This window comes from Chenopodium quinoa, unplaced genomic scaffold (assembly GCF_001683475.1).
Source record: "Chenopodium quinoa cultivar QQ74 unplaced genomic scaffold, ASM168347v1, whole genome shotgun sequence".
Taxonomy (NCBI): Eukaryota; Viridiplantae; Streptophyta; class Magnoliopsida; order Caryophyllales; family Amaranthaceae; genus Chenopodium; species Chenopodium quinoa.
Window position 1 is genome coordinate 1,911,426 of NW_018744062.1, and position 51,427 is coordinate 1,962,852.

General features: G+C 38.9%; 3 protein-coding genes and 1 long non-coding RNA gene across 9 annotated transcripts; 2 read left to right on the forward strand and 2 right to left on the reverse strand.

Annotated features, from left to right (window-relative positions):
* The first annotated feature begins 637 nt into the window (after positions 1-637).
* Positions 638-6,785, forward strand: LOC110690758. Of its 6 annotated transcripts, XR_002505156.1 has the most exons (6): positions 666-1,181; positions 1,411-1,619; positions 2,315-2,415; positions 3,380-3,578; positions 4,537-4,719; positions 5,777-6,785. It is a non-coding gene; the product is annotated as an uncharacterized LOC110690758 (long non-coding RNA). The 6 variants fall into 6 exon arrangements; XR_002505154.1 differs by having other exon boundaries at positions 638-1,181; positions 2,256-2,415; positions 3,380-4,719; XR_002505155.1 differs by having other exon boundaries at positions 640-1,181; positions 2,320-2,415; positions 3,380-4,719.
* Positions 6,786-7,281: 496 nt separating this feature from the next.
* LOC110690755 (cell division control protein 2 homolog C-like) lies at positions 7,282-10,092 on the forward strand. The gene is made up of 5 exons (XM_021867649.1): positions 7,282-7,916; positions 7,995-8,088; positions 8,179-8,248; positions 8,421-8,559; positions 9,751-10,092. Exons 1-5 carry the CDS (start codon positions 7,383-7,385, stop codon positions 9,841-9,843), a joined length of 930 nt encoding a protein of 309 aa, XP_021723341.1. The 5' UTR covers positions 7,282-7,382; the 3' UTR covers positions 9,844-10,092.
* A 193-nt stretch (positions 10,093-10,285) lies between these two features.
* LOC110690757 (probable calcium-binding protein CML43) lies at positions 10,286-11,483 on the reverse strand. The gene has a single exon (XM_021867650.1). The coding sequence runs from the start codon at positions 11,233-11,235 to the stop codon at positions 10,555-10,557; it is 681 nt and encodes a 226-aa protein (XP_021723342.1). The 5' UTR covers positions 11,236-11,483; the 3' UTR covers positions 10,286-10,554.
* A 2,011-nt stretch (positions 11,484-13,494) lies between these two features.
* Positions 13,495-19,582, reverse strand: LOC110690759 (2,3-bisphosphoglycerate-independent phosphoglycerate mutase-like). The gene is made up of 10 exons (XM_021867652.1): positions 19,349-19,582; positions 19,095-19,271; positions 18,800-18,927; positions 18,542-18,692; positions 18,210-18,413; positions 16,882-17,306; positions 16,079-16,271; positions 15,864-15,959; positions 14,203-14,358; positions 13,495-13,852 (listed from the first exon to the last, which is right to left on the reverse strand). Exons 2-10 carry the CDS (start codon positions 19,254-19,256, stop codon positions 13,688-13,690), a joined length of 1,680 nt encoding a protein of 559 aa, XP_021723344.1. The 5' UTR covers positions 19,257-19,271; positions 19,349-19,582; the 3' UTR covers positions 13,495-13,687.
* Between the last annotated feature and the right edge of the window lie 31,845 nt (positions 19,583-51,427).

Genomic DNA, 51,427 nt, shown 5'->3' on the forward strand with positions numbered 1-51,427 from the left:
TTGTATTCCCTGTTATTTTGTGTAATGATGTACATAACACTTATGAAATTAATATAATAAATCTTTTTTGAATGACTCCGTGTGTGCTTTGAAGTTAATTTGGTGGTTGGACTGTTGTTGGGCTGTTTCGAGTTTTCTGCAGTGCTTAAAGTTGACGGAACTCCCAGAATATGGTGGTGGTACGTGGTGGGGAGTGGCGGAGTTGGTGGTCGACGGTGGTGGGGTAGGGCTGTGGAGCTGGCTGTTGTGGTGGCTGTTGGAGGACTGCAGCATGCAAGCTGTTTGCTGAAGCTTGTTTTCTGCATGGATGCTGGTTGCTGTTTCCAGCAGAAAAGCGCTGTCTGAGACAGCGCTTTATGTTCAAGCATAAAGCGCTGTCTGAGACAGCGTTTTATGTTCAAGCATAAAGCGCTGTCTGAGACAGCGCTTTATGTTGAACATATAAAATAGTTGTAGTTGATTTTTTTTTTAAAAAAAAACCAGGGGTAAAACGCTGTCCGAGACAGCGATTTACCCTGGAAGCTTAGTTTGGTAAATAGTTTTGCCACGCAACCATTTTTGTCATTAGTTTACGTTTAGAGCTCAAATTGGAAAAACGTTCCTATCATTACCTGGTTTGACACGTGATGTGACACATATACAATTTTATGGACGCCTTATCTACAAACCTTAAAATGTTTCACTTGTTCCCTTATGAATAGTGATCACATGTGTGGGGTGCATGTGTGAGAAAGCTATGTGGCTTTGTTTATTTTTTTTTTTGCCGTGAGTTGATTGTGACCCTTCTATGCCTCCTGCGTCCCTCCCTCATTTCTCAGCTTCCTGCTTTCCTCTTTGGCTCTCTCCTCTCTCATCTTTCTCTATCTTGTAAGAGCTAATGCATGCGTTGCCAGCAAGAGCTTTGTCATCCTCTCAACTCAAAGTTTTTTTCTTTCAATTATAATGTTCTAGAATTCAAAAAACCCTAATTTCAGGGATAAATCCCAAAATTTGAAGAAATTAAGAGAAGATGAGGCGTCAGAGATAGAAGATCCATACTATTATGGCGTGGTTAAGAAAGAAGCCGCCAAATGTGAAGGTGTTTCTTGCGGTGGTCGCTTGAATGGCGGCTCTGGTTTGCTGAACCTGGAGATCTTTTGGTTGTGGCATGCTTGCTTTTCAAGTTCCTCACTATTCTACTGGTTTGTATTCATTTTTATTTATTTTTTAAATTTTAATTTCTGGGTTTGTTAAATTCTTTTGAAGTTCTTCCATAATAGTTTAATTATAAGCTTTGTTGTTGAAATTTATGTATGAGATATATCTCATGGTAGGTATTTTTTAAATTTTAATTTTTGTTTTTTCCAAAGTTTTTTAAATTCAATTTATGAATTAATTTACTTTAATTTGTGGGAAATTTGTAAGATGCAGGTGCCACCACTGCAATCTAGAAACTCGGCGTTTTGCTACCACCAACCACCGAGTCAACTCGCCTTCTGCCGATTACAGTTGCGGGCATCTTGTTTCTCAAATCCAACCCCATCATTCAATTCATCTTTGGACCCATCTCATTCAAATGGGTCTTCTTCGGAGCCCCGTATTTTCTCTCATCCGTCACATTCAAATTCAAAATTGTAAAGGTATGATTATTGTTGTTGCAATTTATGTGGATTTTTTTTCTTATTTTAATTGAAATTATAAATTATGGATTATTGAATAGATTTTCTCCAAATGCAATTATGATTGGCAATCATGGTTTAGATCCTGAAAATTAAGGTGGTATATATTGGCAATAATAGCGACCTTTATAATGGTGTTTTAAAGGTAGTGTTTTGTTCCGGTGTACAATGTACATACAATATGGTTTGATTTGCTCCGGTGAACATAGAATATGGTTTTTGATGCGGATTCAAAAAAAAATATGTGTGTGAAGAGATTTTATTTTTTAATGGTAATGGGAAGAGGCAAGTAAAAAAATGCAGTAGTTCTATTCCACATTTCCTTAGGATTGGATTTCAGAAGTGTGACAGAGTGTCATTGAATCCATTTAATTGATGATATCTTCTTTGATAGGGGGTTGTTTGCATCTTTTATCCTATGATTAAATGCTTTCTTGGCATTTTTTATCTTAAAAAATTGCTTGGCTTGCAATATCTCGCCTTTTTCACTTCTACCGTAGTGCACTATTCTTCATTCTTGTGATTTTCAATTGTTCCGTTCTATTTTACATGATTGAATAATTTCTGGGTTATTGTTTAATTTTCTTCATAATATAGGAGAGTATTAAGGTGATGATGATTTATTGGTGAACTCTTTATCATCTTTGATGCCGCAGGACAGCTTTTACTGGCTAAAGGTGATGTAGAGAAAGCATTTAATACATTCAAGATTGTACTTGATGGTGATCCCGATAATGTTCCCGCTCTTCTTGGACAAGTATATTTTCTCTCTATTTTGGTTAATGAAGAGACATTTATTACTTATGATAAAGGAAGCTGGATATTAGTTTTCTGGTGGCTTATTATGTAATTCTCCCTTTGTTATGTGCAAGTTCTTTTGAGTTTCTAACAGCTCATTCCGGCAGTTTATTTGTATCATGATTTTAACTTTTAAGTTTGTTGATGTTCTAACCATTGTGGTCAATTATTATAGTGGCACATACTTTATTATGGTGTTGCGTTACAACTTACAAGTTGTGGTTGATGCGGCGTAATTGTTATATGGGTCATTCAGCCGTGTCGTCCTTTGTCTGCTTTGTATTTGATTATTGGCCATTTAACCATACTTACTGTATTCGATTATTGGCCATTTAACCATACTCACTTGACCAATACATCTTGTATTCGATTATTGGCCATTTAACCATACTCACTATGTCCTATATTTAGCTTTCCATTTTGAGTGGCATAAGCCTAGAGATTAAATAATAATGTCCAAAGTTAAAGGGAAAATTGATTTTGGATAAAGATGGAAAAGTAGGAAGAAGCACTTAAGCATTGATGTTGAGAAAGAAAATAAAAGGATTATTTATGTGAATCATGAGATAGAAAGAGAGTGAATTTTCAACTTTAAAAACGAAATAAGGAATTTTATTGCTTACATCCTGAAAAGAAAAGTGGGAAGTCAAATTGGGGATAGAGTGATGGATTTTACAGTGATGGTTTTCTATTCAAGTGATGGTTTTCTATTCAAGTGATCGAACGAGTCTAAATGCTTATGGCTGCTGGTATGATATTTATGTTTTTGCTTGAATTAGTTTGGTTTGTGAAATTATATTGTGAGTTGGATTAAGTGTAATAGTTTTCAATGTTGTAAAAAATTTCTTGGTATTCTGAAAACTTTCACTGTTTTAAAGGAACAAAGGAGATGCATAATAATCAGTCACCTTGATTTTGCTTAGGTGCAGTGTTAAGGGATGAAAGGGGCGTAATTGTGGCTGCTAAGGTGCAACGGGTCAAGGGGTATCTCTCTGTCATGGTTCTGGAAGTATTGGCTGCGAGGATGGGAGTGGAAAGCAGCTTGAGCTTATGGGTATGAACGTGTGGAGCTGGAGTCAGGCACTCTTATTGTGACTAAGCTGATCAGCTCATTAAAGGCAGGTTAAGCATCATTGGACCTGATTATAATATTATTGATGATATAGTGACAAGTTTATGAATAGGGAGTTTGATACGAGTATTTTCTCTTGTTTTCATGTAAAAAAGGTTGAGTAATTGTGCTGCTCAACTGATGGCTAAGCAATACCCATCTAATGACTTTGAGCATATGTGCGTAGATAATTTCCCGTAGGTTGTTGTCTCACTTGCTGAACTTGATGTTGGTTGATGTTTTTTTACTATCGAATATAGTATGCTCTTTGAGCCTTTAAAAAAACATAGGGGGATTTACACATTATTGGTTGTGTAAGTGGTCTGTGGGAGTAGTATATTTGTGGTTGCCCTTTTTACTCAGTTGATTGGAGGATTAATTGCAGGTATAAGATGTCTTCATTTCTTTCCATTAATTATTTAGAGATATTGTACACATGTGTACATGACAGTATTGCCTTGTACTCATGGTAACATACCAAATACCTATATATTGTTAGAACATCAATTGTATAATTGACAAATGCCTGTGTAAAATCCAAATTTTGTTAAGCTCATGCTATAACCTATCTTGGTCTATTAGGGAATCATCCGAGAATTCGTAACTCTTTTGTATCTCTCTCAATTTATTGATATTGTTCTTAGTAGGTCATTTAATTTGTTGCAATTTGAATTAATTTTGTTTTTGAAAAGTATGGATTTGTGTTTAGGGATCTTACAAAATGTGGGTCAAATTTGAATCTAGGAATCGATTGTATTGATTTTGATGTGAGTAGAATTTGAATTTCAATGTTGAAATTTGCTATTGTTTTGGTTGGTTGAGCATTTGAGCTTGTGTTGTTCAATGTCATTTGGGAAGGGAATCTTGGGGTTTGTAGGAAATGGCTGTAAGATTCATGGATGGTTTCGTGATTTATAGAGAGAATGTACATGCTGTTGGAGTTAATTTGGATTAGTTTTTGTTTGGCAGGTGGAATAGAAAATCTAGAAATTTAAGCCAATAATGAAATCCAACGAACAAATAATGAAATAATAATGGAATTAAATTTAAAGAAAGGAAGGTTAGCTCATCTTGTTGAGCCTGGTGCCCCTTGTTTACTTAGCTGCTGTTCTTGAGTACCTTGTTCTCTCCTCCATTGAAGTAGTATTTGAGGTAAATTTTTCTTTTTATTCTTTAAATTATCAAATATCAATTTTGTAGATTTAATTAGTCTTAACTCTTAAACCTTTACTCTTTCCTACGACTTCATAATTCTATTTCATTTCATAATAAAGCACTAAAATCATTTATTTATGTCTAACTCTTAATTATTTGCCATCTAAACAAGGATTTATAACCAAATGCTATTATACATTACTAAATTAAGCATTTTGTGAACAGAGTACCATATTTTCTTCTAATAAATAAATGAATTATGTATTATTGTGATATGGTATTTTGGTTTGGTAGTTAGGGAGTTTGTTTTTCTTTTCTCATCACTTACAGAGTTACAATCTTGGAGTTGGGCCTGATTGCATTTATTAAGTAATGAAGTGCCAGCCAAAGAAATAAGAACACACTACTAAGGAATTGTTCTTGTGTATTCTTGGGAAACAATATAAGAGACTAACCGTCATCATATTCCCGTTCTAGATCTTAACATGCCATTTTTAATTTAGATGTATATTTGTGCATTTCTTGAAGTCATTATTATCTATTTTTATTGTATGTGGGAATTAATGTACACCAAATTTAGATTAAGCTTGCCTTTGATAAAATCCTCATCTGTGTTTAAACTCATGGGTCACTTTTGAGTTGCTAGAACTTCCATGTAAATATGTAAGTATTTCCTGGTGTTCAGGTGTTGCTCAACTTGGAGATCTTGTTGTTGCTCTTCAAGTTCCTCACTCTTCTACTGGTTTAATTTGTATGCATTTTTAATTATTTGGGAGAAAACATTCTTTGTACTATCCAAGGATTACCCCTGATAACGGATAAAAGCAAACATGAACAATCCCAAGTATGATTCATGGTCTTAAGTATCTTAACACATCATTTTGATTGTTTCAGGCTGTTAAATTGATTTGCTTATTAATTAGAAACTCATATGTTCAGTTTGGGGATTAGCATGTTGGGTTATCAAATTATTGTATTTGTTTAAATATGTTTGCTCCTTTCTACATTATTTTTTTTAAAACTCCTTTTTAGTGATCTTTATTGTTTATTTTAGAGGTTGTGGATATGAGGAGAAGAAAAGCAAGGGATAATAAATGCTCTTTATCAAGTAGCTTTTAATTTAAGGGACGTATGGCTGTTAGGGAAGAGCTCTTTTGGCGTCACATTGCTACTGATCATTTGTGTCCTTGCTGCAGCCTGGTGGGGGAGTCCGTGAATCATGTCCTTTTCGAATGCACAAAGGCTAAAGTGGTATGTGCGAGTAGTATCTTTCAAGCTCTGATTGATGAAGCTCCTGTAGGTTCTTTTATGGATAATTTGTTGTGGTTTGACAGCAAATTAGAGAAACAGGAATTGCGTATATTGCTTGCTCTAGCCTGGTCTAATTGGTATTGCAGGAACAAATTTTTTTCATGAGCAACAGTCCCTAAATGTTGTCTACACAGCAGCGAGTTTTGCTAAACTTATGTCTAATTATTGCTCCTACGCTAAGCGAGTCTTTGTGAAGCATGGTGCCCCTGCTGCCCCTATGGTCAGATCTTGGACGAAGCCTCCTGCTTGGATTACCAAGATCAATATTGATGCCCATATTACTGGGTCGTTTGCTTCGGTTGGGGCTGTGGCTCAAAATGAAAATGGTGGTTTGGTGTGGGCTACTGTCAGACGGCTGGAAGGAGAATGGATGTGGAAAGTGCTGAAGCTGCTGCTGTTAGATTCGGTTTACAACAAGCTAGTAGATGGGTAGCAGGAACAACAACTTGGGTTTCTCTCCTCTATGGCTAATTTATGATGATATTAAAGCTATGTCTAAATGGTTTGATTTTTTGTTACTTTTCACATGTCAAGAGAGTAGGCAATGTGGTGGCTCATCTCGTTGCGAGGTGTGACACCCGTGGTAGTACGGAGTTAGTTTGTATGAACTCCTTTCTCCAAAGCTTAATTACTTGGCGGAGAGCGATATTTAATAAATAGCCTGCTAATCTTGCTTCAAAAAAAGAAGCTTTAATATTTTAAAATATGTGCGATATTGACTAGGAACATTCCTAGCCTTATTTTGAGCTTAATTTTTTTTGTTGGGTAATCACTTACATGTTAATTCTCTATTGTTTGTAGTTCTATTAACTTGTATTATTGTGTATAAAAATTGTTACAAACAAACTAATATGAGATTTAAACAATAAAACACCCCATAACATAGTCTAAATAAAATCTCAAACCCAATTCCTTAAATAATTAAACAATTTTGTTCTATCGGCACAATTCTATTTATCGACATTTATGTTTACTAATTAACTTACGTTTATTTTAATGTCTATTAAGAAAGCAAACATACTAGCCAAAAAAAAAGTCACACTTTCGGCCTCGCTCACTAGCATCACTACATTGCGTGTACAACCCTAGTATATAGTATAGATTTGAATTTTGAAATTGTTGTATTGAACAAAAAAAAAAAAAGAAAAAAGGGTATAGAAAGTGCAAAGTGCAACGGTAACCTAAAAGAAAAGGGGAAGAGGGGAGTAGAAATAAAAAGGGATGACGGAGTGGACTAGTTATGTGAAAGAAGGGGGAAATTCAAAATTAAAAAGGGGCGCTCCTGGAAAATTAGGGTTTGTGAGATCGAGGAAGATCAATCGAAGAATCAATCAATCAGATTCCTGGAAATGGACAAGTACGAGAAGTTAGAGAAGGTAGGAGAAGGAACCTACGGAAAGGTATACAAGGCAAAGGAGAAAACGACGGGACAACTGGTGGCTCTGAAGAAGACGAGGCTTGAAATGGACGAAGAGGGAGTACCACCGACTGCTCTGAGAGAAGTTTCACTGCTGCAGATGCTGTCTCAATCTCTGTATGTTGTTAGATTGCTGTGTGTTGAACATGTTGACAAGAAGAACAGCACCACTGGAATTGCGAAACCCTTACTGTACTTGGTGTTTGAGTATCTTGACACCGATCTTAAGAAATTCATCGATTCTCATCGCAAGGGTCCCAATCCTCGTCCTCTCCCTCCTACTCAGGTTCAGAGCTTTCTCTTTCAACTTCTTAAGGGTGTTGCTCACTGCCACAGTCATGGTGTTCTTCACAGAGATCTCAAGCCCCAGAATCTTCTTGTTGACAAAGATAAGGGTATTCTTAAGATTGCTGATCTTGGTCTTGGAAGGTCTTTCACTGTCCCTATGAAGAGTTATACCCACGAGGTTATATCTCTTTCCCTTTCTCTGTTATTCATTTCCTTTTCTTTCTTTGTAACAATGTCATCTTATTAACCTCTCCAGATCGTCACCCTGTGGTATCGAGCACCCGAGGTTTTGCTTGGTTCTACCCATTACTCCACTGGCGTTGATATTTGGTCTGTTGGTTGCATCTTTGGTAAACTCTTTTTTCTCTTCTCAGTCTTCTGTTTGATCACCTGCCTTATTAAACTGCATGATTTTCCAATTAATGCTCATCCTTGTGCAGCTGAAATGGTGAGAAGGCAAGCTTTGTTTCCTGGTGATTCAGAATTTCAACAACTTTTACACATTTTCAGGTACCAATTAACTTTGTTTTCTGCTTTTGCTTCATTCATGTCAACTTCATCTCATTACCCTTGCATTTGCTGTTTCATTGTTGAAGTTTTTGCTGCACTAAAAATACATTGTAAAGAGAAACCTTAGCAAATTTAAAAGAGGTTCATGTTTTTTTTCTGTTGATCATGTCAGGTTGTTGGGAACTCCAACTGAGGAGCAGTGGCCTGGAGTAACTGCTCTGCGGGACTGGCATGTGTATCCTGTGTGGGAATCTCAGAATCTTGCTCGAGCAGTTCCATCTTTGGGGGCCGATGGTGTTGATCTCTTATCTGTGAGTACTTCACATCCATTCCTATTTTTGATGGGTTTTTCCGCAGCTACATCAATTGTGGTACTTATTCCTCTATTTAGGGGGTGTTTGATTAGAACAATGGAAACAAAGTGCAAAGGAAACAAATAAGAGGGGGAAAAGGAATCATGTAACTATTACCTTTTCATTTGTTTGGTTTAAATATGGATAGGAATCAATATGTGTGAGGAGGGTAAGGATTTATGTTAGCTTAGATATTAGAGTGGTAACAATTGGGTGGAATCCCTTGTCCTTAGGTAAAGGTAATTGTTACCAAATCTCTTTATCGAACATTGGATAATGGTAATGGTTTAACCAAATCTGTTTCCAACCTAAAAAATACACTAACCAAACATGCTCTTAGTAGAAATTGCACATGAATGAAATTCTTGATAACAGGATCCAATGCAAGTCACATATATAACAACACCAAGAAATGATGCACTTTAGGAGGGGGAGAAGGTTAGATCAGTAGGTAGTGGTGGTGGTGGAGTCAGGGGTTTGGGTCTCAAAATTTGACAATAATTATTTTTCATGGCTTTGTTTTGTTGTCTATCCTTTCTTCTGCCCCTCCATTTCTATCTTTCCTTTTTAATTTGTGCAACCCAACTGCATTTTTTCCCTCTCATCTCGCTTTGCCAGCACAATTCTCAAGTCTAATCTACAATAAGTATGCTTTCAAACAAATGTTCCCCATCTGCTAGATGGTAAGCTTGACATGTGCACCAATTAAAATCTACAGAAAAAGTTAATACTTGAAGCTACACTCTTATGACTTACAAGACCCCACAACTCAATGTAATTTAAAATCTTTTTGGTGTAAAAAATACTCTTTAAGTTGCATTTGCCAGATGCTTTCTAGTGTCACTGTTATTTAGATTTTAGATTAAGTGATTACTTTTAAGTATGTCAACAATACAAGTCATTTAAGGGAAGAGAAGCTGAACAAAAGTAGGTCATGGAAAGGGGAGTGATTTAAATTTGTTTAAAGACTAATGAATATCCTCCTAACTTCATTTTGAACATCCTTTTGAATTTGCCTTGATATCCTAATGATAGAGAAATGATGAAGGCAGATCTATATTGCTATTTCATCCCATATATTAATTCAATTTAGTATTTTTTTATACCTTTGAAAAAAGACAACTGAGATTCTTTGTTTTGGGTTTGTAGAAAATGCTCAAATATGATCCAGCTGAAAGGATCTCGGCCAAGGCAGCACTGGATCATCCATACTTTGATAATCTTGACAAGTCTCAATTCTAGAAATGGTGTAGGATTTCACTGAATATAGGGACTATTGTTGGTGTAATATTTTCAATGTATGATTACTGTTGAACGTGTCATCTGCTTGGTGATATAATTTCATGAACTTGTTGAAATGCTTGTGAGAACTCTGGTTTGTATAAAGATATATTTGTCGGGGATGATGAAGATAAGAAATTGTTGTTGCCTTCTTAAGAGTATAAACAAACAAGAAAATTTCACAATTGATTTAATGTGCTTTTCTGCTAATATTGGGTGATGAAATTTTCTTCTACTGTCTTCCCTGCAATAGTTAGCCTTCCTGAGTTCCTGAAAGCAGATATTTTCCATCTTTCTTTTCATAGAAGATGCTGACAAAGTATGTCCTTTACTACATATTACGAGTGTCATTAAGAAAAATGTGTATAAATTAGGTCTAAAATAAACACAAGACTGAATGAGCTTTAGTGTAGAATGAGTTGAATCATTGTGATGATGATGCAATCTAATGATAAATAAGGTTGTAAAGAATTCGATTACAGGAAGATGTAGTTAGCCTGTGAGGAATTTGAATACAGGAAAGTTGTAGAGTATAAACGTAGATGATAGATAAAATTATTAGAATAGATATATGTGATCCAGTAAATGAACAAGGCAGAACAAATGCAAAAGTAAAATAATTGTGGACGACATATTGGTAAAATAGAAAAGAAAAGAAGCCTAATTTATTAATTAAGCAGAAGGAAGAAGAAGGGTACGGGACATCATATGCTTGAATTCGAAGAAATCAACACGGCCATCGTGGTTGTCATCAAAGGAGGAGATCATGTGCTGGATGTGGTGGAGCTCTTGTTGTGCCTCTGGGAAACCCAATTTGGAAAGCACTTGCTGAAGCTCAGTGGCGGAGATGTATCCGTCGCCATCGGAGTCGAACACCTTAAAAGCTTCGTTGAGATCAGATTCCACCTGATCTTGTTGGTGATGGGTTACATCTTGAAAGTGATCATTATGATCATGGCAGTCAAAGAAGAAGGTGGTGTGCAGGGAGTTGTGAAGGGACTCGAAATCGTCGAAAGCGAGGCCGTGGTAGCCAGGCTTGATGAAGGAGGTGACAATGGAGTGGAGCTCTATGTCATCATTATTATGATCATCTTCCTTGTCTTCGTCAAGGCCAAGCAGTACAAGTGCCTGTTTGATTTCATCGACAGTGATGAGGCCGTCTTTGTTCTTGTCAAACAGATCAAACACACGCCTTAGCCTCAATGAATTCAAGCTCTCGCTTCTTAGCTTGAATGAACGTGAAGCTGATACCGATGACTTTTTCCTGCTCAATCTCCTTCTACTCGCTTCTTTTTCCATCTTCTCCGAATTTGATGCTTGATCCATTTGATCCGTTGTTACTTCTTCTCCCATCTAATTTTACTTAATAATTAATTACTTAATGCCGATGATTGATGGATCCAGATCCAATGGCAATCAGTCAGACAGACAGGAGTTAAGTTTATAGGGTGGGTTTGGTTTGTGTTTTTATAATTCCATTCAACATTTCAACCTACGATTTCGTATTAATCAAATTATTCTATAATAAATTATTTGGACAATAATGGTCGACAATGAAACGAATCAACCGTGTCTTTCTCGTCTACATTTCTTATCAAGTGTAAAACCCCTGGCCACGCGGCTTTGACGCCCACCCTAATTCCTTAATTTACCAATCCCCCTCTCACATTCATTAATTTTTAGATTTTTAACGGATTATTCAGTATATTATGTTTCGATCATGACCTTACCTTGCTAGACTTTGTTAATCTCGTGTAAATAATCTTCTTTCGTTGTATTAAAAATAAAAGACTTTGTTCATCTATTTTGTCATACACAACTTTTTATTTCCTCTGTTTTTATTTAATTGATTGTTCCACTTTTAAAGCAACGAACATTGTCCATTCAGGTTGACAATTCAGTTCTAATTCTTGTTAAAATCTTTTGGATGCAAATTGGTTTGGGTCGATTATGAAATAATAGTGGGTCAGTCTAATTTAGATGTTTTTTAATTGAGTTGTAATGGCGTTGGATCATGTTTATGTTAGATGATTTAGTGCTTGATTTAGGTGTACAAAAATCTGGGACAAATGATGTAGACGAGATTTGATCACAAGTTTTGGATACCACCCTTTTGTTGGTGCAAAAATGCAAACAAGTCAATGATGCTCCTATGTAGGGAAAGAGTATCGTAGGGGTGTGCCCTTAAGAATCACTAGCCTTTAAGTTAAAGTGTACAACATACATATGACTAATGCGGCAAGAGATTAAAGATAAATTAATTGATCATCAAACGAGAATACAATACAAGTATGAGGGTTTAGAGAGAGAAATAGACTAACGATTAAATTAGATCCAAGAAGGGAGAGTTACTTCATTATTAATCACAATTGCAAATTTGCTAATCTCTCCACGAGTTCACAACACTCTACCGTTATCAGTTTATCATTGCCACTAATTCACAATACTATTTTAGGCTATCAAGCCTAGGATGCCAAGAAATTAAGAAAGCTTAAAGAAACATAAATTGTAGTTTGATTATAGATTTGATGATTTGAGGGTCTGTTCTCATACGTTAAAATTCAGTTCAGTTCAGTTTTGCTCAATTCAGCTCAGTTCAGTTCAGCTCCTAATTTCCTTCTCTTATAAAATATTCATATCAGTTCAACTCAATTCAGTTCAGTTCAGCTGAGTTAAGTCAATGAGAACAGACCCTTATCCTTGTTCGTGTTTCTCGTGACCTTCCCCGATTTGGGCTGTATGACACAATATTGGGTCCAAAGACTTAGAGTCCAATCGTGGATTAGGTCTTGTGTAGTGACCAAGTCAACAAAAATAAAGAAAAATAGGACTAATTCTCTCAAAATTTAACCAATTAAGCTCCTTGAACAACCACATTTTAATGTTTGTTTTGTTTACATTTTCAAGTAATGTTTCATGGAAACTTACTCCACATTTCCAATTCTTAGGAATATTCTAATCTTGTTTCGTTTAAATCAAATTTCCATAATTTTGATTGAGGTTGTTTACCACCTCATTTGCAAGGAGTGTAAAAATCCCATAATTAATGGGTTTGACAATTATAATACATGGAAAAAATTCATATGCTGTAGACAGTGTATTGGTAAGATTGATGGTGAAAGTTAGTGAGCAACTTTGACAAAAGAAAAGTGAAAGTGCTTAAATTGGCATTAATTTCAGGAATTGGCTTGCAAATTGCAAATGTGAAGATTTGAATTCTATGCTCCAAATTATACACGGCCAGTTAGATTTGTCAGAATAAGCTTCCTGACGACTTATGAATACTTGGGGAGTTGGGAATTGCTATGGTCAACATCTTTCTAGATCTGCAGATATCACAAAAGTAAGCTCCTCTTCCAAGTGAGTAAGTCAGCTGCTGAATGCTATCATAATTCTTACGTTAAGCCAGCTTAATTGATAAAAAAATAATGACAAAAGCGACTGATGATTAACGATTTTTGGGTTTAAAAAGAAAAGTGTTTTAGACTTAATAGATTACAAAAATGACAAGTTGATAAAAGCCATTAGCTTGCATAGCCATTATTAAGGTCCATAAGGACAATAACAAACAATAAAGCAATAAGCTTAAAAGATCAAAGGGCTAGAAGGATATAACAATAAAAAACAGGGAAAAATATAACCAGTAGACTCAATGAACTGAAGTAATGAACCACCATGCTGATTTGAATCTTGTAAAACAAATAAAGATAATCAAAATTCAAAACTGTTTTGCCAGGATCTTTCCTCCAGATAATTTTTTTTATTACACGATATGAAGGGTTTTTACTGATCTTTAGTCCCTAGCCTAGTTGTCTGCAACCTCAATAAGGGTTGGCTCATAGTCACTAGGAGCCTCATATCCATGTAGGTTGATCACCGTGGCTGCAACATTGGCAAGACCACCATCAGGTACATCATTGCGGAATCTAACACCAGGAGCAAGGCCAGGACCACCAATTGCAATTGGCACCTAAATGAGATAATACCAAATAATTAAGAGAAAATTCTTCTTGCATAATAATACTTCCTATGGCCAAGGAAGTAATACCCAGGTTTTTTTAGGGGGGGGGGGGGGGGAGGTGGGGAAAGACCATAGCAGAGTCGGAAATATGATTTTAAAATCAGTGAAGACCAAAAGTTAAAAAGGGCACCTAAACCGAATATAAGACCATCTGATACATGTATTCATTGTATCGTATTGTCAACTGTAGGCCTCTTGATAATCAAGAGTGGTAGAAACTCCCAGCTCCCCGACCCACCCCACCCCCCAAATGTCAGAATATAAAAGGACATTATGTAATCACCAACCAGACCACATACCGGTTGTAACGTGTGAGATGTAAGAATCTGAACTTTTCCGTCCTTGTCAAGTTGAGGCTGCCCTTTCTTGTCCCTCTTTACCATGTCTTCAGCGTTTCCATGATCAGCAGTAACAACATATATTCCACCAACTTGCTCGATGGCATCAAATATCATCTGCAAAGCATCCAACCAATCAAAATGACTACCTCTAAATCTCAAATAGATACACTAACAGACAAGGGTTGACCACATGTTAAAATATAGCATGAGTCAATGGGACCATTGAGATTTGAGAGCACGAGAAAAACTCTATTGAGTAAAATTCCTTTAAGATTTGTAATGAAGCAATCTCTTCAAATTCATAGTTAAGTAGTTGATCAAAAGTAATTGCGAGTAAGGCACGGCAGAGATATCTCAATAGTGTGTGATTTACGAACAAAAACCATCTTACATTGATATCTTAATCCAAGTGGAGTTTCCACAATTAACATATTTTGAAAGACTTGCATAAAATTATATCCAATTATATCCTTTTAAATCAACAATTACAAGTCTCCTCGATTAAACCACTCTTGTAGGTATTTGCGCACACACCAAGAGGGTCACACTCGCAGCACGACACCTATTCATGCTCACTTTATTCCCCTTTTACAACAAACTATTTCTTCACCATGTGAAACATACTCTCTGGGCATGCACATTGAGTGAGAGTAAATAGCAGGAAGAGAGTATTTTTCTTTGGTTAATAGAGTAAAAAGCAGGATTGTATCCTCAGATCCAGATCCATGGTCTGAAAATTTGGATACAAATCCTATTTTTGAGACAAGAATGAAGTCAATGTAGAACCTGTGGATCCATTTTGTAATAGGTACAATTTTATAGAAGTATTTTCTAGACACCAAACTAATTTATGAAACTTTATTTTTTTTAATATATTAAACTTCCTAACCAAAATTAATGTAGTTGTAAAGATTGTAAGAAAGTAAAACATGATGAACTAGACACTGGATCAGGTGGATCTTAATCTGGATCCTTGACAAAATCAGTTCTTGATTGACAATCAGTCCAGATCTCATTTACGGAAACAAGACTTTAATTTGTGGAGTAAGAAAAATAATCTAGGCACTTCTCAATTTGACATCTCAAACTAATTTTTAAAGAACTCAATCATGCATCAGGAGTTCTTTACATTACTTCGAAGACTAAAAAGAAAAATGGAAAATAGTTTTTTTTTTTTTTTTTCTTTTTTGGTGGGGGGGGGGGTATAGAGGGAGTGGAGAATAAAAGAAAGGTATAAGCTATGAACACCTTGAAGCACCAAGAAATATATAGACAGATGAACTGGCAGTCATGGTAAAGCTAATTTAAGTGTTCAAAGAGGGAAATGATGTGAGGACCTCTACTGTTTTAACGAGTCCAAATTATTACATTCACCTAAAATTTAGTATAGAGGCAGATGACCAATAACTCACTCACATCTGTCATCCTCAAAATAGGAAGAGAAAAAAAAAAAAAAAAAAACAAAAAAAAAAAAAAAAAAAGTCCACATTTCAATCACCTCAACCCCAGCATACAAGGTCAAACCAAGTACAACATCAGAGACTGCCACTGGACAGAGGGCATGAGTAAACCTGGAAGTAGAAATGAGATTAAAACAAATACAACAGCAAGAAGTGTACCTTGACAGCTTTATCAGCAGCCTTGCAAGCAACAACTGTGGCTTCTACATCACCAGTATGGCCAACCATATCACCATTGGGTATGTTGACACGGATCTGAACAGATTTTTTTTAAAAAAAATTATTAGTTCTTTTTTATTCCTTTTTTTTTTTTTTTTTCCTTATAAGGGTAAAGAGCTCCTTCAAGGATGCTACGAAAAGGAATTTCTAGTTACCTGATGGAATTTGCGGCTCAGAATGGCATCCCTTGCCCTTTCACCAATCTCCAAAGCCTTCATTAGAGGCTGTTCATTAAAACTAATGCCACTATCACTAGGAATTTCAACATACTCCTCCAATTCAGAGTTAAAGTAACCTGAGCGATTCCCGTTCCAGAAAAAGGTAACATGTCCAAACTTGACTGTTTCACTGTAACATGGAAAAGAGATCATTTGAAAAAGTTACGACAAGTAATTGCCTTGAATAGTTAAACCACAGCTAAAAACACATGCAGAAAGCCAAATGCAACACATCTCCAATTAAAACAGCAGGGCTTTTACTGGTTCATATATCATGCCGAAGCAGGCCACAAGAAGACTTTAAAAAAGAGAATTCACTACTACATTGCAGCTGAACTGGAAAGAGCATTACAGCAAGCTAATCTTAAGCTAAACCTCAAGTAAAAAATAATCATCAAATTCTATCAGGAGTCCTAGTCTATAATGGAGAAATTGAAGGTAGGTGCTTTTGACAGGGCATACTATTATCTAAGCAAAGATCAATGGCAAATAAAGCAGAAAGGCAGTGAAAAAAAGGATTATCTTCCATCATATTAATCAAAGTGCAACACTACTTCAGCACATTCTCAAGAGCATGTAGAATCATTTCTGCATAAATCCAATCAGATAGCATGACATGACAATATGACATTAATCCTTCTCACTAGTATAGCAACATAAGCAATTAGATTATTATAGCAATATTGATTAGGTATAAACAAATCAGCAGGTATGCAACATCAGAAACCATTAACACTCACCTGCAAGCAAATGTTCGCACACCATTGTGAACTAAATACTCCCCAGAAGTTCTCTCAATTTCCGGAGGAGAAACAAGGTAATGACTGGGAAGCTTCAACTCTCCATCATATTGAAGCATACCAGCATAACGGATTTTAGGATGGCGAACTCTGTCAAAGTGATCAAATTTTTCATATTCAAGCGCCTTCGCAAGCATAGTCATGCGATCAGCCCGGAAATTAAATGTGACAACAGCATCTCCATCTACTATCGGACCAACAGCCTTTCCATTCTCATCCACAATAACAAAAGGTGGTAAATACTGGTCGTTAGCCTTAGTCTCCTCCCTCAATTTCTTGACAGCCTCAACTGCATTCCTGAACTTGTATGGAGCTTCACCAAGCACTTGAGCATCCCATCCTCGCTTCACAACCTCCCAATCATTCTACAAAACAAAGGGCAAGATGCACAGACAATTAATTGGAGTATGGACAAACTTGAACAAGATAAAATGCACTCAGCAAAGAATTATTTATGCAGTAAGTGAAAAATCAGTATCAACTACACCCAAATCAAGTATGTAAAGGACAAAAACTGCATAGGGATACTAAAAAAAGAAGGTTTGGGTTGGAATAAAGGATAAATCCACAAATGTTCACTGCATACAGCCATAAATAAAAATCATTTATGGCCTCAACTTAAGTATACTTCTAGCATCTAGAAATTAAACGAAGACCCATAGACCATAAAGTACGTATCAATATTATTGCCAAATGTCATTAAGAATCAAGCTTTTAGGAGCATATCCAATCTATATGCAGCCAGCAACATCAGTTTCACAAACCTCTTTTAGAGGATAAAGAAAACTTACAAATTTGGTCCCTCCTATCCAAGTAGGCTAACAAAAAAGCGCAGTTAAAGGAATTTTAATGGATACAATAGATGGTCTTATAGCCCAAGTCTTTTCCCATTGGGCTAAATTACCACTATAAGGCAAGAAAGTTGTGAGTTTCACGTGTGTAGAATACAATGGGGAGGAGCATGTATGGTATTTATGGAAGTAAAATGTGCAAAATGGCTAGTCTACTAGAGGTCTTTATGTTGAGCTAGATAAACAAAACCAGTAAAGGAATCGATCAAGAGAAGCAGCACACTAAAAATGTCAATATTTCACTGATAATGTGATGTCTAACAGTCAAATATGGAATATTCATCTGCAAACATTGTCCCTTAATGTGTAATTTCTAAAAACAATACAAAAGGAAGACAGTGGGCACAGGAATCAAAGTACAAATACATAATGCACTACATTGTCCAACAAGCTGTAAAACTTATAATGACTACTAACCTCATAGCGATCCATAGTAACATACATGCGACCACCACCAGATGCAACCTGGGCATCGATACCTTTCTCGCGTAACTGTGAAAGATCATTCTCAAGAGTTTCTACAAAGCCTATACTTGAACCATCTAAAACATCACGGCCATCAGTAAGAATATGAACACGGATTCTCTTGGCACCACGTTCAACGGTCCCTTTCAATAACAACTGAAAAGAAGCAATTGTAAAGTAAGAAAAACAAAAGTTAGCACAAATTGGAGAAATATCAAAATGATAACACAATACAAAAATGAAAACCTACGTAGACTTGACTCATGATTCAAGAAAATCAATACCTGTAGCTGATCAAGACGAGAATGAACACCTCCATCACTTAGCAAACCAATGAAGTGAACTGTATTAGTTTGAAAACACTCCTTGATGTAGTTAAAACCTTCATCCTCAAAAATTTTCCCAGAGGCAAGAGCTTTGTCAACAAGCTTGGCCCTAAAAAAAAAAGATTTATGTGTTGTTGAGCAAGAGCTTACTAAAAGTAAAATTAAAATCGCAAAGGTAAAGAAGAAATAACCAGAGATAAAAGAAGAAGAACAGACCCTTGAGCATAAATACGGCCGGCACCCAAAGCGTTGTGTCCAACTTCACTGTTGCCCATATCATCTTCTGATGGAAGTCCAACAGCGGTACCATGAGCCCTAATCAACCTCCACTTCTCAGGGGCACCCTGGAGATAATTGATCAAATCGAATCAAATGATAAAACCCTAATCAAAACTGAAACAATCTCTCTTAATCTGAAATAATTCATAAATAAATCAATTATAAAATCAAATGAAAACCTGAAACCATCAAAACTCTAATCAAAACTGAAACAATCTCTCTAAGTCTTAACCTGCTTGAGGGAATCCATGGTGGGAGTCTCAGCAACATGGATACAGTTGTACTTATCAGGATTAGCTTCGCCCCAACCATCGAGCACAATCAAAGCCAATATCTTATCCTTTGGCAGCTTAGGGTGATCTGCCAATTTGAATGATAACTCTGAACTTCCCATTCTCTCAATTAATTCCTGACAATTCAATACTAAACCCTATCAATAAATCAACAATCAACAATCAACAATCAAATCTTAGATCAGAAACATACCGATTTTTATTGATGTCGATTAACTCAGATGAGGCAGACAAATCTTCTAAATTAGACTACTCACTTCGATACTTTATAGAAGAGGTGGCTCACTCTAATTGCAGCGCACTCGCCACCTTTAAATTACTAGGGTATTCTTTTCTTTTTTCTTTTGTTTAATTAATATAAAAAAAAACAAGGGGCTTTCAGAAAGCAGAGGTCATCACACACTTCTCTGATTAGCCGATCCGGAATATTCGTTGAATAAATATACATCTCAATATTTTTTATTCTTTTCTTTGGGAAGGGGTTCAAACTTCAAAGGTCCACATGCATGCCAACACTGCCAACCCCAATACCTAACCGGCTTACCGATATTTTTTTTTTTTTTTTTTTTTTTTGACAGATTACCGATATCTTTCTTAGGTTCTATTTTGTGTAGCATAATTTCAGTTTAGTTTAATTCGTTTTTTTTCTTACAAAATTTACTTTAATTCCTATGGATTAATTTTTTATGAAATAAATTATTCATTTCAGCTTTGTTTATGGCATGTTCTCTTTATTTTAATTTTAGTTCGGTTCAACTCTAATCATTTCAGTTCCAAATTTCCTTCTGCACATGCCCCTGATTTATGAAATAAAAACTTTTGCATGCCCCGGTTTACAATAATTTTATTGCACATCGTACATTTTGTGACCCATTTTTTTCTTACAAAAGTGACATTTTTTTTTCATAAAAGTGACCCATATTTTACAAAAACGCACTAATGTTCGCCGACGTCCCCGCCATATCCATTGGTGGTGGGTTGCATTTCTGTCATTGCATTTACATTAGCAACACAGTAATTGCAATACAAAACTAGCTCCAATCATTTGATCACATTCACCAAACATAGATCAATAAGAACACACAACCACAATTTGTTTAAATAGAAGAATCTATTACATATTACTAAAGAAGAACCTAAAATGATACTTGGCAGCATTGTATTGAATAATTTCCCTCCAAAAGTATTTGATGAAAATGAAAAAAAAAATTTAAATCACAAAAATATATGTAATTCTTATTTATATTCATGTATAATTACGATTTGTTTTTAAAATGTACAAATTAAAAATAGGTTTTATATAAACCGTGCATCGCACAGATTCTAACCTAGTAATCAACTAAGCAAAACAACTCGTGTAAATAGATGGTAACTAGCAGCTATTTGAAACAATTAACAACTAAAATTTAATTGTCAAACAAGGCATATAAGGCCCCGTTTACTTCACCTTAATTTCCTGAACTGAAATTATTTTTACTGAAATAAAATTATATTTGTTGAACTTAAATTATTTTTACTGAACTGAAATTATTTTTATTGAATTGAAATTATTTTTACTGATTTTCTATTATAATTCTTCTTTAAGATAACTGAATTTTACTTAACTGAACTTATTTTTACTGAACTGAAATTAATTTTACCGAACTAAACTTAGTTTTACTGAACTGAACTTATTTTTACTTTATATTATTTTTTTTAAAGTGAAGTGAATTGGGTTTAATTCTCTCTTATAGTGCAAACTAAGGCCCCGTCCTCTTCACCTTAATTTTGCTGAACTAAAATTATTTTTACTGAACTGAAATTATTTTTACGGATTTTCTATTATAATTCTTCTTTAATAAAACTGAATTTTGCTTAACTGAACTAATTTTACTGAATTGAATTTTTTTTTACTGAATTGAAATTAATTTACTAAACTGAACTTATTTTTATTGAACTGAATTTTTTTTTTACTTAATATTATTTTTATTTTTTTAAGGTGAAGAGAATAGGACCTAAATATACCCTTACTGACGACATCGATAATAAATTCATAACCCTATACGTTCGCTATCACTAACCATATTTTTTTTTAGTTTGATATTTAAGCATGGAATCGTAGCAACACATTACATGCCAATTCAAACCCTTTTTTTATTACGTTCTAAATAATGGAGACATTGGCATGCAACATGCATGTTTTTAAGAGGATAATGTCGCGGTGGTCCTCGTAGAAAACTAATTTGATTAGAGCAACTATAACTAACGACTCTAAATAATAATAATACTAACTAGGGTTCAGCAAAATTACCCGAAAAATCGATCTGTAATCGTTCCGAAAATTAGAGTACCCGATCCGATTACCATAACTGTTCGGGTACTCGTTCCGATAATTTGTTATCGGGTATGGTTATGGGAATCATTTTAATATTAACGGTCACCCAATCCAATCCGATAAGCATTTTTTTTTGCTTTTTTTCCCTACTTAAATCTATTAATATAAATCTAAACTTTTACTTTACTTCATAATCACTTTTATAATATCTATTGTTTCGGGGTTTTTTGATGTGTCCTGCGGGAGAGTTACAATTCCAAGAATGCCCTTCGACGCCTGTGCCTGCAAAATCACGAAGACTCCTGGGGGTAGGAGCTCCGCCTCCGACGATCAAGTTAGTAAAGATACGGGAGGTAGAATGCACGTAATGTAGAAGTTACTTCTCGCGTAATGGGAGAATTCTGCAATTAATATTGCTCGGGGTAAGTGTTTTTCTTTTTGAGGAGTATTCAATGTGAACAACAAATGTTCCAGCCTCCCATTAATGAGGGTCCTTCCACTATTTATAGTGGGGAAGAGATGGTTTCCCTTTTAGGGTTTAGAGGACACGTGTCAGCAGAGGATTGGAGCCCTGCTGACCAACGGCTGGATGCCACGTGTCACTAGGCCATTGGGCCACGTGTTTAGGGTATTTTTACCCCAAACATTTGCCCCTCACTGGTGCTGACGTGGCAGGGTGCCACGTGGCGCCGGTGAAAGGTTTTTTTTTTTTTTTTTTTTTTTTTTTTTTTTTTTTTACAACTCTTCAGATTCTTTTTGAAGGATGGAAAAGCAGAAGGCGAAGAGTCACGACTTTTCACCTTCTGGGACAAATTCTATAAATAGGAGAAGATGTCCCCCGAGCTCTCATTTACAAACTTTGCCAAATTTCTGAAAATTTGAGAGCAGCCGGCAATTTGAGAGTTGAGAGCATTCGGAGTTGAGATTCGTTGAGAGCAACCGGTCTACAGACCGTCTGGGTCGTTGCAAGCTAGCCAAAGGTTTTCGAGAGGGTAATCAGAGAAACCCAGCCGGATTTTGAACCGCCTGCGTCTTCGCAAGCATCCCAAAGAATTTCCAGATTTTCTTCTAGGTACCGTCTCTATTCTTTCTAGCTTTTTCATGTATTTCCGTTTGAGTCTTTTACTCGCATTTTTGTTCATTGGTCCCATAAGTAGATGGACCCCTTATACCCATACCCGGAACCTAGCTGTGAACTCAGCCGGTTTATTAGTACGGCTGAGTCTAGAACTGGGTCTGCCGCCTCTGTTCTTTGGGACAACCCTTTTTCAACACCCATATCGACCGACTCTGTGTCTGTGCAGAACACAATGGCCAGAATCCGGTCTACTGCCAGAGATCCCAACTACAGAAGTGGGAGCTCAGATGAGCAGCCGCCTGAGGTCCCAGCTTCAGGCGGTGAAGTAGAGCAAGGAGAGGTAGAGCAGAGAGGCTCACCCGGGGGCGCTCCTAGCACCCCGGGTGATAGCATTTTAAACGAAGAGACTGCTCCCCTCCAGGAGACCAGAGAGCAGGTAGGCTCTGATAAGGTCTCCAACTCCCCAGCCGGCTCTGATGCCGGTCACGTTCAAAGTAGCAGTAGCAGCTACTTAACCGAATCTGAGGATAGCGAGGAGGCGGAGAGGCCTTCTTGGGATAATAGGAACGATCCTCTCATGATCGCCGTCTCCTCTAAGGACCGCGAGCTCATGCGGGCTGCGCTGCCAGATTTTATCAAACGGCGGCCGCTGGGGGGTGACTATACAATAAAAATCCCGGCTGCTCTGGGAACAATATGGTGGGAGGATGGACAACCGAACGCGAACGCTTGGTTCGGGTGCTACGAGGCGGCCTTCGTGGCCGGAGTCCGCTTCCCTCTCCACGACACAATAAAAGCCATACTTAGGGGGTATGGCCTAGGTCTCTGGCAATTAACCCCCAACTCATGGGTAAATATTTTAGGGTATATCGCCGCCTGCGATATGCAGGGCCTCAACCCCGGCTGGGAGGCGTTTGCCCACATGCATTACTTGAGTAGGAGCCCAGGCGGCTGGAGAGCCTGGTATACCTTGACCACCCAGCCCAAATACCTTATGACCTTGGACAAGCCATCCAAATGGTCGGACTGGAAGCACCGGTTCTACTTGGTTAAGGCCCCAACTACGGCAGAGAACAGAGAATTCCGGATCTACAACCGGAAACCAGAACTCTTGGGGACCAAGTGCTGCCTGCCCCCTGTCCCGGAGGATGATAGAGAGACCATCCTTGACTCCGGGTTTTTTGAGTTAGTTCTTGACACCCTCTCATCCGGAGAGATAGTAAGGGTACCTAGAAACTGGGTGCCCAAACATGAATTTTTTAGGGACGAATGCTTCTTGTCCGCTTGTGGTCTAAGCAGCATGTTTAAAAAACGTATGTATTCGGAACTCAGCCGGTTTCTTTCGAATCGGATGCTTTTATTTCCTTTCTTATTTATTATTCTAACCGTGTGCCTTCCTCTGCAGAAGAAGCCAAGAAAATGCTGCCCACCGAGAAGACACCGGCTAGGTCGGCTGCCGACATCCGGAAAGCCAATCTCGAGAAAAAACTTGCTGCCCAGGCGGCGAGGAAGGTATAACCGTCTGATCCTTCTCGTTTATTTCAATCCTTTTATCCCATAACTTATATTTTTCTCGTTTACAGGACGGGAAGCAGATGCCCCGGTCCCTTCAAAAACAGGTCAGGCCTCCGCCGACCCAACAAGAGTCTGCATCCAAGGTGCAGAAGACAGCCGACCGGCAAACTACCGGCGGCAAATCAATAAAGGTCCCAGGCGGGCCTGGATCTGCGGATGTGCTTTCTGCCATCCCATTGAGGACCGCAACCGGTCCCTCTGAAGGCCGTTCGGGCCGCCAAGGTAACTTCGACCTTACACTGCTTGACCTGCCCATGCGGGTCAAGTCTTATTCACAGTCTCGATCGCAGCCGGGGGATTCTCCAATCAGCCGGCAATCTATAGGCAGAGCATATGCGAGTTTCTCACCGTCTGTTTCTGGTGCAGATAATTCTCCCCGCTAGCCGGACGGGGCACAATATGCCCGGGCCATGCTGAAAGCCGTCCCCAGGGACGAGAAGGAGGCGATCCCTGGGATCAACTCCTTTAATGCCGACCGGGTGCTGGTCGACCTGGCCGACGTATGCTCCAACAACCATGCGGTAATTTTCTTGACGTGCATTTTTAAATATGCAGTATTAACCGGCTGTATTTTTGCAGGCTATGCTGCGCGCAGAGGGGCTCAAACGAGCTTATACCCGCAAGTCTGAAGAGGTAAGGAGAAGCAAACGGGCTGTTGATGACGCCCATAATGTTGCTGACTACTCTTTGTACATGCATGGCTTAGAATCTAAATCTATACGCACGGAACAGGCGGAGAAGACCAAGGCCCTCCAACAGCAGATTGATCAGCTGAAAAACCAAGTTGACCAACTAAAGGCGTCCCTGGATGATGCCAATAAAAAGTTGGAGGAACAGAAAGAGCCCCTCCAACGGCTGAGCAAGGCGGAGACTGAAAATGGCCGCCTTGCCAAAGAGAATGAGCGCCTGCGCAAAGAGGCGGCTGCTGCCAATGAGAACTTCAAGGCCACCTTGGAGTCGGAGCAGGAGAGGCTCATTGAAGAGAATGAGCATGACTGTGCAAACCGGATGCAACGGGCGTTTTCCCTCATCCACCCGGAGGCGGACTTCACCGTCTGGGAAATCGCCTTCAAATATTCTGATCTTGCCATTCTGGCCGAGGAGGCGAATGAGCCAGGGCCCGGACCCTATGACGCTTGGGTTAGGGAGGAGATTGCGCGACGGCAGGCGGAGGCTGCTGAAGAGGAAGAAGTTGTTCCTGAAGCCGACGCAGCCGCTCACCCTGATCCAACCCAGAACCAACCGGAAGAGGACCGGTTCACTGTTCGCCTGGAGTAGCAACTACTTCTCGGCCTGCGCGCCTTGCATTATCTTGTAATAGCACCGGATGAGATGGGCTAAGCTGTAATAATTTTTATTTTGAATATTAACATTTTCACCGGCTGAGGCGGCTTTTGAATGCTTTTTATGTTTCTGCACTTCAATACTAGAATACTTGTTATTTTTTTATACATATTTCTGCGAGGATAACCAAAAGAACCCCGCCGGTAACACTACCGCTTGGGTCTTCGCAAACAGCAAAGAAATTTGCAAAGGTTGCCAAGAGGACCCCACCGGTAACACTGCCGTCTGGGTCTTCGCAAACTAGGCGAAGAAATTTGCAAGGGTTGCCAAGAAGACCCCACCGGTAACACTGCCGTCTGGGTCTTCGCAAACTAGGCGAAGAAATTTACTAGGGTTGCCAAGAAGACCCCACCGGGAACACTGCCGTCTGGGTCTTCGCAAACTAGGCGAAGAAATTTACTAGGGTTGCCAAGAAGACCCCACCGGTAACACTGCCGTCTGGGTCTTCGCAAACTAGGCGAAGAAATTTACTAGGGTTGCCAAGAAGACCCCACCGGTAACAATGCCGTCTGGGTCTTCGCAAACTAGGCGAAGAAATTTCGACCCAAAACCAAACCGGATGGCGTCTGGGTAATTGCCCCTGGATAGCGGTCTGGGTCTTTGCAAGCCAGGCGACTATCCATATGATATAGCTCGAATATACACTAAGTGCCAACATTAGATTCGGGAGCCAGTCGGTTTATACTGAATTACCGGTCGGGACTTCGCAAAAGAATCACGCCAGATTAGGATGTCCATTCACCGGTTGGGCTTTTGCAAGCATACCCCTGAATGAATTATGGCCTAGACCAAATGTTTTTAGGCCTGCTCTTAGAGAGTCAGGCGGCGGTATTGAGTACCGGCTGTCCTTCCAAAAAGTGAGCCGGCTGCAAGTTTGGGGTTGCTAGCCTGCCCTTTTTTGGTGCGAAGGATCGTCAGGCGGATTTGTCCGCCTGTGTGATCGCTTAGAACAATTTACCACCCAAATGGGAGATGTTCTCTTCGATGAATTCACCCGTATGGGTGTCACCGGATGAAAAAATTAGTTACTGGTGCCACTTGTGGTAGGCACAAGACATGGCGGCTGTATACAAAATTGAATGTAATTCTCATTAATCATTTGAAAATTTTCAAAAGATGTACAATACTTAGAAGTAGTATTTTTTGAGGTTATCTACATTCCAAGTTCTAGGCAACTTTCTTCCGTCTGGAGTTTCCAGGCGGTAAGTGCCGTCTCGTACTTCTTCAAAGATCCGGTAGGGTCCCTCCCAATTTGGGGTTAATTTGCCTTGTTCATTGGCCCTACCGGTTGCCTCCATTTTGCGAAGCACAAAATCTCCTTATTTCAAAGGTCTTTTACGAACCCGCTTGTTGTAGGCTCTAGTCATACGCAGACGGTAGATCTCATGACGCAAGGCAGCATTCCCCCTTCGCTCTGGAAGAGCGTCTAATGCCAACCGCATGGCTTCCTAGTTAGCCTCCTCATCATATAACATAATGCGTAGAGTAGGCTCATAATGTTCAATGGGAAGAACTGCTTCAGTGCCGTATGTCATGAGAAATGGGGTCTCACCGGTTGCCCCCTTTTCGGTTGTCCGGATAGCCCAAAGGACATGAGGTAATTCCTCTGCCCATAGTCCACCGGCTCTTTCTACTTTCTTCTTTATCCCGTCTGAGATCAACTTGTTAAAAGCCTCAACTTGACCGTTTGCCTGAGGACGGCCAACGGATGCAAAACAATGGGAAATTCCTTGGTCTCCCAACCAGGTCTTCAGGACAGGCGTTTCGAACTGCGGTCCGTTGTCGAAAACCATGGACATTGGAACCCCGAACCGGGTGATGACGTTTCTCCAGATGAAAGAAATCACGTCTTTCGTTTTAATCCCTTTTACCGCCTCTGCCTCAACCCATTTGGTGAAGTAGTCTACTGCTACAAGAATGTAGCGGCGGCCGCCTGATGCAGGCGTATAAGGTCCCAAAATGTCCATGCCCCATTTAGCAAACGGAACCGGACTATGGATTGCCGTGAGTTCTGTTGCCGGTTGATGTATCAACTTAGCGAATTTTTGGCACTTGTCGCATCTCTTTACTTGATCCATGGCATCCGCTTCAAGAGTGGGCCAGAAGTACCCTTGCCGTCTGGTTCTTCTGGCCAGGGACCTGCCGCCAATATGCGAGGCACAAAACCCCGCGTGCAGATCTTCCAAAACTTCTCTCCCCCTATCCGGGGTTACACATTTCAAAAACGGCTGCAGGTATCCCTTCCGGAGGAGTTCCCCTTGATGCTTCTGAAGGGTCATCCGGCAAGGTACCATCCGTCAAAAAGGACCGGATGGGATCCATCCAGGTAGCAGTTCTGTCCAAGACTCCAATGGGATCATTCTGAATACTTCGTTTTTCAATGACTTCCCAAAAGACCGTCCTAGGAGCATCACCGGAGGCTGATGATGCCAACTTTGAGAGGGCATCCGCCTGATTGTTTTCAGACCGGGGCACCTGTCGCAGATGAAATTCATCGAAGGACCCAGCCTCCTCTTTGACCGCCTGCAAATATTTGATCATAGCCGGATGGGTGGCTTCGTAGTCACCAAGGTATTGGCTAACGATCAGCTGTGAATCTGAGCAGGCGTCGACCTTTCTTGCACCGGCTGCCTTACACATGCGCAATCCGGCTAGCAGGGCTTCATACTCTGCCTCATTGTTGGAGGCTTGGAACTTAAACCGTAGTGCATATTCAAACTTATCCCCTTCCGGGGAATGACATATAACACCTGCACCACAGCCGTTCACCGTAGATCTGCCGTCTACAAATAACTTCCAGACCTGATCAGGGTTTTTCGGGTGCACCGGCCTAGTCATCTCGACAATAAAGTCGGCAAACGCCTGACCTTTCACCGCCCGCCTGGGTTCAAAAGTTATCTCAAGGCCTTGTATTTCAACAGCCCACTTGATCATTCTACCGGATGACTCTATAGCAGTCATCGTACGCTTGAGCGGCTGATCTGTGTATACCACAACCGGATGTGCCAAAAAATAAGGCTTCAACCGCTTGACTGCTACGAATAAGGCCAACCCAAATTTTTCGATCATGGGGTACCGGAGCTCAGTATTTTTAAAGACATGGCTGATGAAGTACACCGGCAGCTGAATGCCGTCTCTCTCAGCGAGGAGAACGGCACTAAGGGCGTGATCAGAGACGGCTAGGTACATGTACAGAACCTCCCGGGGTAGGGGGCTCACTAGCCTTGGCAAAGAATGCAAGTGCTGCTTAAGCCTCTGGAATGCTGCCTCTGCTTCTTCACCCCATTCAAACCTTGACCTCTTCCTGATTGCCTGGAAGAAATAGAGGCACTTGTCACCTGACCGGCTGAGGAACCTCCCCAATGCCGCCAGACAACCGGTCAACTTCTGGACCTCTTTTATAGTGCGGGGAGACTTCATGTCAATTACCGCCTGTATTTTTTCCGGATTAGCTTCGATGCCTCTTTGGTCAATCAAGAATCCGAGAAACTTCCCAGACTCAACACCAAATACGCATTTCTTTGGGTTAAGCATGACCCGGTGCCGCCTGAGTGTGGTGAAGGTTTCTCGCAGGTCTGCTAGGTGATCCGTCTGTAGCTTGGATTTGACTATCATGTCATCGATATACGCCTCTACATTCCTGCCAATCTGGTTGATAAAAACGGTGTTTATCATGCGCTGGAATGTAGCCGGTGCATTCTTCAACCCAAACGGCATCACCGTATAGCAGAATAACCCCTGATCAGTGACAAAAGCCGTCTTCTCCTGATCTTTCTTCCAGAGAGGTATTTGATGGAAGCCGGAATAAGCATCCATAAAGCTCATTAACGCATGGCCGGTTGTTGAGTCGACTAGGCTGTCAATCTTTGGAAGCGGGTAGCTATCTTTTGGGCATGCTTTGTTCAGATCTGTGTAATCCACACACATCCGCCAAGTACCGTTCGGCTTCTTTACTAGAACGACATTTGCCACCCAATCCGGGTAGTAGCATTGCCTAATGAACCCAGCATCCAACAGCTTTTTGACCTCAGCCGCTGCCGCTTGAGATCTTTCTCCACCATGATCCCTCTTTTTCTGCCTAACCGACTGCTTTTTGGGATCTACGGCTAGCTTGTGGACAGTAAGATCCGGGCTGACGCCTGGCATCTCTTCCACTTCAAAGGCAAAGATGTCTTTGAATTCCTTCAGCAGCTGGAGCAAGCCTTCTCCCAACCGTTCGAAGGCTACCGTCCCGACCTTGACTGTTCTTTCAGGACGGCTGTCATCTAGGATGACATCAAGGCAGTCACCAGCCGGCTGAGATCGTTGGTCATCTGACCTTTCCCCGGCTAGTGATTGCTATTTCTCCTTTTTGACGGGTGCCAGTTGGTCCGCCTTTCTTTTCATACCGGCTGCCCTTGGAGCCGGGACTGCTGGGTCGCAGTTATTAATATCTATGGGCTCGCCCTGGCCGGCTGCACCCATATTTGTCTTGACGTCAGAGAGATAGCACTCTCTTGCCGTCTTCTGGTCCTCGCTTAGGGCACCGACTGTACCATCATCCTTTTGAAATTTGACCAACATGAGGGACGGGATGATGACAGCCTTAGATGCGTTGAGGGTAGGACGGCCAAATATCATGTTGTAGGCGGACAACTCCTCCACAACTAAAAACTTGACTATCATGTGGCGTCCTTGCCCCTTTTCACCCAGCCGGATCGGAAGATCTATGCTTCCGACCGGATGCACTACTCCACCCCCAAAACCGACTAGTGGGTGAGGAGCCTGGTGCATGTTACCGGATGTGTACTTGAGCTTGGTCAAGCACTGATAACTGATTAGGTCAGACGAGCTCCCGGTGTCTATTAGGATTCGGCCAACCTTCTGGTTGGCAACCTTGCATTCGATGACGATGGGGTCATCATGAGGCCGCCTGACCTTGCCCTGGTCCTTTTCAGAAATAAGGACCTCAGGAAAGATGTCTTTCGACGCCTGGCCCTCATCCACTGAGTTGACCAGCTTCCTGATGTTGTCTTTGGTGCCCCGGATGGTAGGACCCCCTCCGGCAAAACCGCCTGCTATTGTGAAGATGGTCTCTTCATCCGTCTCGGAGTTTGCTGGGCCGGTTTTTGCCGCCTGCCCTTTCTTGGCCTGGGTATTACCCTTAGCCTTGGGTAGGTAGGATTTTAGGGCCCCCTCATCTGCCAGACGGTCCAATAGCCGCCTGAGGCTATAGCAGCCATCGGTGTCATGGCCAACATCCTCGTGGTATTGATAATACTTGCTCTTGTCCCGTTTATTCACGGGGCTTTTCATTTCAGCCGGTTTGTCGAGAGACATCCGGTCTTTGATTTCCAGGAGGATGGTGGAGCAATCTTTTGCGAACTCGTATTTGGGAGCATACGATTCTGACTTCCGCCTGATCTTCTGGGCCGGCTGTCCTGATCGGTCAGCTGCCCAGACCCCTTTTCTCTTTTCTTCCTTTCTTGCCGGCTGATGCTGTTGCCGGCTCTCTTTTTTGTCAGACTTTTTATAATCTGACGGCTGCTTGACAGCACAAAGCTCCGTCGCCTGTATATAGGCTTCAGCTTCAATTAACGCCTCTTGGAGGGTAGCAACCCTCTTCCGGACGAGGTCAAACTTAAAGGTCGACCCATCCTTCAGACCTCGAAAGAAGTCTGTATAGGCCACTTCGTCTGATAGTCCTGGAATCTGAATTCTCATCAGATTGAACCGTCTGACGTATGACCGGAGGCCCTCCCGGTCGCCCTGCTGTATTGCCCCTAGGTCGAGGCTAGTCTTTTTGGCAGGAATATTCATTGAGAAATTTGACGTAAACAAGTACGCCAAAGTTCGAAAGCTGTTGATGCAACCGGCTGGTAGGTTACCAAACCACCGCTGGGCTATGCCCTTGAGGGTAGCCGGGAAGCATCGACACCAGACGGCATCATCTAACCCCTGGAGGTACATGAGGTTAGAGTAGGCCATTAGATGGTCTTCTGGGTTGGTGGTGCCGTCATAGGCCCCCACCAAAACATTCTTGATCTTAGGCGGCCGTGCCGCCTGGGTTATCTCTGGTGAGAACGCCGTTGGCTGTTCCCCCAAATTTAGCAGGCGCAGCTGCCAGTCCGTGGGTTGGAACGGCTGCTGCGCTTGCCCACCGAAAAGACCCGGTGACATAAAAGGGGATCCACCCAACCCATTCGGTGTGCCGAATAGGCCAGGCTGGATCACTTTGGGTCCAGACCGGGCAGAAGCTTCGCCCGTCTGGCTCCCAAGGTTCGTTCCCGTACGCCTGTGTGAGACGTCATGGAAACTGTCCGGGAAGGTCGACGTTGAGGCCGACGCAGACGCCTGACCTCGCTTCTCTTGGAGAAATGTGCGGGCGTCTGAGAATGTTTTCTTGGAGCCATCCGGCTGTACGTGCCGGATGGCCTTTCGCAGCTCCCCTTGAGGAAAACGGAGTCTGCTTGGATCAAACCTTAAGCCCTCCCCCTCCTTTGGCTTGGGATGAGGGGTAGGAACTCGTTCTTTGACCGCCTTCTTTCCAGAAGGCTTCTTGGCCGGCTGACCCTTCTTTGGAGTAGCTGACCGGATGAGGCTCTTGATCTCACCCTTGAAACTATTCATGAAAGACATGAGTTCGTTTCTTGTAACGGGGGCTGAGCCCTCCACCGTTTGGGCAATTCCAGCCGGTTGCCCGGCTGGGTTGCTGAGAGCAGCTTGGCTGATTTCCCGTTCTCTTCTATCTTTAGCACGAGGGTGCTTCGTTCTGAAAGACCCATCCGGGGCCACATATGTTTCAATTTCGTCTCCACTTTCATGGTCCGTCTGGACCTCAAGCTCGACCACAGGCCGTTTTCCCTGATTCGGTGACACAGTATCAGAAGTCATCTTAGAAGTACTCTCCCCACAGACGGCGCCAAATGTTTCGGGGTTTTTTGATGTGTTTCTGCGGGAGAGTTACAATTCCAAGAATGCCCTTCGACGCCTGTGCCTGCAAAATCACGAAGACTCCTGGGGGTAGGAGCTCCGCCTCCGACGATCAAGTTAGTAAAGATACGGGAGGTAGAATGCACGTAATGTAGAAGTTACTTCTCGCGTAATGGGAGAATTCTGCAATTAATATTGCTCGGGGTAAGTGTTTTTCTTTTTGAGGAGTATTCAATGTGAACAACAAATGTTCCAGCCTCCCATTAATGAGGGTCCTTCCACTATTTATAGTGGGGAAGGGATGGTTTCCCTTTTAGGGTTTAGAGGACACGTGTCAGCAGAGAATTGGAGCCCTGCTGACCAACGGCTGGATGCCACGTGTCACTAGGCCATTGGGCCACGTGTTTAGGGTATTTTTACCCCAAACATCAATGATTCGTAATATTATTAATAATAAGGTCAAGATCATACGGTATTGTTTTTAATTAGTTGTAAATTATATCATAATAACTACATAATTAAGTTTAATTATCATTATTGGATATCTTATTGGGTACCCGATAACCGATCCAAAAATTCGGGTACCCGAACTTATCGGTTCCGGTTATGGGTATCACCTTTAGTGATTTTGGATATCGGGTACCCGAACCGTTAGTACTAACGGTACGGGTACCCGTCCCATGCTCACCCCTAATACTAACCTCCGATTTTTATCAATTGCAATTTTGAAATATTTTATATCTCACAAATAATACACAAAGTTATAGCTAAAAAAAATCAGAGGTAATAATAATAATAATAATAATAATAATAATAATAATAATAATAATAATAATAATAATAATAATAATACACAAAGTTATGAATTAGAGAAGGAGGTTGTTGCGTTGCTTAAGCGAATTCAGAGGTTCTCGACGACGCAAGACATTGGAGCACGTGTTGCAGCCCATATTTTTACTAGGGCAGGCTTTGCTATAGCTAGAGGAGTAGGGGTCCAGATTGTATCTCGGCTTCCCACTAATTTATTGTAGGTTGTATAACTTTTTGTTTTTGAGATAATAATGATGATGATGATGAATGATGACCACTAAAGTACTAGTGTGGTGAGAGTGAGAGTGAGGGATAGCTCAAGTGGTTGCAGCTTCCATAGTTCCATCTCATCCCGATTCCATGAGATATTGAGATCGATTCTCACTCCTACCCTTGTGGCTCTCTAAACGCCAAAAAAAATTAATAGTGTGGTCTACCCGTTTGGGTGATGTCTTAGATTGCAAGACCTTGTTGGGCTTGTTCTCTACGCCTTAAAATTTTAATATCCAGTTCAGTAAAAATAATTTTGTAAAGTATACTTCTCTAATTTTATTTTATTTTGTCCCATTTGTCTTTTGCACTATTTTAATGCAATATATTGTGAATGATATATATCAAGTTACATACTACCTCCGCTTCTTATTACTCGCAACAAAGTACAAGATTGCGGAGGCCGAGGCAAAAGATTGAAAGCTTAATTATGGAAATATAAGGGTATATGTTTAACTATTAATCCAACCCAAAAAAAAAGGGAAAACAAATTCAACCTTAATTAAATTAAATACCCCACCACCACCCACACCACCAAGCAGCAACCCAAGCCACCCACCACCACCCCAACATCACCGAAACCACCCACCACCACCCCAGCATCACCGAAACCACCACCACCACTACTCAGCATCACCGAAACCACCCACCACCACAACCCAGCACTGAAATCGACGAACCTAACACCACAAGCACCACCGACGCACCCCAGCACCACCACGCCACGAACTGAGCAAAACCCAGCCGCCGCAACCCACCATACCATCCTTGAAAACCCACACAACCACGAAAATCGTAGAACCCACCACCACCACCACTAATTAAGCGAAACCACACAATCTTGAACCCACCAACAGGAAAATCATAAAACCCAACACCACCGACCCACAAACCATGAAAATTAAATACCCCACCACCACCACCACCAACCCACAAACCACGATTATCCTAAAACCCACCACCAACACCAACCCAACGAAACCACTCAACCTTGAACCCACCATCAACCCACGAACCCATGACGCCGCCGCAACCACGAACTAACTTACCACAAACCCAAAAACCCTTCTCTATCATCGATTACAACATTAATTGTTCAAATTTAACCATCAAAACTCTAGATCTAGAGTTTTGATGGTTAAATTTGACAAAAAACCCTTCGAATTTGGGTTTCATAGCCAAATGAGGAAACAAAAGGCAAAGGAAGAGAGAGAAAACAAAGGCGGCGATGTAGGTGGTGGTTTCCATTGAAGATGTTGGTGGTGGTGGTCGGTGGTAGTGGCGGTGGTGATGTTGGTGGTTTCCATTGAAGGTGGTGATTATGAAGGAAGAGAGAGAAAACTTATGAAAGAAGATGTTGGATGTAGATGGAGGGGAATGAATTAGGAAGGATATGGTGATAAGGTGAAATTAATTAACCTTAGAGATTAAGGTAATAAGAACAAATTTATAATTTAATTAGGATGTTTATAAAAAAAAGTAAGGGTAAAATTGTTATTTTATGGTCAAAAACTTACTAAAAAAGGAAAGAAAGTAAGTTGTTGCGAGTAATGTGAACCTTCCAAAAAAGGAATTTGTTGCGAGTAATAAGAAGCGGAGGTAGTATTAAAAATTATAGAAACTTTTGTAATACCCCAAATTTTAGAAAAATGTTTTGGAAAATTCCTAATTTTTTTTTTGAAAAGCAAAAATATTTCATTAATTAAAAGTCATACGACATCTACAATAGAGATTCGACGTTAACAAATACATAAGATATTGAATCAAATAGAATTTCCCTTCATAAAAACTACGATCGTCGAGTAGATCTTGCACTGCGGAGCATCTCCCGCTTGTATCACTGAAAATTACAGCCTTGTTGGAGAGACAATCTAACGATCCTGTGTAGCCGTGAGGATGTTTTCCTTCTGATTCATCTGTCCGTATTCGAAAACTTGATAACTTTTTCACCAACGAAATAATTTCACGACAATCCATTAGATCTGCTACCATGAATTCAAAACTAAGAAATTTCTCCCTCGAAAAGAGGAGATAAACCTTGTCTTTCGAAGGAGGTCGAAAAACCCTTGTCTTTTGAAGGAGATCGGTAACCCTTTCTTTCGAGGGAGAAAAATTCCTCCAAAAAGGAGAAATCATTATTATAAACCTAAAAAACAATAAAGAAACAAGGATTGGGGCTTTCCACCGATTAAAATCGATAGAAGCCCCTTCAAAAATCAACAATGGAGGCTAGGGTTTTTGGAGAGAGAAAGGAGGAGAGAGAAAAGGGGTGGGTGATTTAAGTTTATTTTACAAGATTCCTAAATTATTTAATTTGGAGCCAAAATGAATTTTAAATTTTGGCACCAAATATAAGTATTTAATCATTTGAATAATTAATTATTTTCGGATTTCTAAATTAATAATATAGGTTTAATTATCTTTTAAAGGTTAGTCCATATTTTATCTTACTATCTATTTCAAGAAAAATATCTAATATACATTATGTATTTAACTAATTTTTATATTATCTAAAATATTTATTTAATTCAATTATTTTAATATGATTTTCGTTTTTATTAAAAAAAAACTACGTACAACTATATGTAGCCTAAAGTTTGGGTGGATAGTAGTTTTTTTAAGTGGCTAATTCTTGATAATCTTGGTCCTTACTTCTACCAAATCAACACTTATCTTATTTCTCTCCTCTTCTTTTCATTTAATTTCCACATAGATTAATCTAGGTTTAATTGCATTCAAATTCACTTAACCAATCAAACTTATCTTAATTCTACAATTCCTTGAACCCTATCTTTTTAACCCTTAATATCCTATAAATAGACCCTTATTCCCACTTATTCACTCACATCAAAAATCAGAAAACCCTCTTGTGAACTCTCTAACTCACACCCTCCTTCTTCCTCTCTTGCTTGCTTAAACAAACACCGCAAATCGACCACCTTTTTCCTAGCTGCTACTCATATGTTTGCCGCCTACTACCCTCCTCCGTACAACCTTTGTCGACTCGCGTCAACTAGACACCAGTATCATCACTACTCGTAAGGTGCTACGTAGCACCCCTGATCTTTTAATCCCAACATCTTTGCATGCATTGTTTTATACTATGGATAATAATGCTACGTATACATTATTACTACTACTATTAATTATATTAGTATACATATTTTTCTCCATAAGTAAAGTATGAGTTATATTACGTACTAGACTCCTACTACTAGTATGTTAGACTAATATTATTATTATTATTATTATTATTATTATTATTATTATTATTATTATTATTATTATTATTATTATAACACTAATAATTAATCATAGAGGTTTGGTTTTATAAGTTGATGGTAGTTCATGCACAAAATAGAGTATTATTTATAGTTTTGTGTTAGTTTTGTTAACCTTATATTAATTAAGGTTATTTTAATTGTGTAGGACGAGTCCCTCAATTGTGGTTAAGTTTAGTGGACGTACCTTAATTGTTCTCGTGATCAAGGTACGTATAGGTGGCTAGATCCTTGATACAACGTGTTTTGGAAAATGTTTATTTTAATGATTGTTTAAATAAATGTTGCGTATGAATATTTTAAGGAAATTTTGTCAAAAACCTCCTTTTAAAAGCATTTTTTTTGTGAAAAACCTCCTTATAAATTTTTTTTTGTCAAATCATACCTTAATCAACTTTTTTTTTACAAAATCATACCTTATGACGGAAAACGGGGTTTGACCCCGTTTTCAAGCGTTGACCACCAACATGTTTAACGGAAAACCACCACCAAAATTAACCCACCACCACCACCAAAGACCAGCCACAACCAAAATTTTCCCCAAATTAACCCACCACCAAAGACCAGCCACCACGCCCACCCCCACAACACCCACACAAACACCAACCCCACCAATCGACACCAACAATAGCCGCAGAACCGACTACCGCACGCACCACCTCCAATCGCCAGCAATTCGAGCCAACCAGACCCTCGCAACTCGCCTACCCCCACCTGCCCAACCACTCCTTTCGCAGCGACAATACCCTAGACGGTGGAGATGAAGGCTGCTAGGGATTTTGGGGCTTAATTGGTGCGAATTGGGGTTGCAATTGGTGCGGTGTTGCAGCGGTGGAGATGGAGGCTTCTGGGGATTGATGTTGTTGTGCTTGCGCGGAGATAGGTGGTGCGGTGGAGCAGGTGGCGGTGATGTGGTTGCGCGGAGATAGCCACCGTGTTAGGAGGGTTCTGGTTGCGGTGGGAAGAGGAAGGAGAGTGAGGGTCGTCGACTGGGTTCTGGGGCTGGGATAGCGTCGCCGGCGGGGGGACAAGGAACCCTAGACGCTGGCAAGAGGTGGTGGTGGACTGGTGGGTTTGGGTGGTTTTTCGTTGAACACGTGGGTGGCCAACGTTTGAAAACGGGGTCAAACCCCGTTTTCTGTCTAAAGGTATGATTTTGTAAAAAAAAATTTGATTAAGGTATGATTTCATAAAAAAAAATAAAATTATAAGGAGGTTTTTGACAAAAAAACATGCTTTTAAAAGGAGATTTTTGACAAAATTTCCATATTTAAATTAATGGAAAAACTGTCCGGAATAATCCCACCTTTGGGTCGTCCGCCCAAAATAATCCCACCTTTGGATTATTTTTAAATAATCCGACCTTTATACCCGATCCGCTCTAAATGGTCCCAACCGGTAATGTAACTTGTTATAACAGGTTATCTAACACATGGCGGCCTGTGATTGGTCAAAAACATAAAAATAAAATAAAATTATTAAAAAATAGATTTTTTAAAAGAAAAAAATAGAAACAACCCATCACCAGCATGTTCCCTCCCGCAGCTCCGGCCACCCACCCCACAGCGAGCTGAGCCTGTTCCCCCCCTCAGCTCCGGCCACCCACCCCACAGTTGAGCACCAATGCCAACGCCGGCGTCACGACGTTATCACCCTCCCCCTCTCTCCCTCACGCGGAATCCCCCTACCCTCGAAAACCCCTTTCCCATCCCGATCCCAACCCCTACCCGTCCCTAAACAGGCCACACAGACCTTCCTTGTCCCCCATCCCGAACTCCTCCCTTGACGTCGATTCTGGCCACACCAACCTCTATCTTCAACCAGTTTCATCGCTTTTGGTTTGGTGTTTGAATTTTCGAAGGGGGTTTGGGTGCTTGGCTGGGGGTCTTGTTCAGTTGCGGTGGTTCCAGGGTTTGGTTTGGTGGCGCCGTGGCGGTGGTTCCTGGGTTGGCTGGATCTGTTTTCGTGGCAATGGTGGACTGGTGGTTCTGGGTTTGGGTGGCGGCGGGGATGGCGTGGTGGCTGAAACTTTGATTTTTTTTTTTGTTAATTTTTTTTTAATTTTGGACAAATCAAGTTGTGACACGTGTAAAGTAAATTTTATAAAAAAAAATTACCTCTTCAACCGGTTACTAGTCACTCGGGACCATTTAGAGCGGATCGAGTAAAAAGGTCTAATTATTTAAAAATAATACATAGGTGGGATTATTTTGGGCGGACGGCCCAAAGGTGGGATTATTCCGGGCAATTTTTCCTAAATTAATTATTTTTATGATGAGTTAAAAATACATAACTTACGATTTAACAGTTTGATCTTTAAAAGTATTGATTGATTTAAAAAAAGTTATGTTTATAAATCACTTGGTTGAATTAATTGCAGCCTGATGAGTATTTGATAATTTAATTGTACCCCTACCCGGGACTGGTTAAGTAAGACCATGAGCTTTGTATTATCCGGTCTTTCCTCGAGTATAGTATAACTTTCTTGGGGGGTGTGCACACTTAGGTGAGGAAAATTGGTTTGAATTTATATTTTATAATTGGAAAGTTTATAAATTTGAAATTTATTGGTTTATGGATATTGCTACCCTTGAAAATTTAACTTTTGGAAAGTCTAATTTTGGGAAAGTGACTTGTGGCAAGTTTAAATTTAAATGGTTATTCGAAAGCATGTTTGCCTAATAAAAGTATTTACATGCCTTGCACTTATACGTATTTAGCGTTTTAGCTAAGCTTTTTTTTTTTATTTTTTTTATTGCCCTGTTTACCATTACTGGTAAGCAGTCTTGATTTCAGGTTTGGAGTTGTTCGTTCGCATGCTAGAGTCGGGATGGGATCACGTAGTTAGGAGTTAAATTTTATTTTATGACTGGACAAATTTTTATTGAAGTAAATTGAAACAGTTTTATGGTTATTCATTTTATTAATAAAAGTTAGTTATTTTCCGCTGCAACTTGAGTATTTATTTAAGCCTTACGTTTTCACGTGGCGGTAATACGCCAAGTCTGTCTCTACGGTATTTGTATACGTATAAATATAGTATTTTCGCAGAGGGAGGTTTGGGGGTGTTACAACTTCATCTTTGAAAACTAAAACTCGAGTTGAACCTAACAAGATTACACATGACTATGTTTTGAAAAATTAAAAGGAAAATTGAAAACTAATAATCCCACCTTTGTCTTTTCTGCTCAAAACAATCCTACATTTTCGAATTCTCAGAATAATTCCACCTTTAACCCCTATCTTCTTGAAACAAGCCTTTTACCAGTTTATGATTTTGGTAACTTGGTTTAGAAGGTGACTTGCCACATGTCACTGACAGGGTAAAGTCGTATCCCCTAATCAAAAGTAATTACCTAAGTCCTCTAACTAAAGTAGATAGGGAAGTAGGGTCGAACTCCACAGGGAAACAAGTCTTTCTATTCCTAATTAACTAATATAATTAATCTAGATTATGAGGTAACCAATATTTATAATTGTAACACCCCAATAATTCTCTCTTAAAAACCTGTGAGAAACCTGTATATAACCTGAACAATTTCAAGAGAATTACTGGTGCGCTACCGCCACGTGTTCAAATGTTAAGGCTATCTCAGAAATTTACAGCGGAAAACCAAACAGTTTTAAATAAACCTCAAAACAAAGGAATTAAATCAAAATAAGTATTACAAGTTGGAACCATTAAGGCCCTTATTCAAAACCCAATAAAAGTAGTAAGTGATTAAATTCAGAGTTCCAATAACTTCAAACTCAAAAGAATTAGTGTCAACTAAAAACGAATTAAAATAAATTCAAACTTTGCAAAATAAATAATATGGAAACAACCAACTCTCTACTCAAGATCCCACAACCCTGATGAATGTTGCATGTGTAAGAACCTGTGGTTATTCTGCTCCCCAATATTACAAGTGTAAAAATTGGATCGTCACAGGGTCATTGAAAGGCGAAGGCTATGACCAAAGAAAGACACACACAAAAGCACGCAGTCAGCAAAGCTGAGTACATACAAGCTGCGAAAACAAATTGAGAAAATACCTAACATGCTACTAAAATTCAAGCACAAGCATCATTAAATATAGACTCAATTCACGACTCAATTAACAAATTTATTAAGACTTCACTAATTAATATTAACTGACTCGTTTATTTATTTCATTGGATTTAGCAATAGACAAGGTTGTCCAACCCATGTCCCATTTGGAACATCAATAAAGAAAAACCCCATGCCTCCTTTCGGAAACATCAATAAACATCCAACGACCACGGGCGCGACTCTGTGACCGTAGTTAGTATGAGATCTCACCTAATTCCTATTTTTAGAAAAATAATATTTGAAAGAAGAGACTCGTAGATCAGACGGCCTCGATAAAAGTACACGGCTAATACCCCATGTACCCCAACCCCTGATTGTCATTACTCCAGATGTGCACCATTCCAGAGTTTTATTGCTCATCCATCTTGCACTTTACGTGATTTACAGGTTTAGACTCAATGATGACTCTTATACATATCAATACAAACATCCCAAAAGCAATTCAATCAAACATGGCAAATTTTCAATTTAGATTCTTAATTTATTAGTGACAAACAACATTTATTAATTATTCCATTACTACCTCGGTGTATAAACACCTTGAGTGCATAAGGCAACCCAAAACCTTAACCTCGTCTTACAAGACTTGAATTTCTCCTTTACTCATCCTGTTTACATAATCCTGAACGAGTAATAATTTGATCTTTACACCAATCACATACCTTTGCCTTTAAGCGCACCTTGCATAAATAAAGCACAAATAATACTTGCATTATAAACTAGTGCACATCATTTGAAATTCACAATGTATAACCAAACAATTTAACCCAGTCAATCCTATACATGATACTAAGTTCTCGATCCGTCCTTAAACATGCACCTACAAGCAAGGTTTCATATCTTGTACGTACCTTGTGTAAACAATCCGGTTGGCCACTTTAAAACTAGAAGTCGTCTTCTACAAAGTCCTCTCCTAAACCAAACAATTAGGAATAAATCAATACCAAAGCAATTACAATTACAACAATACTAAACTACTTTAAAACCTCTTAAATTACCAAAACAAAGTCTTTAGATTGTCCCCAAAAATCAAAGTTAGTAATATAACATCCCAACTTTAAGTTTACATGTTAGAATTATGAAAATATAGTGTTTTATATCAAATTACAGCAACTTTAAAGTAGGTAATTAAATCTGAAATTTTGTTTTAAATATATAAAATAACCCCATAAGCATAATTACTTGAAATAGTCATTATATAGCAAGTTAGTGTGTTAAAAACCAAAGAATATATCAATTCAATGCAATTAGAGGCTTCAAAATAAAAAGTATAAAATCTGAAAATTATTTTTAAAGTTAGAATATCAAGTTCAAAGCTTTTTTAATCACAAAATACTCACAATAATTATTTTATAGGTTTAGAAGCATAAAAACATGAAATTAACACTACTTGTTCATAAAAATTGAAACTTTAATAAATCTGAAAATTAATATGCAACCAAAATAATCATACTTTGACATACTTTGAACATAGAATAATTAAGTAATTTGTTTAGTACGTTATTAAGCCTTAAAACATGAAAAATCAACACTTTAAACCCTAAATTCATACATACCCAAATCTGAAAATTAATATAATAATTTAAACATGTTAAAACCCATAAATTTATAATCTTTTGTAAATTATACATACTATTAAAGCCTAATAACAATAATTTTATAATTAAAATCAAATAAAAATTGAATCTTTAAATCAAAATAACAAGAATAAAGGAAGAGAAATAGGGGGAAGGAGAAGGGAGGAAGACGAACTGCAGGGAGGGAGGGAGGTTGCTGGGCGGCGCGGCGGTCAGGGGGGCGGCGGCTTCTGGGCGGCGCGGCGGTGCAAGGGTTTGTGTGTGTGTGTGTGTGTTTTTTTTTTTTTCTTTTTTCTTTTCTTGCTGAATGTCGTGAAGAGGGAGGATGAAGAGAGTGAGGGTTTTCCTTTTTTTTTTCTTTAATCCCACGTGAAAGAGGAGTAGAGGAGTTAAGGTGGGTTTTTTTTTTTTTTTTTTTATAAAAGTTGGGCCTAAATTCCTAACCCAAGTAGAATTAGGAGTAGGAACTTGCAACTTGGGCTTGAATAAGAGGAATTAAGTGTTTGGGCTAATCACAACTTAGTAGTTTTAGTTTGAAAATAATTAAAATCTTAATACTTTACCTCAAATAAAATTCATACTTATAAAATAAGAAAAATATAAAAGTATTTGTAAAATAAATACTAAATAAATACATTATTATTAATTTGAAAATATGGGGGATTACAATAATTGAATAATAAACTAAACTACGGAGATCAAGAATAAGGAGAAAATAATATATAAAAGGATCTAGGGCATAGGTTCACCAATAAATAATATTTCAGGGTAGAATATAATAATCATTCATCAATGCATACATCAATCAGATTATAAAGGGCTTTCGCTACGTATTATAATCACACAATTAATTTACCGGTATTAAATCTCATCTTTCGAATCTCGACTTAACCATTTATAAATTAACCTGCCTAATGAAACTAGACCTAAACATCAATTCTCATCTGTCGAATCTCGAATCAATATTGTCAAACTCATGCATAAAAGATCAGGCCTAATCTAGTCATAGAGCATTAAATCAATCAATAGAAAATTAATCTAGCATTGATAATTAACAACAATAAATTACCCCTTCATATTATTTATGGATCCCCATAAACCCTAGAAAGAAAACTACTCACGCATAATAAAAACTAAACTAATCAAAGCAATAAAGAAAGACATGAAAGGAAGAAAATAAGCAACTAAGATTAAGAGAAGAGAAATAGTTACCAAACAAATCTGGAATTAATGAAAAGATTAAGAACAAAAGTATAAGAGAGAGAAAATCTAAGAAAACAATTAAGAGAGTAAAGAAAAGAGTCAAGAGAGAGAGAGAGAGAGATCCTAAAATCGTATTACGGAAGAGTATCTATACTCCGTACAAATCTTAAACTAAAACAAACTAAAACGAAGAAATTAATCCCTAATATTTACACGCGCCCGATCGGGCGAGGCACCGCCCGATCGGGCGCGCCTTTTGATCTTCAGTACGCTTCTCGCTCCCGGTCGGGCGCGTCACCGAGCGCCGACCTTTGCTTCTCTCGCCCGGCCGGGCGCCAGCCTTTTTGGCCGGGCGTCTCTCTTGGGCCACTAATTGGACTACGATTGGGCTCTAATTCTTTGGGCCAATCTGGGTTTCCTCTTCAGGTCTTGAATACTCGGTCCAAATGCCCCGGTATCACTTATACCGAGCCTTTAATCACCGGTTCGATGGCTCTAACCGACCCTGGGCTATAAAATCTGGTCGTGCTTCCCCAATGCTCGTGATTGCTCCAAAATATCTCGGGAAAATACTCTAAAAGTGTAAATCCCTGCAAAAGTCAACCAAATCTACGAAAACACAAGAAAATACCAATTAGTAATAAAAGTGGCTCTAAAAAGCCAAAAACACTACCAACTATGACCAAAGGACGGGGGTAAAATACTATATAAAATAGACACATCAGTCACCTTCTAAATAGTCCAAGTTTAATTATTTACTTTAAAAAAATAAAAATAATTTTCCCAACCCACCTCCCCACCATCGCACCAACCACCACCTCCCTTTTCCGGTTGCACCGCATCACCACCCTCGTTGTTGCAATGGTCGAATTTTGTGAAGATGGTCGAATTTCGCCACCTAGTCCCAATTCGGTTTGAGTTTCGATTTTTAGGTGCGGGTTTCGGTGGGTTCAGGTGAGGGTAAAGGTGAGGGGGGGAGCCAAAGGGGTTCAGAACTGTCGACGGTTTATTAGGCAAGGGGAGATCAGGGGGTTTCGACGGGTTCTAGGCTATCTGTAACACCCCTAAATCTCCCTCTATGTAAATACTATATTTATACGTTTACAAATACCGTAGAGATCGACTTGGGCGTATTAACGCCACGTGAAAACGTAAGGCTTATTTAATTACTCAAATTGCAGCGGAAAAATAACAAATTTTCTTAATAAAAATATGAATAACCATAATAAATGTTTCAAAATAATCTAATAAAAAAACTCGTCCACACATAAATAAAATTAACTCCTAACTATGTGATCCTAATCCTGCCTCTAGTATGCGCATGAACAACTCCACGCCTGAAATCAAGACTGCTTACAAAAAATGGTAAACAGGGCGAACCAAAACAAAAAGGAAAACATATTAACAAAACTCTAAGTACGTATAAGTGCAAGGCATGTAAATACTTTTATTAGGCAAACATGCTTTCGAATAACCATTTAAATTTAAACTTGCTACAAGTCACTTTTCTAAAATTAGACTTTCCAAAAGTTAAATCTTCAAGGGTAGTAACATCCATAAACCAATAAATTTCCAATGTATAAACTTTCCAATTTTAATACATAACTCAAAACCAATTTTCCTCACCTAAGTGTGCACACCTCCAAGCAAGTTAAACTATACTCGAGGAAAGACCAGATCATACAAAGCTTATGGTCTAACTTAACCGGTCCCGGGTAGAGGGATAATTAAAATATTAAATACTTAGGCTCATAATGAGCTGCAAATTTTAAATTAACTCAATCAAGTGATTTATAAATATATAAAACAAATTTTATTAAATCAATCAACACTTTTCTAGATCAAACTTTTAAATTGTATATTTAAATTCATCATCATTAAATATTCATATGCAACATTTATTCAAACAACATTAAAACAAACATTTACCCCAAACATGCATTCAAAAATGATATCAAGAACCTAACCACCTATACGTACCTTGGTCACGCGAAAATAAAAGTACGACCACTAAACTTGACCACGATCGAGGGACTCCTCCTACACAAATAACATACCCTTAATTAATATAAGGTTGACAAAACTAACACAAAAATATAAATAATACTCTATTTGTGCATGGACTACCTAAATATTAACCTTTATAAGATCAAGTCTTGTTAACAAGTTATTTTAGTATCAAAATAACAATCTTAGTATCTTAATAGTATTGTTTGTACCATAAATGGGTATTAGAAAACATAATAATAATACTAATAACAACAATAATAAGGAAATAAGAAGAGTAGTATGTATATATATTGGCAAAGGGTAAGGAGGGAAGTTGTGTATTGCACCTTACTGGCAGCAGGTGGCGTCAAGCAAAGAAGGAAGTGGCAGGTTGTTTTCGGCGACAGTAAGGTGGCGGCTAGGGTGGTGGCAATACTTGGTTGCGGTGTTTAATCAAACAAGAATGAAATAGAAGAGGGCGTGAAATTGAGAGTAGAGTAAAGAGTTTTCTGATTTTTGGTGTGAGGAATTTGTGAAGGATTGAGGGTCTATTTATAGTGTTTAAGGGTCGGGTGGAAAAGAGTTTAAGAAGGTATAGGATTAAACTAGATAAGTTTGGTTAGTAAGATGAATTTGAATGTCATTTAGCCTAGGTTAATTTATGTGAAAAAGAAACTAATGAAAGATAAAAGAGGAAAAAGTAAGATAGGTGTTAATTGGTTAGGGAAATAAGATAGGAAGTAAGATAGATTAAGAGATTTAACACTTAAGATTGAAGATAAAACCATCTTCAAATCTCACGACCAACTTCATCTTTTTTTTTTTTTATTATTATTAAATTATTCTTAAATAAATAAAATAATTGGATTTGATAATTAAATCAAGTTAAAAGATATAGATAATATCAAACTAAGAGTAGTTGTAATTCATGAGATAATAATTAACCTAAGGTTGTTAATTATTATTAAGATAAAATCCGGAAAACAAAATAATAAATTTAAAAACGGCGTACAACGTTAATAAAGTATGGACCGACCAAGATCATAATTTAAAAATATTTAATTATTTTAAATAATTAAAGAAATTACTAATTAAGAAAATATTTCCAAAAATTAGGGGTATTACAGTCTACCCCCTTAAAAGAAGTTTCGTACCGAAACTAAAAATTATTTAATAACTCGAATGAATACTCCAAACTATCTTAAATTAGTAAAAATTTAGTAAGTTCATGCACAACCTAAAGACTCAACTCAAAAGACTCGTAAAAGAAAAGCGTGAAACTCTATTGTATTCTATTCCCCTTAAAAGGGAGTTACGTCACCATAACTTAACCACTCACCATAAAAAGGTTAGGGTACTTGTAGACACCCAAATGTGTCTCCCCAAAACCAAACCTAGTGATGAATATCTTTCATGTCATTTGATTATTAAACGAAGTGAAAATGTGAAAAGTCTAGTGATGTGGATGTTTTTTGTTAAATATCTCTCTTTCCGTTTTCAAAAATGTTTCTTTTCTTCACTCTATTTTTGAAAAATAACAAGTGCAATTTAGTATGGTCTATGATAAGGGTCCAATAATAGTGCAGTTGGATTGGGCTCGAAAAGAGCTTTCCAACGATATATTATAAGCCCTATTCCGAGGAATAATGAGAAAATTATGGATTAGATTGCCCAATGATTTTACATGAGGCCCAATGATCTAGAGGAGGCCCTATTAATTATTAATCCTAAAGTTATTAGGATTGATTTTAAGTTATTAGGATTGATTTTAATCTTCTAGAAATATTTAGAAGGTTCTTTTTAATTCTAGGAAATTTTGATTTTTGCAACCTATCAAATACATCAAATTGAATTTTGCTACCTATCAAAACTTTTATTTTATTTTGCTACCTAACATATGCCCCTTAGTAAATTTTTCTACCACTGAACGAAATCCATTAAGTGGGTCCATAACGACACGTGTCGTGTTATTATTGGCCAAAAAAAATTAAATAAATTTTTTTTTTTAAAAATAAAAAAACCTAAACTACCCAGCCACCACCCCCGCGCCACCACCCCCTTCCCCCCAACTCACCACACCCCTCCCCGAAACCACCACCCGCGTCGCACCACCAGCCCCAACCCACCTGAACCCTCCCCCTCCCTTTCCCGCAACCGCGTCGCCCCCAAAAACCACCTAAACTAAAATCCTAGATCCCACCACGGCCACGAATCTGACCACAAATGGCCGAAATCGGTTGGTTTTGGGGCTTAGTGGCCTTAACCGGCCGATTTCGGCCTTTTAAGGCCAGATTCTTGGCCATTTTTGGGGACGAGGGTTTTGGGTTTAGCGGTTTTGGGGGCGACGCGGTTGCGGGAAAGGGAGGGGGAGGGTTCAGGTGGGTTGGGGCTGGTGATGCGACGCGGGTGGTGGTTTCGGCGAGGGGTGCGGTGAGTTGGGGGGAAGGGGGTGGTGGCGCGGGGGTGGTGGCTGGTATACGTAGTTTAGGTTTTTCTTTTTATTTTTATTTTAAATTTTTTTATTTATTTATTTTTTTAAATTTTTTGGCCAATAATAACACGACACGTGTCGTTATGGACCCACTTAACGGATTCCTTAACGGATTCCGTTCAGTGGTAGCAAATTTTTTTAAAAGGGCATATGTTAGGTAACAAAATTCAATAAAAGTTTTGATAGGTAGCAAAATTCAATTTGATGTGTTTGATAGGTAGCAAAAATCAAAATTTTAATTCTAATAAGATTAGGATTGATAATTATATTTTATAGAGTTTTATTTTGAATAAAATATGTGATTTGTCACAAACATGGTTTTAAACGCGGAATTAGCTGCTTAATCGTATTAAGAAGATAATTCCGCGTACAAAGCGCGTTTTAAATTTGACTTAGCGCAAGACGACAAAGCTGTCGCCTGACGCTGACAGCTGTAGTCTGGCGCTGCTCTTGTCGTCTGGCGCTAACTCCTGTCATTAGCGACAAGAGGTATTTTATTCCGAATAGGACTTGATTTGTTTTTTGGACTATTTTTTCTATAAATAGGGGTCGTATCTCCCCGTTTTTCAGCATTCACAATCATCTAATTCTATTCTTTCTCTCTCTAAAAGCTAGAAGCTTTCTCTCTCTATTTATTTTCTAAACATTCCCTCTCATAAAATTCCTCATACACTAGCTCTAGACACACCTAACCAAGTTCAAAGTTGTCTTCGCCCTTGACGTGAAAGGTTTAATATTTCTGAGGGTTTGGTCCCAAATCTCTATTTCAATTATTTAAATTAATTACTTGATATTATATTTTCCTTGAAGTTACTAACGTGTGTATTTTGCTATTAGAAAGAGATACGAAGCATCCAATTAAGTGATTTAATTACTTTAATTATTGATCTTTTATTATTGATATCATGCTTAGATTATTTTGTTGATTCCTAGTATCATGTTAGGATGTTTAATTGCTTCCTAGTATCATGTTTAGGGTTAACTAAGATTTCTAATATTATGTATGTTTACGATGCTTCCTGTTTCTTTCCTAATATCATATTAGTATCATGTTAAGGCTAAAGATTTGATCTTTAATGTTTAGTGACATGCTAGGATTTGTTATTAATCTTGTTAGTATCATGCCTAGGATATTGCTATTATTATGCTTTATTATTACGATTGTTATTTATATCATGTTGCTTGATATATATTATTATTGTTATTGCTTGATCACACCTTTTATGCATGTTTAAAGGGACTTGTACTTGTGATCACATTTGATAAGATAATTAATAATCTTGTTTAGGTTAATATGATTATAACTCAAGTGATCACCAATAATAGTTTTGTTTGTGCATTAATATTCAACCAACATAGTTTAAACAAGTTTAGGGTTAACCTATTGATTGCATGTTAGTCAGAAAGAGCACATGAATACGAGAAGAATAAAGTAGAGGCCTATTTTTAGGGCAAGTTCAATCTCTTTTAGGTTGGATTTGTACCTTCATCCCCGAACTTCCAGTCATGGTTCCAGACCTATTGGAGTTAACGATCTCCTGAATCGTTAAGGGGTGTAACCTTCATCCTGTGAACGGTTTACAAGTTCCTAAAACTTGTTGACGACTTTTACTCTGGCTTCCTTTCCTTTGGACGCCACCATGTTTAAGTGTATGATCACAGTGGGGCTAAAGTGTGGGATGCTTGAATTATTCCCTATAGTACATTTTACGCATTTCTGCCTCAGCCTCCCAAGTTGCTTCCTCAACCTTATGGTTTGACCATGGAACCTTGACAATCTTCACATCCTTGTTTCCGGTGCTTCTAACTTTACTATCTAAAATTTTCACCGGTCTTTCTTCATAGGTCAAACTCTCATCTAGCTCAATTGTCTCTGGTTCTAGCATATGTGCATCATCAGGAACATATTTGCGAATCTGACGCACGTGAAAGACATTTTGCACCCTTTCCAACTCGTTGGGTAAGTCCAACTTATATGCTACTTTCCCAACTTTCTGAAGAATCTCGTATGGCCTAATGTACTTTGGGCTCAACTTCCCTCTTTTCCCAAATCTCATTACCCCCTTCATAGGAGATATCTTTAGCAACACCTTCTCTCTTACTTGGAACTCTACATCTCTGCGCTTCTCATCAACATAAATTTTCTGTCTATATTGGGCTGATTTGATTTTCTCCTGGATCAACTTCACTTGCTTAACAATTTCCTCGATCATTTCAAGCCCAAGTACAATGGTCTCACTTATGTCACTCCAACAAACTGGGCTTCTACATTTTCTTCCATATAATGCCTCAAATGGGGCCATTCCAATACTTTCATGATGACTATTATTATATGAAAACTCCATCAAGTCTAAGTGATCTTCCCATGAACCTTGATACTCCAGTACACACGCTCTCAACATGTCCTTCAAGTTCTGTATGGTCCTTTCAGTCTGTCCATGAGTTGCAGGGTGAAAAGTTGTACTAATCAATAACTTAGTTCCCATGGCCTTTTGTAAACTTTGCCAGAAGTTAGATAGGAACCTCGAATCACGATCTGAAAATGATATCTGTAGGCACTCCGTTTCCCAGCTGATCCATAGACCAAGTATTTTTCATAGTTATAAAAGTTGCAGACTTAGTCAATCAATCCACAATGACCCAAATAGTGTCATTCCCTGCCTGGTCCTTGGTAATGCTCCCACGAAATCCATGGCAATCGGATCCCACTTCCACCTTGGTACCTCCAAAGTTTGAACCATTCCTTGTGGCCTTCGATGCTCAATCTTCACCTTCTGGCATGTTAAGCATTTTGCCACAAACTCAGCTACTTCTCTCTTCATGTTTGGCCACCAAAATACCCTCTTTATATCCTTATACAACTTATCCCCTCCAGGATGCATTGAATAAGGAGAACTATGGGCTTTTTCCATCAGTCTATGCTTGATGTCCCCACGATGTTGTGGAACACACAATCTCCCTTTGAAGCGAATAGTTCCCTCATATGCAATAGTAAAGTCCAAAACCTGCCCTTCCTCAATCTTCTTCTTTATTGCCTTTAACTTCGAGTCCCCCATCTGACTTTCTCTAATCTCATCAAAAATAGAAGGTTTCACTGTCAAGGCATTCAACATCTTACTGACCTCTCCGTGCTCCACCACTTTTAAATTCATCTTCTGAAATTCCACACACAGTTGTGAAGGATTTATGTCTTCATCGTGTACAATTACTAGATACATAAATGGATCAAATTATGGAGATAATTAAGTTCGGACATTTGGGTCGTCGTTTTATCATAGATAGAGGTACTAACGATCTTTAGGCTAGTAAAATAGCCCAAAGCCTAATTTGACGGA

Excerpts from the sequence above, each read along its gene's own strand:
- LOC110690755 (XM_021867649.1), top strand. The coding sequence starts at position 7,383 with ATGGACAAGTACGAGAAGTTAGAGAAGGTAGGAGAAGGAACCTACGGA. Across the intron at positions 7,917-7,994 it reads TGAAGAGTTATACCCACGAG|ATCGTCACCCTGTGGTATCG; the intron begins GTTATATCTCTT and ends TAACCTCTCCAG. Across the intron at positions 8,249-8,420 it reads CAACTTTTACACATTTTCAG|GTTGTTGGGAACTCCAACTG; the intron begins GTACCAATTAAC and ends TGATCATGTCAG.
- LOC110690757 (XM_021867650.1), bottom strand. The coding sequence starts at position 11,235 with ATGGGAGAAGAAGTAACAACGGATCAAATGGATCAAGCATCAAATTCG.
- LOC110690759 (XM_021867652.1), bottom strand. The coding sequence starts at position 19,256 with ATGGGAAGTTCAGAGTTATCATTCAAATTGGCAGATCACCCTAAGCTG. Across the intron at positions 18,928-19,094 it reads CCATGGATTCCCTCAAGCAG|GGTGCCCCTGAGAAGTGGAG; the intron begins GTTAAGACTTAG and ends AATTATCTCCAG. Across the intron at positions 15,960-16,078 it reads TGAGCCGCAAATTCCATCAG|ATCCGTGTCAACATACCCAA; the intron begins GTAACTAGAAAT and ends AAATCTGTTCAG.